Source organism: Cherax quadricarinatus, chromosome 25 (assembly GCF_038502225.1).
Source record: "Cherax quadricarinatus isolate ZL_2023a chromosome 25, ASM3850222v1, whole genome shotgun sequence".
Lineage (NCBI taxonomy): Eukaryota > Metazoa > Arthropoda > Malacostraca > Decapoda > Parastacidae > Cherax > Cherax quadricarinatus.
The window spans coordinates 7,868,451-7,929,398 of NC_091316.1; the positions used below are offsets into that span (position 1 = coordinate 7,868,451).

Sequence of the window (60,948 nt, forward strand, 5' to 3'; positions counted from 1 at the left end):
AAAAAAATGTATATGACATTCTTTTTATTTAATGCTTGTTTAGCTAATTCAACATCTTTGTCATATTTCTGAGTCCCTGTGTGAGAGGGAATCCATGAAAGCTTAAATTTTAATCTCTTTCTTAATAATTTCTGTATATCTGGTAAGATAAGATAAGATAAGATTCTTCGAATTTTTAACCCCGGAGGGTTAGCCACCCAGGATAACCCAAGAGGACTGTCTGTTTTATTTCCATTGGGGTCCTTAATCTTGTCCCCCAGGATGCGACCCACACCAGTCGACTAACACCCAGGTACCTATTTGCTGCTAGGTGAACAGGACAACAGGAATAAACTTACTTACTTACTTACTTACTGTAAGGAAACGTGTCGAATGTTTCCACCCGCCGGGAATCGAACCCGGGCCCTACGTGTGTGAAGCGGGAGCTTTAGCCACCAGGCCACCCAATTTTGTACAAGTAATGAGGAAAGGGGGTCAATTACATTTAAACTGTCAACTTGTACCTCAAATTTGACAGCAACAAGTTTGGCAAGTAGTTCATGTTGGAAAGTGAAAGGCTAGTTATCAATTCTAATATACTTCTGTATTTTAAGGAATAAAAAGAAGCAATACTGTGACTGGAACAATACACAAATAACCCACACATAGGATAATGAAATTTGTGACGACATTTCTGTATTATAGTACTATCAAGCTGATTTGTAACAGCCACTGCAAGAGGACATTAGTCCTGCTACCTGAGGAACGTAACACGTCATCGCTCTGTACCACAACGACCACACTACCAGATAACATAATAATATATAGTATAATAATGTACCGGTAGACCGGGGAAAGCCATCAGTTTACACATTTTGAAAGAAAGAACGTTTTGTGAGTAAAATATTCTCTCAGATGAATGATATTTAGTGTCTAATGACCTCCGCAGGTAGATAAAAGAAAGAAACTTCATATTTCAGAATTACAAAGGTGGGGTTCATACGGCTCCTCGAGCCGTCACCGTCCTTATATACAACAACAACAACAACAACATAGTTGGAAAGTGTAAAACTTAGGCATTATTCTTTTAGCCAGAAGACACCTCAGAGCACACAACATTTATAGGGAAGAAAAAGACAGAAAACGCTCATAATTATGGATCCCATCGAACAAGGTAAAGTTATATAAGGAAATTATAATCTGCAGATATTTAAGCTTGGTTACTTCCAGCTCATTGCCAATGTACAGTAATTTGCTTAACCATTTTTTTTTTTTTTTTGATGAGGAGGGGCAGTCCCTTGATCTATTAACTATTGGTCACAGGATGGGTATGGGGAGCATAATAAAACTAACATTGAATTGGTGGAAGTGGAGGCTGGTGTTATTCTAGGTTAATTCGTATATATTTTTATTTTATTTAAAAGTCTATTTACACAGCTGGTTTGTACACACCCGTCTGCACCTGTTTTCAAACTATTTCGAATTTGTTCAACTTGAATCAGTTGCTTAGTTATTTCTGAATTAGATATCCACAACACCATATTTATATCCCCTTTATTTGTACACGTATATAATAATAAAAATAATAATATTATAATAATATTTATTTACTACAAGTACATATACATGATATACATACCTAACTGATATCAGTGAAATACTATATAGAAAGCCCCTTGTTATGCAGAGCATTTTGGACAAATTAGGTCAGTGTCCCAGGATGCGACCCACACCAGTTGACTAACGCCCAGGTACCCATTTTACTGATGGGTTAACATAGACAACTGGTATTTATATACAGTACTTGAGTCATATTTTGCCTAATTTTGTCTTTCGAGAGGGAGCCGTTTCAGGGCTCTTGTCTTCGTATGAAAGATTCCTTATGTAGTATATTACAAAGTTTAGTCTTCCTTTATGTTCTCTAATGCATTTATAGGGAGACCAGAACTGCACTGCATAATCTAAGTGAGGCTTTGTTAATGTTTTGTAGAATAACCTTTGGATTCATGTTGCTTGTATAAGCAACATAAATCAATAAGTATTTCTTGATATGAGTCCAAACCATCTGTTAGACATACACCAAACCGTAGGGAATAGTTTTTATGTATTTGCTATAAATCTTAAGTGCAGTATTACAAGTGGTTTTCTCAGACAATGTTTCTAGTTCCATAATTTTAAGTGTATTATAACATACCCCTCCTTCAGAGTGTAGACATTGTACTTCCCATCTCCATCTCTGAAGGAGGGGTGTTAATGTTGCAGTTTTATAACTGTAGTGCAAAGCACCCTTCTGGCAAGACAGTGATGGAGTGAATGATGATGAAAGTTTTTCTTTTTCGGGCCACCCTGCCTTGGTGGGAATCGGCCAATGTGTTAATAAAAAATATAATGTACCTAGGAAATATATATAGCAGATCAAATGTGATTTTTTTGTTATTGGGGAAGAGTGAGTGTGCGTGTGAGTGAGTGTGTGTACTCACCTATTTGTACTCACCTATTTGTGGTTGCAGGGCTCGAGTCATAGCTCCTGGCCCTGCCTCTTCACTGATTGCTACTGGATTCTCTCTCTCCCTGCTCCATGAGCTTTATCAAACCTCGTCTTAAAACTATGTATGGTTCCCGCCTCCACTATGTCACTTTCTAGGCTATTCTACTGCCTGACTACTCTGTGACTGAAGAAATACTTCCTAACATCCCTTTGACTCATCTGAATCTTCAACTTCCAATTGTGACCCCTTGTTTCTGTGTCCTCTCTCTGTCCACCTTGTCTATTCCACACAGTATTTTGTATGTCATTATAATGTCTCCCTTGACCCTCCTGTCCTCCAGTGTCATCAGGCCGATTTTCTTTAACCTTTCTTCATAGGACATTCCCCTTAGCTCTGGAACTAACCTTGTCGTAAACCTTTACACTTTCTCTAATTCCTTGATGTGCTTGATCAAGTGTGGGTTCCAAACAGGTGCTGCATACTCCAGTATGGGCCTGACGTACACGATGTACAGTGTCTTGAATGATTCTTTACTTAGGAATCGTTCAAGACACTGTGTGTGTGTGTGTGTGTGTGTGTGTGTGCATGTGCATGTGCGTGTGCGTGTGCGTGTGTGTGTGTGTGTGTGTGTGTGTGTGTGTGTGTGTGTGTGTGTGTGTGTGTGTGTGTGTGTGTTAGTTACCATTTTGTCCTAGGCACATGTCAATTAGACACTAGGCCTGTTGTATGTGTGTGTGTATGTATATGTGTGTGTGTGTGTATGTGTGTTAGTTACCATTTTGTCTGTGCTCACCTAGTTGAGGTTGCAGGGGTCGAGTCCAAGCTCCTGGCCCCGCCTCTTCACTGGTCGCTACTAGGTCACTCTCCCTGAACCATGAGCTTTATCGTACCTCTGCTTAAAGCTATGTATGGATCCTGCCTCCACTACATCGCTTCCCAAACTATTCCACTTCCTGACTACTCTGTGGCTGAAGAAATACTTCCTAACATCCCTTTGATTCATCTGTGTCTTTAGCTTCCAACTGTGTCCCCGTGTTGCTGTGTCCAGTCTCTGGAACATCCTGTCTTTGTCCACCTTGTCAATTCCTCTCAGTATTTTGTAAGTCGTTATCATGTCCCCCCTATCTCTCCTGTCCTCCAGTGTCGTCAGGTTGATTTCCCTTAACCTCTCCTCATAGGACATACCTCTTAACTCTGGGACTAGTCTTGTTGCAAACCTTTGCACTTTCTCTAGTTTCTTTACATGCTTGGCTAGGTGTGGGTTCCAAACTGGTGCCACATACAACAATATGGGCCTAATGTACACAGTGAACAGGGTCCTGAACGATTCCTTATTAAGATGTCGGAATGCTGTTCTGAGGTTTACCAGGCGCCCATATGCTGCAGCAGTTATTTGGTTGATGTGCGCTTCAGGAGATGTGCCTGGTGTTATACTCACCCCAAGATCTTTTTCCTTGAGTGATGTTTGTAGTCTCTGGCCCCCAAGACTGTACTCCATCTGCAGTCTTCTTTGCCCTTCCCCAATCCTCATGACTTTGCACTTGGTGGGATTGAACTCCAGGAGCCAGTTGCTGGACCAGGTCTGCAGCCTGTCCAGATCCCTTTGTATTTCCGCCTGGTCTTCGATCAAATAAACTCTTCTCATCAACTTCACGTCATCTGCAAACAGGGACACCTCGGAGTTTATTCCTTCCATCATGTCGTTCACAAATACCAGAAACAGCACTGGTCCTAGGACTGACCCCTGTGGGACCCCGCTGGTCACAGGTGCCCACTCTGACACCTCGCCACGTACCATTACTCGCTGCTGTCTTCCTGACAAGTATTCCCTGATTCATTGCAGTGCCTTCCCTGTTATCCCTGCTTGGTCCTCCAGTTTTTGCACTAATCTCTTGTGTGGTACTGTGTCAAACGCCTTCTTGCAGTCCAAGAAAATGCAATCTACCCACCCCTCTCTCTCTTGTCTTACTGCTGTCACCATGTCATAGAACTCCAGTAGGTTTGTGACACAGGATTTCCCGTCCCTGAAACCATGTTGGCTGCTGGTGATGAGATCATTCCTTTCTAGATGTTCCACCATTCTTCTCCTGACAATCTTTTCCATGATTTTGCATGCTATACATGTCAGTGACACTGGTCTGTAGTTTAGTGCTTCATGTCTGTCTCCTTTTTTAAAGATTGGGACTACATTTGCTGTCTTCCATGCCTCAGGCAATCTCCCTGTTTCGATAGATGTATTGAATATTGTTGTTAGGGGTACACATAGCGCCTCTGCTCCCTCTCTCAGGACCCATGGAGAGATGTTATCTGGCCCCATTGCCTTGGAGGTATCTAGCTCACTCAGAAGCCTCTTCACTTCTTCCTCGGTTGTGTGTACTGTGTCCAGCACATGGTGGTGTACCCCACCTCTCCGATTTCTGGAGCCCCTTCTGTCTCCTCTGTGAACACTTCTTTGAATCTCTTGTTGAGTTCCTCACATACTTCACGGTCATTTCTTGTTTTCCCTCCTCCTTCCTTCCTTAGCCTGATTACCTGGTCCTTGACGGTTGTTTTCTTCCTGATGTGGCTGTATAACAGCTTCGGGTCAGATTTGGCTTTTGCTGCAATGTCGTTTTCATATTGACGTTGGGCCTCCCTTCTTATCTGTGCATATTCGTTTCTGGCTTTACGACTGCTCTCCTTATTCTCCTGGGTCCTTTGCCTTCTATATTTCTTCCATTCCCTAGCACACTTGGTTTTTGCCTCCTTGCATCTTTGGGTGAACCATAGGCTCATCCTGGCTTTTTCATTATTCCTGTTACCCTTGGGTACAAACATCTCCTTAGCTTCCTTGCATATTGTTGTTAAATATTCCATCATCTCATTTACTGGCTCCCCTGCCAATTCTCTGTCCCACTGGACCCCGTTCAGGAAGTTCCTCATTCCCGCGTAGTCCCCTTTCTTGTAGTTTGGCTTCATTTGCCCGGCCCTTCCTGCTTCCCCCTCCACTTGTAACTCTACTGTGTATTTGAAGGTTAAAACCACATGATCGCTGGCCCCAAGGGGTCTTTCATATGTGATGTCCTCAATATCTGTGCTACTCAAGGTGAATACTAGGTCCAGTCTCGCTGATTCATCCTCTCCTCTCTCTCTGGTAGTGTCCCTTACGTGTTGGTACATGACGTTTTCCAGTACCACCTCGATCATCTTAGCCCTCCATGTAACTTGGCCCCCATGTGGCTCCAAGTGTGTGTGTGTGTAGTCACCTAGTTGAGGTTGCAGGGGTCGAGTCCGAGCTCCTGGCCCCGCCTCTTCACTGATCGCTACTAGGTCACTCTCCCTGAGCCGTGAGCTTTATCATACCTCTGCTTAAAGCTATGTATGGATCCTGCCTCCACTACATCGCTTCCCAAACTATTCCACTTACTGACTACTCTGTGGCTGAAGAAATACTTCCTAACATCCCTGTGATTCATCTGTGTCTTCAGCTTCCAACTGTGTCCCCTTGTTACTGTGTCCAATCTCTGGAACATCCTGTCTTTGTCCACCTTGTCAATTCCTCTCAGTATTTTGTATGTCGTTATCATGTCCCCCCTATCTCTCCTGTCCTCCAGTGTCGTCAGGTTGATTTCCCTTAACCTCTCCTCGTAGGACATACCTCTTAGCTCTGGGACTAGTCTTGTTGCAAACCTTTGCACTTTCTCTAGTTTCTTCACGTGCTTGGCTAGGTGTGGGTTCCAAACTGGTGCCGCATACTCCAATATGGGCCTAACGTACACGGTGTACAGGGTCCTGAATGATTCCTTATTAAGATGTCGGAATGCTGTTCTGAGGTTTGCCAGGCGCCCATATGCTGCAGCAGTTATTTGGTTGATGTGCGCTTCAGATGTGCCTGGTGTTATACTCATATATACTGATGTTGTACTCACCTATTTGTACTCACCTATTTGTGGTTGCAGGAGTCGAGTCACAGCTCCTGGCCCCGCCTCTTCGCTGATTGCTACTAGGTCCTCTCTCTCCCTGCTCCATGAGCTCTATCATACCTCGCCTTAAAACTATGTATGGTTCCTGCCTCCACTACATCACTTTCTAGGCTATTCCATGGCCTGACTACTCTATGACTGAAGAAATACTTCCTAACATCCCTTTGATTCATCTGAGTCTTCAACTTCCAATTGTGACCTCTTGTGTCTGTGTCCCATCTCCGGAACATCCCGTCTTTGTCCACCTCGTCTATTCCGCGCAGTATTTTATATGTCGTTATCATGTCTCCCCTGACCCTCCTGTCCTCCAGTGTCGTCAGGCCGATTTCCCTCAACCTTTCTTCATAGGACAATCCCCGTAGCTCTGGGACTAGTCTTGTTGCAAACCTTTGCACTTTCTCTAATTTCTTGACGTGCTTGACTAGGTGTGGATTCCAAACCTAGTCAAGCACGTCAAGAAATTAGAGAAAGTGCAAAGGTTTGCAACAAGACTAGTCCCAGAGCTACGGGGATTGTCCTATGAAGAAAGGTTGAGGGAAATCGGCCTGTGTGTGTGTGTGTGTGTGTGTGTACTCACCTAGTTGTACTCACCTAGTTGAGGTTGCGGGGGTCGAGTCCGAGCTCCTGGCCCCGCCTCTTCACTGATCGCTACTAGGTCACTCTCCCTGAGCCGTGAGCTTTATCATACCTCTGCTTAAAGCTATGTATGGATCCTGCCTCCACTACATCGCTTCCCAAACTATTCCACTTACTGACTACTCTGTGGCTGAAGAAATACTTCCTAACATCCCTGTGATTCATCTGTGTCTTCAGCTTCCAACTGTGTCCCCTTGTTACTGTGTCCAATCTCTGGAACATCCTGTCTTTGTCCACCTTGTCAATTCCTCTCAGTATTTTGTATGTCGTTATCATGTCCCCCCTATCTCTCCTGTCCTCCAGTGTCGTCAGGTTGATTTCCCTTAACCTCTCCTCGTAGGACATACCTCTTAGCTCTGGGACTAGTCTTGTTGCAAACCTTTGCACTTTCTCTAGTTTCTTCACATGCTTGGCTAGGTGTGGGTTCCAAACTGGTGCCGCATACTCCAATATGGGCCTAACGTACACGGTGTACAGGGTCCTGAATGATTCCTTATTAAGATGTCGGAATGCTGTTCTGAGGTTTGCTAGGCGCCCATATGCTGCAGCAGTTATTTGGTTGATGTGCGCTTCAGGAGATGTGCCTGGTGTTATACTCACCCCAAGATCTTTTTCCTTGAGTGAGGTTTGTAGTCTCTGACCCCCTAGACTGTACTCCGTCTGCGGCCTTCTTTGCCCTTCCCCAATCTTCATGACTTTGCACTTGGTGGGATTGAACTCCAGGAGCCAATTGCTGGACCAGGTCTGCAGCCTGTCCAGATTCCTTTGTAGTTCTGCCTGGTCTTCGATCGAGTGAATTCTTCTCATCAACTTCACGTCATCTGCAAACAGGGACACCTCAGAGTCTATTCCTTCCGTCATGTCGTGTGTGTGTGTGTGTGTGTGTGTGTGTGTGTGTGTGTGTGTGTGTGTGTGTACTCACCCACTCACCTAATTGTAGTTGCAGGGGTCGAGACTCAACTCCTGGCCCTGCCTCTTCAATGAACACTACTAGGTCCTCTCTATCCCTGCTCCATGAGCTTTATCATACCTCATCTTAAAGCTATGTATGGTTCCTGCCTCCACTACATCGCTCGCCAGACTGTTCCACTTCCTGACCACTCTATGACTGAAGAAATGCTTCCTAACATCCCTGTGGCTCATCTGAGTCTTCATCTTCCAAGAGTGACCCCTTGTTTCTGTGTCCCCTCTCTGGAACATCTTGTCTCTGTCCACCTTGTCTATTCCACACAGTATTTTGTATGTCATTATCATATCTCCCTTGTCTATTCCACACAGTATTTTGTATGTCATTATCATATCTCCCTTATCTCTCCTGTCCTCCAGTGTTGTCAGGCCGATTTCCCTCAACCTTTCTTTGTAGGACATTCCCTTAGCTCTGGAACTAACCTTTTCACAAACCTTTGCACTTTCTCTAATTTCTTAACGGGCTTGACCCAGTGCTGGTTCCAAACTGGTGCTGCATACTCCAGTATGGGCCAGACATACACGGTGTACAGTGTCTTGAGAGATTCCTTACTTAGGTACTGGAATGCTAATCTCAGGTTTGCCAGGCACCCATATGCTGCAGCAGTTATCTGGTTGATGTGTGCTTCTGGAGACGTGTTCGGTGTTATACTCACGCCAAGATCTTTCTCCTTGAGTGAGGATTGCAGTCATTGGCCACCTAGCCTATACTCTGTCTGCGGTCTTCTTTGCCCTTTTCCGATCTTCATGACTTTGCATTTGGCAGGGTTGAATTTGAGAAGCCAGTTGCTGGACCATGTGTCCAGCCTGTCCAGGTCTCTTTGAAAGCCTGCCTGATCCTCATCTGATTTAATTCTCCTCATTAATTTCACATCATCTGCAAACAGGGACACCTGTGAGTCTATCCCTTCCATCATGTCATTCACATATACCAAAAATGGCACTGGTCCCAGGACCGACCCCTGTGGGACCCTGCTCATCACAGGTGCCCACTGTGATACCTCATCACGTACCATGACTCGTTGTTGCCTCCCTGTCAGGTATTCTCTGATCCATTGAAGTGCCCTTCCCGTTATACGTGCCCAATCCAATTATGTGTGTGTGTGTGTGTGTGTGTGTGTGTGCATGTGCGTGTGCGTGTGTGCATGTGCGTGTGTGCGTGCACACGCGCGCTCACCTAGTTGAGGTTGAAGGGGTCAAGTCCAAGCTCCTGGCCCCACCTCTTTACTGGTCGCTACTAAGTCACTCTCCCTGAACCGTGAGCTTTATCATACCTCTGCTTAAAGCTATGTATGGATCCTGCCTCCACTACATCGCTTCCCAAACTATTCCACTTCCTGACTACTCTGTGGCTGAAGAAATACTTCCTAACATTCCTGTGATTCATCTGTTCTTCAACTTCCAACTGTGTTCCCTTGTTGTTGTGTCCCATCTCTGAAACATACTGTCTTTGTCCACCTTGTCAATTCCTCTCAGTATTTTGTATGTCGTTATCATGTCCCCCCTATCTCTCCTGTCCTCCAGTGTTGTCAGGCCGATTTCCCTTAACCTCTCCTCGTAGGACATACCACTTAGCTCTGGGACTAGTCTTGTTGCAAACCTTTGCACTTTCTCTAGTTTCTTTACGTGCTTGGCTAGGTGTGTGTATGTGTGTACGTGTGTGTGTACGTGTTTGTGTATGTGTGTATGTGTATGTGTGTGTGTACGTGTGTATGTGTATTCACCTAGTTGTGGTTGCAGGGGTCGATTCACAGCTCCTGGCCCCTCCTGGCCCTTGTGTGTGTGTCTCCATTAGGTATTAACAAGCAAAACATTTTATAATGGTTTTGAGGGCACACACGTTCTTGCTGCACTTACCTTTGATATGCCTTTAATGAGTTCTGAGAGTTTTTCTACTGCCAGAGCCCAGCCTTGAGCCAGGCTCATCAGGTGCTTGCCTGGTCAACCAGGCTGTTACTGCTGGCAGTTTAACTTAGAATAACCCAATGAAGTCAAACAGTATGATTTATTTCCATTGCATGTACGATAGTTCTTGGTATTCATCCCTCTTTTTTTTTTAAGAAACACACACTGGACTTTGCTCCCATTGTTTCATATATCCATAGCCAAGTTTTTTATTTGTTCTCTTGTTTTGTTTCGTTCATCAGACGGCCTCTCAGAAAGTGCTGATCTTTAACACTGATGCTGTCTAACTAGGCTTTCAGAAAAAGAGACTACTTTTTTATAGCATTTTTAATTACTCTTCTCTGATATATTTTTGACCTGATTGCTTTGCTCTCCACTGGATATGTCCTGTACTTATTGCTCTTTTGGAGTGTATTTTTCCTGACATGCCACACTGTGTGATCCTCATGGATTAAGCACCTAGACAAGTCTAGTCCTTTCAAATCACACTCCTTGGAATATTACTTACTTCTTAATCCATACCTTTGTTTATTGAAGGTGAATTAAACTTTACGCATACATAATAACTGCTGACCCTTTTTATTTCATCTCTGCATAGCCATCATAATTAAGGCATAGACAAGAGACCTCTCGTTTCATTCTAACCACAAGACCTGAAGCCTCTAAAATATTTTGACATACTAATAAGCCCATAGCTATGCCATAAATCACAGGGTGTTGGGATCCATCACCAGTAACCCACTGGATATCCTATCCTCCTGCTATTGCCATTGCATTCTTATTACTGTACTCAAAATTACAATGCACTATGCTGTAAAATACAGTATTGCATATGCCTTTGCCGCTGGCACGCATTGAAAATAACATTCTTAGTTACTAATATTGTTTTCATTATTTTTATTTTTTGATCAGGAAATCATGAACGTGCTTGGAATGATCCACCAAAATTTGCTTTCAATGCTAGTACTGCTGGCACATCAGGAAGCTTAGGTGGCAGGCGCCGTTTGTTGAATAAGAGAGTTCCTGTACCAATTGGCCCAGCAGGCAATGCTACTCCACCCCTTCCTGTTTTGAAGTAAGTCCCAGTCTAATCTAGATGGCTTCATTTCAGGTAAAGTTTCAGTGTGGAAATAAAATGGCATTTAATACATACAGCACATATTCTTGTAAATAAAAAAACACTTAAATATATACCAGGATATGTAAATATATACCAGGATATGAGGGTGTGTAAAGGTAGAAAGTTTAAATTGAACATAGATGAGAGTAAGATGATGAGGGTATCAAATGATTTAGATAAAGAAAAATTGGATATCACATTGGAGGGAAGGGGTATGGAAGAAGTGAATGCTTTCAGATATTTGGGAGTGATATGTCAGTGGATGGGTTTATGAAAGATGAGGTTAACCATAGAATTGATGAGGGAAAAAGGTGAGTGGTGCATTGAGGTATACATGGAGACAAAAAATGTTATCAATGGAGGTAAAGAAGGGAATGTATGAAAGTATAGTGGTACCAACACTCTTATATGGGTGTGAAGCTTGGGTTGTAAATGCTGCAGCGAGGAAGTAGTTGGAGGCATTGGAGATGTCCTGTCTAAGGGCAATGTGTGGTGTAAATGTTATGCAGAGAATTCGAAGTGTGGAAATTAGGAGAAATTGTGGAGTTAATAAAAGTATTAGTCAGAGGGCTGAAGAGGGGTTGTTGAGGTGGTTTGGTCATTTATAGAAGATGGGCCAAAGTAGAATGACATGGAGAGCGTATAAATCTGCAGGAGAAGGACGGCGGGGTAAGGGTCATCCTCGAAAAGGTTGGAGGGAGGGGGTAAAGGTGGTTTTGTGGGGGAGGGGCTTGGACTTCGAGCAAGTGTGCATGAGCATGTTAGATAGGAGTGAATGGAGACGAATGGTTTTTGGGACCTGACAAGCTGTTGGAGTGTGAGCAGGGTAATATTTAGTGAAGGGATTCAGGGAAACCGGGTATTTTTATATAGCCGGACTTGAGTTCTGGAAATGGGAGGTACAATGCCTGCACTTTAAAGGAGGGGTTTGGGATATTGGCAGTTTGGTGGGATGTGTAATAGGATGGTATATATATAATTGGGGCCCTGATAATTATTTCAGGTCACTTTTTATATTGCATCTTTATATATGCTTCTGAACTGTTGTATCTGGGTGCCTCTGCAAAAACAATGATTATGTATGAGTGAGGTGAAAGTGGTGAATGATGATGGAAGTATTTTCATTTTGGGGATTTTCTTTCTTTTTGGGTCACCCTGCCTAGGTGGGAGACGGGTGACTTGTTGAAAAAAATGTATAAAAAATTGAGAATGTAATAAAAGTGATTAACCATAACTGTAAGTGCCCATTATTTGTTGTAGTCTTACTCTAAAAAATATATTACATACAGTTTCAACCTTCAATTCCTTGCATACCATTGTTGTTCACATTTACTGTTAGTTGTGCCTCATCTTTAGCAGATGCAAAATCATTGTCTTTTATTGGTTCCAGGCCACACAAGAGTTCAGGGAAATGAACTTGCATGTTTTGGTATGCTCTGCAGTTCAGGACCTTCAGTCTCCCAACAGCATTTGCCGTTCTCTCTTTATAATTGTACAAGCATAGTTGGTACAATTATAACTATGGTATTTAATACCAACAAGTAGATGAGTATAGGTAGTAGGTTGGTAGACAGCAACCGCCCAGGGAGGTACTACCGTCCTGCCAAGTGAGTGTAAAACGAAAGCCTGTAATTGTTTTACATGATGGTAGGATTGCTGGTGTCCTTTTTTCTGTCTCATGAACATGCAAGATTTCAGGTACGTCTTGCTACTTCTACTTACACTTAGGTCACACTACACATACATGTACAAGCACATATATACACACCCCTCTGGGTTTTCTTCTATTTTCTTTCTAGTTCTTATTCTTGTTTATTTCCTCTTATCTCCATGGGGAAGTGGAACAGAATTCTTCCTCCGTAAGCCATGCGTGTTGTAAGAGGCAACTAAAATGCCGGGAGCAAGGGGCTAGTAACCTCTTCTCCTGTATATATTACTAAATGTAAAAGGAGAAACTTTCGTTTTTCCTTTTGGGCCACCCCGCCTCGGTGGGATACGGCCGGTGTGTTGAAAGAAGAAAGAAGAAGTAGATGAGTTCTAGGCAGTAGGTTGGTAAACAGCAACCGCCCAGGGAGGTACTACCGTCCTGCCAAGTGAGTGTAAAATGAAAGCCTGTAATTGTTTTACATGATGGTAGGATTGCTGGTGTCTTTTGTCTGTCTCATAAACATGCAAGATTTCAGGTACGTCTTGCTACTTCTACTTACACTTAGGTCACACTACACATACATGTACAAGCATATATGTACACACCCCTCTGGGTTTTCTTCTATTTTCTTTCTAGTTCTTGTTCTTGTTTATTTCCTCTTATCTCCATGGGGAAGTGGCACAGAATTCTTCCTCCATAAGCCATGCGTGTTGTAAGAGGCGACTAAAATTCTGGGAGCAAGGGGTTAGTAACCCCTTCTCCTGTATAAATTACTAAATTTAAAAAGAGAAACTTTCGTTTTTCTTTTTGGCCACCCTGTCTTGGTGGGATATGGCCGGTTTGTTAAAAAAAAAAAAAAGTAGATGAGTAAGACATGTGCATTAGTTGGGTATCTTTATTGTCAACAATACAGACACCCAACTGTTGGTCATTTTTCCTCAGTCTTGAAAAACAAATTACAGCAAACTTCTAATGGGTTTATTGGGAGGATGGGGTATACAAAATTTCCAATTATCTGGAGCTTCTCAATTATAAAACTAATTTTTCATGATTGTCTGGTTGTCTTCTGAACCAAAAGACATCTGGACACTCAGAATATGTACCTATAACCCTTGTTGTAAAGTACAGTAAAATACTGTAAGTAATGGTACTATACATAATTTATACCAATTTTACTTAACCCCCTTTATGACTGAGTGATGAGGTGTAAACTGCCATGATTGATGGTGGAGACCCAGAATACCTTATATTCTCAGAGGAGCTGTAGAGCTCCACTAGCATCTACACTAAACTTGAAAGCCTAGTTTGTCACCATGTTTTTTTAACATTATTCCTCGCATATCCATGCCACTGAGATGCCAGACTCAACCTTCTTCATTAGTTCATTTCTGCTGAACAATGAGAACCCCATTTTTCCTCTTGGTACCACCATTTGCTTTAGAAGCCATTGTTAATTGCACTTTACTTTATATGTTAATAAAGTCACATAAAACACTCAAAAACCAAGGAAAATTGGAAACTGAAGGATGAGTGTTTGGGTGAGTGAGTACAAACAAAGAACTGGTGCAAGAGGCCTACTTCTCAGGGAACAGTAAAAGCAAGCAGGTCCTGGACATGACCACTCAGGATCATACTGGAAAAATGTTAGTCATTGGACTTGGTCCAGTGATTCAGAAGATAACTTGTCTCTATTGCTATGGATAAAATCCATAATTGTGGACTTTTTCCATTTTGCCCAATGATTCCTGTATTTGTCCAACCAGTTTTGAGGTCAATATTGCTGAAGTCCATTAATGAGAGGTTTTTACTATATTTTGTCCTTCCTCCATTACTGACAGTTGTGTGAAAATGTTCATACTGCTACCTCATGAAGTGGTATTTGGATCCACTCTTTCAGAATTGTCAGGTTATGCTAACAGTACAACATCTTTTTGTAGTATCTCATTCGTTGGATAGCACACCAACTTCATATCATATGCCATTGTTAGTGCCTGTCCTGCTTACTTGTCTTACCTCTTCTGCCCTTAACCCTTAAACTGTCCAAACATAGATAGACGTTCACATGCGTAGCGCTCCGAACGTAGATCTGCATTTTATTTTACATGCTTTCAACCTTGGCACAATAGGTCTGAGTTGCCTAGACATGAGAGAATGGGTCTGTGCACTCAGCGTGCCCAATATAACAAAATTCAGGGATGCTGAAATAAATGCGCTCATCATTTAAAAAAAAAAAAAAATCCGAAAATGCTCAGAGCGCTACGCAAGTGAACGTAGATCTACGTTTGGATAGTTTAAGGGTTAAATGTACACACACTGATTTCATAAGTGACACTGATTTGAAGCATAAGCAGTAACCTCCATCTTTCCTCTTCCCTAAACACCTCCACTTCTCTCCTTCCACAATATTTTTCTCTTCTGTCATATAGTACCAGGTGAGCCTTAGGGGTTTAGTACTTTCCACAAATATAATATAAGGTATGATTCTTAAATAGCAATGATCTGTTAATAATATTTTGCCTCCTTAACTATCTAAACCACTGAAGGTAAATGATGGATTTTCATATATGCTATATAGTTGTATGATTGTAAATGATGTGTTGTTAATAAAAGGACCAAGGTCATGATCAGAAATAAAAATTGAAAAGAAATTTTACATCTAGTTTGTAACTTTAATACCAGTAAATACAGTTTTCTAAATTTCACGTACACTAATTATGTTGCAAAGATTTGGTTATTGGCTATAGGCTGTGTCACAAGTGAAAGCCAAATCTGTATGTAAGAAAAATCCACAGTTGGATATTAAACATTGTAGGTGGGGCATCTATTCACTGCAGGTAATCTACAGTAGTTTAAAGATGCTTTTGGTTTACTTTTCAGACCAAGTGACATCCCACCCACCACAGGAAGTGCTCCAGCTAGGCCACCTACAGTTGCTGCTCCAACAGCTCAGCCACGTGTTAACAGTCTTCATGACACTAAAACTAAAACTTTGGTGGACACACTAACAAAGGAAGTAGACATTGGCAAAAGTCCTGAGGAAATTCTAGGGCAAGTGGAGTTAGCACTGAATAATTCTCTTCAGAACATTTCTGTTGAACTGAAGGTAAAAATTATTGTAGATGTGTAGAATTACTGAGCTGAATAACCTCATGCAGATTGAAGTGGTAGTATATAGCTCAAAGGTTACAGAAAACGCTTGTATAGTGCAGTAGTTCTCTTCCTGTAAATCACCATTTTCAAATACAGTAGGGCCCCAGTGATTTGGCAGGTTAGGTTCCAGGATACTGCCGGAAAGCAGAACTCCATTTTTTTCCATTTATAAATGAATATAAATGCCAGATAACAAGTTTACACTAACATATATTTAGTTAGCAATAGAACTAGGCATTAAAAAGTAAAATACACACACAGTACACTCATTATTTACCTAAAAATATTTGTAGTCTTAATGTAGGGAAGAAGGTGAGTAGTGTATTTACTCTTAAGAAGTCAGGTGTGGTAGCCCTCCTGACCACCCCACCCACACATACTATACTATGATGCTTAATGCTCCCTAGAGCAATAAAATGCATATACAGTAGATGCATTACTTACCTTAAAATATTTATAGTTTTAATGGTCTTAATGTAGGGTGAGAGGTGAAAAGTATTTATTTGTAGAGAGTCGTGTGGGAGGTATGGCATCCTGCCTGGCTACTCCCACCTACTACGACATTAAGCTCCCTAGAGCGATAAAATGCATATATAGTACACTCATTAATTACCTTAAAATATTTGTAGTCTTAATGTAGGGTGAGAGGTGAGTTTTATTTGTATGAAGTCAGGTTGGGAAGTATGAGTAGCCAGGAAGGGCAGCCCTCCCCACCCCACCCACACTTAATGTCAACAAACCAGATGAACGCGTCTGGTTTTCGTCACAAGTCCTACAAGTTGCCTGGCTACCACAAGTCCTACAAGTTGCCTGGCTACCACAAGTCCTACAAGTTGCCTGGCTACAACAAGTCCTACAAGTTGCCTGGCTACCACAAGTCCTACAAGTTGCCTGGCTACCACAAGTCCTACAAGTTGCCTGGCTACCACAAGTCCTACAAGTTGCCTGGCTACCACAAGTCCTACAAGTTGCCTGGCTACCACAAGTCCTACAAGTTGCCTGGCTACCACAAGTCCTACAAGTTGCCTGGCTACAACAAATCCTACAAGTTGCCTGACTACCACAAGTCCTACAAGTTGCCTGGCTACCACAAGTCCTACAAGTTGCCTGGCTACCACAAGTCCTACAGGTTGCCTGGCTACCACAAGTCCTACAAGTTGCCTGGCTACCACAAGTCCTACAAGTTGCCTGGCTACCACAAGTTGCTTGGCTACCACAAGTCCTGCAAGTTGCCTGGCTACCACAAGTCCTACAAGTTGCCTGGCTACCACAAGTCCTACAAGTTGCCTGGCTACCACAAGTCTTACAAGTTGCCTGGTTACCACAAGTCCTACAAGTTGCCTGGCTACCACAAGTCCTACAAGTTGCCTGGCTACCACAAGTCCTACAAGTTGCCTGGCTACCACAAGTCCTACAAGTTGCCTGGCTACCACAAGTCCTACAAGTTGCCTGGCTACCACAAGTCCTACAAGTTGCCTGGCTACCACAAGTCCTACAAGTTGCCTGGCTACCACAAGTCCTACAAGTTGCCTGGCTACCACAAGTCCTACAAGTTGCCTGGCTACCACAAGTCCTACAAGTTGCCTGGCTACCACAAGTCCTACAAGTTGCCTGGCTACCACAAGTCCTACAAGTTGCCTGGCTACCACAAGTCCTACAAGTTGCCTGGCTACCACAAGTCCTACAAGTTGCCTGGCTACCACAAGTCCTACAAGTTGCCTGGCTACCACAAGTCCTACAAGTTGCCTGGCTACAACAAATCCTACAAGTTGCCTGACTACCACAAGTCCTACAAGTTGCCTGGCTACCACAAGTCCTACAAGTTGCCTGGCTACCACAAGTCCTACAGGTTGCCTGGCTACCACAAGTCCTACAAGTTGCCTGGCTACCACAAGTCCTACAAGTTGCCTGGCTACCACAAGTTGCTTGGCTACCACAAGTCCTGCAAGTTGCCTGGCTACCACAAGTCCTACAAGTTGCCTGGCTACCACAAGTCCTACAAGTTGCCTGGCTACCACAAGTCTTACAAGTTGCCTGGTTACCACAAGTCCTACAAGTTGCCTGGCTACCACAAGTCCTACAAGTTGCCTGGCTACCACAAGTCCTACAAGTTGCCTGGCTACCACAAGTCCTACAAGTTGCCTGGCTACCACAAGTCCTACAAGTTGCCTGGCTACAACAAATCCTACAAGTTGCCTGACTACCACAAGTCCTACAAGTTACCTGGCTACCACAAGTCCTACAAGTTGCCTGGCTACCACAAGTTGCTTGGCTACCACAAGTCCTGCAAGTTGCCTGGCTACCACAAGTCCTACAAGTTGCCTGGCTACCACAAGTCCTACAAGTTGCCTGGCTACCATAAGTCTTACAAGTTGCCTGGTTACCACAAGTCCTACAAGTTGCCTGGCTACCACAAGTCCTACAAGTTGCCTGGCTACCACAAGTCCTACAAGTTGCCTGGCTACCACAAGTCCTACAAGTTGCCTGGCTACCACAAGTCCTACAAGTTGCCTGGCTACAACAAATCCTACAAGTTGCCTGACTACCACAAGTCCTACAAGTTACCTGGCTACCACAAGTCCTACAAGTTGCCTGGCTACCACAAGTTGCTTGGCTACCACAAGTCCTGCAAGTTGCCTGGCTACCACAAGTCCTACAAGTTGCCTGGCTACCACAAGTTGCCTGGCTACCACAAGTTGCTTGGCTACCACAAATCCTACAAGTTGCCTGGCTACCACAAGTCCTACAAGTTGCCTGGCTACCACAAGTTGCTTGGCTACCACAAGTCCTGCAAGTTGCCTGGCTACCACAAGTCCTACAAGTTGCTTGGCTACCACAAGTCCTACAAGTTGCCTGGCTACCACAAGTCCTACAAGTTGCCTGGTTACCACAAGTCCTACAAGTTGCCTGGCTACCACAAGTCCTACAAATTGCCTGGCTACCACAAGTCCTACAGGTTGCCTGGCTACCACAAGTCCTACAAGTTGCCTGGCTACCACAAGTCCTACAAGTTGCTTGGCTACCACAAGTCCTACAAGTTGCCTGGCTACCACAAGTTGCTTGGCTACCACAAGTCCTACAAGTTGCCTGGCTACCACAAGTCCTACAAGTTGCCTGGCTACCACAAGTTGCTTGGCTACCACAAGTCCTACAAGTTGCTTGGCTACCACAAGTCCTGCTAGTTGCCTAGCTACCACAAGTCCTACAAGTTGCCTGGCTACCACAAGTTGCTTGGCTACCACAAGTTGCTTGGCTACCACAAGTTGCTTGGCTACCACAAGTCCTGCAAGTTGCCTGGCTACCACAAGTTGCTTGGCTACCACAAGTCCTACAAGTTGTTTGGCTACCACAAGTCCTACAAGTCGCCTGGCTACCACAAGTCCTACAAGTCACCTGGCTACCACAAGTCCTGCAAGTTGCCTGGCTACCACAAGTCCTACAAGTCACCTGGCTACCACAAGTCCTACAAGTTGCCTGGCTACCACAAGTCCTACAAGTTGCCTGGCTACCACAAGTCCTACAAGTTGCCTGGCTACCACAAGTCCTACAAGTTGCCTGGCTACCACAAGTCCTACAAGTTGCCTGGCTACCACAAGTCCTACAAGTTGCCTGGCTACCACAAGTCCTACAAGTTGCCTGGCTACCACAAGTCCTACAAGTTGCCTGGCTACCACAAGTCCTACAAGTTGCCTGGCTACCACAAGTCCTACAAGTTGCCTGGCTACAACAAATCCTACAAGTTGCCTGACTACCACAAGTCCTACAAGTTGCCTGGCTACCACAAGTCCTACAAGTTGCCTGGCTACCACAAGTCCTACAAGTTGCCTGGCTACCACAAGTCCTACAAGTTGCCTGGCTACCACAAGTTGCTTGGCTACCACAAGTCCTGCAAGTTGCCTGGCTACCACAAGTCCTACAAGTTGCCTGGCTACCACAAGTGCTACAAGTTGCCTGGCTACCACAAGTCTTACAAGTTGCCTGGTTACCACAAGTCCTACAAGTTGCCTGGCTACCACAAGTCCTACAAGTTGCCTGGCTACCACAAGTCCTACAAGTTGCCTGGCTACCACAAGTCCTACAAGTTGCCTGGCTACCACAAGTCCTACAAGTTGCCTGGCTACAACAAATCCTACAAGTTGCCTGACTACCACAAGTCCTACAAGTTACCTGGCTACCACAAGTCCTACAAGTTGCCTGGCTACCACAAGTTGCTTGGCTACCACAAGTCCTGCAAGTTGCCTGGCTACCACAAGTCCTACAAGTTGCCTGGCTACCACAAGTTGCCTGGCTACCACAAGTTGCTTGGCTACCACAAATCCTACAAGTTGCCTGGCTACCACAAGTCCTACAAGTTGCCTGGCTACCACAAGTCCTACAAGTTGCCTGGCTACCACAAGTTGCTTGGCTACCACAAGTCCTGCAAGTTGCCTGGCTACCACAAGTCCTACAAGTTGCCTGGCTACCACAAGTCCTACAAGTTGCCTGGCTACCACAAGTCTTACAAGTTGCCTGGTTACCACAAGTCCTACAAGTTGCCTGGCTACCACAAGTCCTACAAATTGCCTGGCTACCACAAGTCCTACAGGTTGCCTGGCTACCACAAGTCCTACAAGTTGCCTGGCTACCACAAGTCCTACAAGTTGCTTGGCTACCACAAGTCCTACAAGTTGCCTGGCTACCACAAGTTGCTTGGCTACCACAAGTCCTGCAAGTTGCCTGGCTACCACAAGTCCTACAAGTTGCCTGGCTACCACAAGTTGCTTGGCTACCACAAGTCCTACAAGTTGCTTGGCTACCACAAGTCCTGCTAGTTGCCTAGCTACCACAAGTCCTACAAGTTGCCTGGCTACCACAAGTTGCTTGGCTACCACAAGTTGCTTGGCTACCACAAGTCCTGCAAGTTGCCTGGCTACCACAAGTTGCTTGGCTACCACAAGTCCTACAAGTTGTTTGGCTACCACAAGTCCTACAAGTCGCCTGGCTACCACAAGTCCTACAAGTCACCTGGCTACCACAAGTCCTGCAAGTTGCCTGGCTACCACAAGTCCTACAAGTCACCTGGCTACCACAAGTCCTACAAGTTGCCTGGCTACCACAAGTTGCTTGGCTATCACAAGTTGCTTGGCTACCACAAGTCCTGCAAGTTGCCTGGCTACCACAAGTTGCTTGGCTACCACAAGTTGCTTGGCTACCACAAGTCCTGCAAGTTGCCTGGCTACCACAAGTTGCTTGGCTACCACAAGCCCTACAAGTTGCTTGGCTACCACAAGTCCTGCAAGTTGCCTGGCTACCACAAGTTGCTTGGCTACCACAAGCCCTACAAGTTGCTTGGCTACCACAAGCCCTACAAGTTGCTTGGCTACCACAAGTCCTACAAGTCGCCTGGCTACCACAAGTCCTACAGGTCACCTGGCTACCACATCTCATATTCATGTTAATTTATTCTACTGTGGGGTGTATTTAGATGGATTAAGCAAAATGTCTATATTAACGTTTTATACGATATTTAATGCTCCTTAGAGTGATTATTATTGTGTTATTATTATTACCATTAATATGGCATCTTCAAGACTAATAAGACAGTTGAGGACCTGATTAGCAGGTATAGGTCAGCAATAGAAATAATTAGAAGTAAGGGTGGGAACCCTCTCATATGTGATATTTTGCCAAGGAGGGGAGTTGGAAGTGAATGGTTGTCCAGGGCAATTGGTGTCAATTGCTGGCTGGACAAATACTGTAAGGAAAATGCAGTAACATTCATTGACAACTGGGACCTCTTCTATGGCAGAAATAACATGTATGCTAGGGATGGGGTTCACTTATCTAGGTGTGGGGTGGGAGCACTGGCAACTGCAGTGGAGGGAGCAGTTAGGACTTTAAACTATTAATAGTTAGTGGTATGGGTTTTGGCAGGAAAACAGTGAAGTCCCAGTGTAGTAATATTACGAGTTCTAGGGGAACTAGTAATAATAAGAACGATATAGATATTGAAAAGCCAGGGACCTTGGGTGATAAGGACAGTAATAGGTTTAGTAGAAAAATAGAAATGAGCAGGAAGGGTAAAGAGAAAGGAGAGTCTTTCAATGTTTATTATGCTAATTGCCGTAGTGCTAGGAATAAGATGGACGAGTTGAGATTAGTTGCTAGTGTAGGTAACATTGATGTATTTGCCTTAACTGAGACGTGGTTTAATTCAAAAAGTCGGGACATGCCTGCGGAATGTCATATTCAGGGTTTTAAATTGTTCCAAGAAGATAGAAGTATTGGGAGGGGGGGGGGGTGGCATTGTATGTCCGAGATCGCTTGAACTGTTGCATAAAAACGGGTATTAAGTCTGAAGTAACACATACAGAGTCTGTTTGGATAGAATTTTCAGAGGGGCATGAAAAACTGATTTTAGGAGTGATATACCATCCCCCAAACTTAGATAGGGACCAAGGGAAACTACTATGGGAGGAAATTGTTAAGGCCACAAGGCACGATAATGTAGTAATTCTAGGAGACTTTAACTTTAGTCATGTTGATTGGAATTTCTTGACTGGGAATTTAGAATCATACGACTTCTTAGAAGTATTTCAGGATTGTTTTTTGAAGCAGTTTGTGACAGAACCTACAAGGGGAAATAACCTGCTTGACTTAGTTATGGCAAACAATGAATCCCTTGTTAATAATTTAGAAATTTCAGAGGAACTGGGTGCTAGCGACCACAAATCAATTACATTTAGCATTGAATGGAAGTATAATAGTAGCGATAACTCAGTAACAGTCCCAGATTTTCGCTTAGCAGATTACGATGGGCTTAGAGAACACTTATCATCTGTTGACTGGGGTAACGAAGAGAGCTATCAATATGACAGTTTTCTGAACACTATACATGCTGCTCAAAGAGCGTTTATCCCATATAAAGAAATTAGATCAAATAGAAATGACCCAAAATGGATGAATAATAGGCTCAAATATCTACTAGGGCATAAGAAAGGAATTTATAGGCGTATCAAAAGAGGTGAGGGTCATCTTATAAATCAGTATATTGACATTAAGAGGGACATTAAAAAGGGGATAAGAAAAGCTAAAAGGGACTATGAAATTAAAGTTGCTAGGGATTCTAAAACTAACCCAAAAAGTTTTTTCCAGGTCTATAGAACAAAAGTTAGAGATAAGATAGGTCCCCTTAAAAATAACTATGGGCACCTTACTGACAAAGAGAATGAAATGTGCTTGATTTTAAATAATTATTTTCTCTCAGTTTTTACACAGGAAGACACTAACAATATTCCAGTAATTAATTTTTACAGTGGGCTAGAAGAAGATAAATTATGTAACATCACAGTCACTAGTGAGATGGTTGTGAAGCAGATAGACAGACTGAAGCAAAATAAGTCGCCGGGTCCTGATGAGGTTTTTTCAAGGGTTCTTAACCCTTTGAGGGTTTTCGTCGTACTAGTACGTCTTACGCGTAGGGGTTTTTGACGTACTAGTACGCATAAATTCTAGCGGCCTCAAATCTTGCGCGAAAAGGCTCGTAGGCCTAGGTGTGAGAGAATGGGTCTGCGTGGTCAGTGTGCGCGGTAGAAAAAAAATCTGGGACCCAGTGGTGCATTGTGGGAATGCCCTCTTAGTAAACAATGTCCACCATGCCTCGCGGTAAGAAGCTCCTCACTCCTCGGCGAATTGGGACACTTTTGTTCCCCAGTGACAGTTCTAATAGTGATGGAAGTGCCAGTGAAGATGAGTTTCGTGGTTTTAGTGAGGTTTTGACCGAAACTAATGACCATAATATCGGTAATAGTGAAGAAAACCCAGACGACCCTCAGCCTTCCACCTCTGGTGCTGGGCCCTCGTGTTCACGTTCAGTTGTTCCAGAACCCAAGAGGAAACTTCTATTTTCCCAAATCCCAGACTCAGATGAGAGCATGGGTGATGATAGTGATAGTGAATATGAACTACAAGCTCTTCAAACTAGTTCCAGTAGTGATAGTGAAGTGCAATATTCCCCAGTGAAGCGTCAGTATATACGACGATATATGCGCTCTGGAAGTGTGCCATATGTTATACCAAGGGGAAGGAGTGTATCTCGGAGTACATCCCGTGGCTGTACAACAGGAACAGACAGTGAAAATGACGAAGATACTGTTGCAATTGGGATGGAAAATGTGCGTGGTGGTAGTGGTGCCGGCGGTGAGGCACCAGCAGTGGGCCATGCTGCCACCCACGCTGCCACCCACGCCGCTGCCTCAGCTGATCTAGAACAAAGGCCACCATCCCCCACTCCCCCACCACACCAGCCTCCACAACCACAACCTCCACAACCACAACCTCCACAACCACAACCACCTGTCATTGTCCAGTACCCACCAGCAGACCGCACCTGGGATTGGCAGGAAGCTGTCAATTTTGTTCCAAATCCCCACCAGTTTGATGGCAGCCAAAGTGGAATACGGCCATCTTGTGCACTTGGGACCAATGCCACTGAACTGGAATGTTTCGAGTTATTCTTTGACGAACCACTGATGAAAAGTATTGTCATGGAAAGCAACACATACTACGAGTACACCATGGCAAACACAATACTTTCACCAAAATCACGTCTACACCAATGGAAGGAGGCAACTGTGGCTGAGATGTATCTTTTCTTTGCCACAATAATGCTTATGCCACATGTGTATAAGCACAAAGTGAAATCATACTGGTCAACAGACCCCCTGATTGCAACACCAGGTTTCAGTGATATAATGCCAGTGAATCGATTTGTGCTAATGTTACGTATGCTTCACTTCTCAGATAAAACCAGGCCTGACAGAACTGACAAGTTATATAAGATTAGGAATGTGTTTGTGTATCTGAAACAGAAATTCAGTACTCATTTTTATCCCTTCAGGAAGCTTGTAATTGACGAGTCTTTGATTCTGTTCAAAGGAAGACTCTCTTTCAAGCAGTACATACCAAGCAAGAGGAAACGCTTTGGTATAAAGTTGTTTGTGCTTTGTGATTGTTACAGTGGTCTGGTATTGGATATTATTGTGTACACTGGAAGTTATACATTGCAAAATACCAGGAAGTTATTGGGCATCTCAGGTGATGTGGTTCGAACAATGATAGAACCATACCTTGGTAAGGGGCATATATTATATACAGATAACTGGTACACAAGCCCCTCACTCAGTGATTTTTTGCGAGTGAACATGACAGATGTGTGTGGCACAGTGCGTGCAAATCGAAAACATATGCCCAGGTTTGATGCTGGCACTCGCAGAGGTGAGGTGCAGGCGTTTGCTGCCAATGACATCATGGCATTTCGGTGGCATGACAAACGAGATGTCACACTGTTGTCATCAATTCACCCTAATGAAATGGCAGACAGTGGCAGGCAGCATAGAGAGAGAAATGAACCCATTCTAAAACCTGCAGCTGTGATTGATTACACCTTCAACATGCGTTCAGTGGACAAATGTGACATGCAGATTGGGTTTGCTGATTGTGTTCGCAAGAGTTATAAGTGGTACATCAAACTGTTTTTCCATCTTCTGGACATTTCCATGCTCAATGCTTATAATATGTATAAGATGAGCACCAGAAACAAACCACAGTACGGCGAATTCTGTTTGTCTGTCATCAGACAAATAGTATTCAAGTACCAAGGAAATGCACCTGCAATTGACCGCCCACCAAATTATCAACAACTACCTGCTCGTCTGAAGCACGGTGATCACTTCCTGGTAAAACTGCCTGCTACTGCTTTGAAGAAAAAGGCTCAGAAGAGGTGTTACGTCTGTTCACATACAAAAAAACGCCCACAACAACGCAGAGACACTCGTTTTATGTGTGAGGAGTGCAAAACTCCACTGTGCATGACACCATGTTTCAAAGAGTTCCACAGGCTGCAGAACTTCTAGAAACATGTCCTGTGACTGTATATGTGTATATAAAATATAGAAAAATAGTAATAAACAACATTTCATATTGTTTGTTTGTGTAAATATTTTCTGTAAACAAAATAATGACAACAGTGTTTACGCCCTTATTGTGTAGTATTGAAAAAGAAATAACTTACAAAATACTGATCATGTTGGCCTCAGAGGCCATAAAAGTTACTCAGAAAAAGAAAAATTGAAAAAAAATTGAAAATAGTACATAAAAAAGTAAATAGAAAAATACCGGGTGACGGCAGTCGGCGATGTTACCATATGTTGTTCAATTTTGGCAAATTTCACACCTCCATATCTCGGTAAGTATTGACGTTAAAATTTTTTTGTTTAGCCTATAATGTTTAGAAAAAAATACTCTATTTTTTCATAAGAAAAAATAATTTTTTTTTTTTTTTAAATTTGGCCGACCCTGAGAACGAGTTTCGGAGAGGGCCTGTCGACCCTCAAAGGGTTAAGGAATGCAAAATAGAACTCTGTGAACCATTAACTAATATTTTTAATTTATCTCTTCAAACAGGTGTAGTGTCTGATATGTGGGAGATGGCTAATGTAACTCCTATTTTTAAAACAGGGGACAAGTCGTTACCGTCAAATTACCGCCCAATAAGCCTGACCTCAATTGTAGGCAAATTACTAGAGTCAGTTATAGCTGAGATTATAAGAAGCCATCTCGATAAGCATAGCTTGATTAATGATACTCAGCATGGATTCACAAGAGGCCGGTCTTGTCTAACTAATTTATTAACTTTCTTCAGTAAAGCTTTTGAGGTTGTTGACCACAATAAAGAATTTGATATTATTTACTTAGATTTTAGTAAGGCTTTTGATAGAGTTCCGCACCATAGACTGTTAAAGAAAGTGGCAGCTCATGGCATTGGGGGAAAAGTGCTCTCGTGGATCGAGTCATGGCTCACTGACAGGAAGCAGAGAGTGTCCATAAATGGGGTTAAATCCGAGTGGGGATCTGTAACAAGTGGCGTTCCACAGGGATCAGTCTTGGGCCCGTTGTTGTTTATAATATATATCAATGATCTTGATGAGGGAATTACTAGTGATATGAGCAAATTCGCCGATGACACAAAGATAGGTAGGATAATTGATTCAAACGTAGATGTTATGGAACTTCAGGAGGATTTAAACAAACTCTATTCTTGGTCAGAAAAGTGGCAGATGCAGTTCAATGTAGATAAATGCAAGGTTCTGAAGCTTGGGAGTGCCCATAACCCTAGTACTTATAAGTTAAATGATGTAGAACTTAGCCATACAGATTGCGAAAAGGACTTGGGGGTTATGGTGAGCAGCAACCTTAAACCAAGACAGCATTGCCTAAGCATACGTAATAAGGCAAATAGATTACTGGGATTTATATCAAGAAGTGTAAGCAACAGAAGTCCAGAGGTCATACTGCAGCTTTATACATCATTAGTAAGGCCTCACCTAGATTATGCAGCTCAGTTCTGGTCTCCGTATTACAAAATGGACATAAACTCGTTAGAAAACATTCAGCGTAGGATGACTAAATTAATACATAGCATTAGAAATCTTCCTTATGAAGAAAGATTGAAGACTCTTAGGTTACATTCACTTGTTAGACGAAGAATGAGGGGAGACCTGATCGAAGTGTATAAGTGGAAGATAGGTATTAATAAAGGGGATATAAATAAGGTCTTGAGGATGTCTCTCCAAGAGAGAACCCGCAGTAATGGATTTAAATTAGATAAGTTTAGATTTAGAAAGGACATAGGAAAGTATTGGTTTGGAAATAGGGTAGTTGATGAGTGGAACAGTCTACCTAGTTGGGTTATTGAGGCTGGGACTTTGGGTAGTTTCAAATCTAGGTTGGATAAGTACATGAGTGGGAGGGGTTGGATTTGAGTGGGACTTTCACATCAGAGCTTATTTCTTGGGTGGCATTGAAAATTGGGTTGGGCAAATGTTTTGTTAGTGGGATGAATTGTAAAGGACCTGCCTAGTATGGGCCAGCAGGCCTCCTGCAGTGTTCCTCCTTTCTTATGTTCTTATGTGTAGCTGCATGCCAGCACAGTGTGTAAGTTTAGTTAGGTACAGGTACACATACGTATAACTATCAGTTATAATCATAATGTAGGTATGCAGTCCTCCTGGGCTACATAGCTACACAATATTTAATGTGACCTAGAGCCATATTATTACCATCGACATACCATGTTCACTGAGTTTAATTGTTTCTAACAACTACCTTTAGATGCCATCATAAACAAAGGGAGAAGTATGAATAATTCATGCCGAAAATTGTAAACAAAAGCGTTATGTATTAACCCTTAACCCTTAAACTGTCCAGACAGATCTACGTTCACATGCGTAGTGCTCCAAAAGTAGATCTACGTTTTTTAACATATTTTCAATTATAACCAAAAGAAATGTAGATCAAATTTTTTTTACACATTTTCAAATGTAAAAAAAGAAAAAGAAGCTCTACGTTTTTTTACATGCTTTCAAATGTTGAAAAAACGTAGATCTACGTTTGGACAGTTTAAGGGTTAAACTTTCCAAACGTAGATCTACGTTTTTTCAACATTTGAAAGTATGTAAAAAAAATGTAGATCTTTTTTTTTTTTACACATTTGAAAGCGTGTAAAAAAGACTTTGATCTACATTTTTTTTATGTTTGAAAATACGTAAAAAATGTAATCTTATTTTTTAGCACTACACATGTGAACATAGATCTATTTTTGGACAGTTTAAGGGTTAAGGGGAGTGATATAATGATTTCCCTCCGTCCGGCTACCACACCTCCATAGTATATAAACAAAATGGTTTATATGTAATGTAACGTGTTTCTTATATAATTTTGAAAAAATATAATAGATGGATTAATGAAAATGTCTATATTAACGTAGAATAAGACTTTTAATGTGCCCAAGAGCGATTATTATTAGTATTATGTAATGTTTTCCCTTCACCTGGCAACCACACCTCCATAGCATATAAACAGCATGTTTATATGCTATGTAACGTGTTTCTTATATGATTTTGAAGAAAATAACATAGATGGATTAATGAAAATGTCTATATTGATGTAAAATTAGACATTTAATGTGCCCAAGAATGATTATTGCATAATAGAGAGATGTGCTCATGGAGAATGTATAAGACCACTTGCCATATAGAAAGTTTTGGTCATAATTTGAGATCGCTGTATTAGCAGAACGCCGTAAGGCGAAACGCCAAAAAGCAGGACCCTACTGTACTGTACTTTGTGTTGTGGAAATTTATAAATATTTTTCTTCCCATCAATCTAGGTTTTTAATAACTTCTTATTGATCTTCACAAACCATGTACTCATCCTCTTTATCAATTTACTGTCAGTCACTATTTTCCAAATTACATTCGTGAGGGGATCATACAGTGCCTTCGTAAATGGGAGGTAATAATGTTTGATTCAAGGAAGACATCAGGTTCAGCTGCTTGGATCGAAAGCCTCTCAGTGGCATCAAGGAATCTCGCTTGAGTGAAAATTTTCCTAATGATCACTTCATTTTACATTCTCGTGTTGTATGCACCACCCAGCATACCTTACTATTCTTTGGAGCATTGTCCAAGATTCTTAGCCATGTTCTTACTTAAAACATCACAAGTGATCATCTTAGGTACCATATTTAATGAGAAATGAAAGGACCACAACATTACCACAAGAGTAACAACACTGCAAAGGGTTTGTATGCTTAACACTAGAATTTCTACATACTTAATTCTATTAGTACGTACTGCATTGAAGAGCATATTCATTATTTAATATATAAAAGCTCGTGCATCTCACACCCTTTCAATTTTTTATCCACTGTATTGTGTACATCATCATCATTCATCTTTCAACAAACTGGCCGTATCCCACCAAGGCAGGGTGGCCCAAAAGGAAAAACAAAAGTTTCTCCTTTTAAATTTAGTAATATATAAAGAAGGAATTACTAGCCCCTTGCTCCCGGCATTTTAGTTGCCTCTTACAACATGCTCGACTTAGTGTATATCTGTGTGTGTATGTACTCACCTATTTGCACTCACATATTTGTCGTTGCAGGGGTCGAGACACAGCTCGTGGCTCCGCCTTTTCACTGATTGCTACTAGGTCCTCTCTCTCTCTCTCTGCTCCATGAGCTTTATCATACCTCATCTTAAAACTATGTACAGTTCCTGCCTCCACTACATTGCTTACCTGACTTTTCCACTTCCTGACAACTCTGTGACTAAAGAAGTACTTCCTAACATCTCTTTGACTCACCTGAGTCTTCAGTTTCCAATTGTAACCCTTTGTTTCTGTGTCCCCTCTCTGGAACATCCTGTCTCTGTCCACCTTATCTATTCCATGCAGTATTTTGTATGTCGTTATCATGTCTCCCCTAACCCTTCTGTCCTCCAGTGTCGTCAGGCCAATTTCCCTCAACCTTTTTTCGTAGGACATTCCCCTGAGCTCCAGAACTAACCTTGTTGCAAACCTTTGCACTTTCTCTAAATTCTTGACGTCCTTGACCAGGTGTGGATTCCAAACTGGTGCTGCATACTCCAGTATGGGCCTAACGTACACAGTGTACAGTGTCTTGAATGATTCCTTACTGAGGTGTTGGAACGCTATTCTCAGGTTTGCCAGGCACCCATGTGCTGCAGCAGTTATCTGGTTGATGTGTGCTTCTGGAGACTTGCTCAGTGTTATGCTCACCCCAAGATCTTTCTCCTTGAGTGAGGTTTGCAGTCTTTGACCACCTAGCCTATACTCTGTCTGCAGTCTTCTTTGTCCTTCCCCAATCTTCATGACTTTGCATTTGGCAGGGTTGAATTCGAGAAGCCAGTTGCTGGACCATGTGTCCAGCCTGTCCAGGTCTCTTTGTAGTTCTGCCTGATCCTCATCTGATTTAATTCTCCTCATTAACTTCATATCGTCTGTAAACAGGGACACTTCTGAGTCTATCCCTTCCATCATATCATTCACATATAGCAAAAATAGCATTGGTCCTAGGACTGACCCCCGTGGGACCCCACTCGTCACAGGTGCCCACTGTGATATACCAAAAATAGCATTGGTCTTAGGACTGACCCCCGTGGGACCCCACTCATCACAGGTGCCCACAGTGATATCTCATCACATATCATGACTCATTGTTGCCTCCCTGTCAGGTATTCTCTGATCCATTGCAGTGCCCTTCCTGTTATATGTGCCTGATCCTCTAGCTTCTGCACTAATTTCTTGTGAGGAACTGTGTCAAAGGCCTTCTTGCAGTCCAAGAAGATGCAATCAGCCCACCCCTCTCTCTCGTGTCTTGCTTCTGTTACTTTATCATAAAACTCCAGGTTTGTGACACAGGATTTGCCTTCCGTAAATCCGTGCTGGTTGGCATTTATACTCTTGTTCCATTCCAGGTGCTCCACCACTCTCCTCCTGATAATCTTCTCCATGACTTTGCATATTATACACATCAGTGACACTGGTCTATAGTTTAGTGCCTCTCTTCTGTGTCCTTTTTAAAACTGGGAACTACATTTGCCATCTTCCATACCTCAGGTAGTTGCCCAGTTTTAAGGGATGAGTTGAAGATTGTGGTTAGTGGCACACCCAGCATTTCTGCTCCCTCTCTAAGGACCCACAGGGTGATGTTGTCTGGTCCCATTGCCTTTGAGGTGTAAATGTCATTTAGCGGCTTCTTCACCTCCTCCTCCTCAGTTGTGTGTATGTCATCCAACACTTGTTGGTATATTCCTTGCTGTGTGTATCTGTGTCTGTCTGTCTGTGCTTTGTCTATTTTTTTTTTTTTCAACAAACCAGCCATATCCCACCAAGGCAGGGTGGCCCAAAAAGAAAAACAAAAGTTTCTCTTTTTACATTTAGTAATATATACAGGAGAAGGGTTACTAGCCCCTTGCTCCTGGCATATTAGTCGCCTCTGACAACACGCATGGCTTACGGAGGAAGAATTCTGTTCCACTTCCCCATGGAGGTAAAAGGAAATAAACAAGAACAAGAATATTTTTTTTTTTATTATCACACCGGCCGATTCCCACCAAGGCAGGGTGGCCCGAAAAAGAAAAACTTTCACCATCATTCACTCCATCACTGTCTTGCCAGAAGGGTGCTTTACACTACAGTTTTTAAACTGCAACATTAACACCCCTCCTTCAGAGTGCAGGCACTGTACTTCCCATCTCCAGGACTCAAGTCCGGCCTGCCGGTTTCCCTGAATCCCTTCATAAATGTTACTTTGCTCACACTCCAACAGCACGTCAAGTATTAAAAACCATTTGTCTCCATTCACTCCTATCAAACACGCTCACGCATGCCTGCTGGAAGTCCAAGCCCCTCGCACACAAAACCTCCTTTACCCCCTCCCTCCAACCCTTCCTAGGCCGACCCCTACCCCGCCTTCCTTCCACTACAGACTGATACACTCTTGAAGTCATTCTGTTTCGCTCCATTCTCTCTACATGTCCGAACCACCTCAACAACCCTTCCTCAGCCCTCTGGACAACAGTTTTGGTAATCCCGCACCTCCTCCTAACTTCCAAACTACGAATTCTCTGCATTATATTCACACCACACATTGCCCTCAGACATGACATCTCCACTGCCTCCAGCCTTCTCCTCGCTGCAACATTCATCACCCACGCTTCACACCCATATAAGAGCGTTGGTAAAACTATACTCTCATACATTCCCCTCTTTGCCTCCAAGGACAAAGTTCTTTGTCTCCACAGACTCCTAAGTGCACCACTCACTCTTTTTCCCTCATCAATTCTATGATTCACCTCATCTTTCATAGACCCATCCGCTGACACGTCCACTCCCAAATATCTGAATACGTTCACCTCCTCCATACTCTCTCCCTCCAATCTGATATTCAATCTTTCATCACCTAATCTTTTTGTTATCCTCATAACCTTACTCTTTCCTGTATTCACCTTTAATTTTCTTCTTTTGCACACCCTACCAAATTCATCCACCAATCTCTGCAACTTCTCTTCAGAATCTCCCAAGAGCACAGTGTCATCAGCAAAGAGCAGCTGTGACAACTCCCACTTTGTGTGTGATTCTTTATCTTTTAACTCCACGCCTCTTGCCAAGACCCTCGCATTTACTTCTCTTACAACCCCATCTATAAATATATTAAACAACCACGGTGACATCACACATCCTTGTCTAAGGCCTACTTTTACTGGGAAAAAATTTCCCTCTTTCCTACATACTCTAACTTGAGCCTCACTATCCTCGTAAAAACTCTTCACTGCTTTCAGTAACCTACCTCCTACACCATACACTTGCAACATCTGCCACATTGCCCCCCTATCCACCCTGTCATACGCCTTTTCCAAATCCATAAATGCCACAAAGACCTCTTTAGCCTTATCTAAATACTGTTCACTTATATGTTTCACTGTAAACACCTGGTCCACACACCCCCTACCTTTCCTAAAGCCTCCTTGTTCATCTGCTATCCTATTCTCCGTCTTACTCTTAATTCTTTCAATTATAACTCTACCATACACTTTACCAGGTACACTCAACAGACTTATCCCCCTATAATTTTTGCACTCTCTTTTATCCCCTTTGCCTTTATACAAAGGAACTATGCATGCTCTCTGCCAATCCCTAGGTACCTTACCCTCTTCCATACATTTATTAAACAATTGCACCAACCACTCCAAAACTATATCCCCACCTGCTTTTAACATTTCTATCTTTATCCCATCAATCCCGGCTGCCTTACCCCCTTTCATTTTACCTACTGCCTCACGAACTTCCCCCACACTCACAACTGGCTCTTCCTCACTCCTACAAGATGTTATTCCTCCTTGCCCTATACACGAAATCACAGCTTCCCTATCTTCATCAACATTTAACAATTCCTCAAAATATTCCCTCCATCTTCCCAATACCTCTAACTCTCCATTTAATAACTCTCCTCTCCTATTTTTAACTGACAAATCCATTTGTTCTCTAGGCTTTCTTAACTTGTTAATCTCACTCCAAAACTTTTTCTTATTTTCAACAAAATTTGTTGATAACATCTCACCCACTCTCTCATTTGCTCTCTTTTTACATTGCTTCACCACTCTCTTAACCTCTCTCTTTTTCTCCATATACTCTTCCCTCCTTGCATCACTTCTACTTTGTAAAAACTTCTCATATGCTAACTTTTTCTCCCTTACTACTCTCTTTACATCATCATTCCACCAATCGCTCCTCTTCCCTCCTGCACCCACTTTCCTGTAACCACAAACTTCTGCTGAACACTCTAACACTACATTTTTAAACCTACCCCATACCTCTTCGACCCCATTGCCTATGCTCTCATTAGCCCATCTATCCTCCAATAGCTGTTTATATCTTACCCTAACTGCCTCCTCTTTTAGTTTATAAACCTTCACCTCTCTCTTCCCTGATGCTTCTATTCTCCTTGTATCCCATCTACCTTTTACTCTCAGTGTAGCTACAACTAGAAAGTGATCTGATATATCTGTGGCCCCTCTATAAACATGTACATCCTGAAGTCTACTCAACAGTCTTTTATCTACCAATACATAATCCAACAAACTACTGTCATTTCGCCCTACATCATATCGTGTATACTTATTTATCCTCTTTTTCTTAAAATATGTATTACCTATAACTAAACCCCTTTCTATACAAAGTTCAATCAAAGGGCTCCCATTATCATTTACACCTGGCACCCCAAACTTACCTACCACACCCTCTCTAAAAGTTTCTCCTACTTTAGCATTCAAGTCCCCTACCACAATTACTCTCTCACTTGGTTCAAAGGCTCCTATACATTCACTTAACATCTCCCAAAATCTCTCTCTCTCCTCTGCATTCCTCTCTTCTCCTGGTGCATACACGCTTATTATGACCCACTTCTCGCATCCAACCTTTACTTTAATCCACATAATTCTTGAATTTACACATTCATATTCTCTTTTCTCCTTCCATAACTGATCATTTAACATTACTGCTACCCCTTCCTTTGCTCTAACTCTCTCAGATACTCCAGATTTAATCCCATTTATTTCCCCCCACTGAAACTCTCCTACCCCCTTCAGCTTTGTTTCGCTTAGGGCCAGGACATCCAACTTCTTTTCATTCATAACATCAGCAATCATCTGTTTCTTGTCATCCGCACTACATCCACGCACATTTAAGCAACCCAGTTTTATAAAGTTTTTCTTCTTCTCTTTTTTAGTAATTATATACAGGAGAAGGGGTTACTAGAAGAAAACCCAGAGGGGTGTGTATATATATGCTTGTACATGTATGTGTAGTGTGACCTAAGTGTAAGTAGAAGTAGCAAGACGTACCTGAAACCTTGCATGTTTATGAGACAGAAAAATGGACACCAGCAATCCTACCATCATGTAAAACAATTACAGGCTTTCGTTTTACACTCACTTGGCAGGACGGTAGTACCTCCCTGGGCTGTTGCTGTCTACTAACCTACTACCTTTGTCTATGTCTGTCTATATATATCTCTACCCCCACCCCCCAACAAACCAGCCATATCCCACAGAGGTATAGTGAATGTTGTACTTTACAGTAGGGCCCTGCTTTACGCTAATACGTACAGACATTTCAAATTATGACCAAAGCAAGCTATTTAGCTCCCCCACGTGATTTTCTAATATGGTCACTGCACCCCACTAGGTTTGTTTACATTCTCCTTGAGCTCTGTGAGCACCACATCTCTCCATCATGTCTGGAAACTTTCCAAAATTTCAAGCGTTTTAACCCTTTCAGGGTTGGTGCCGTACTAGTATGGCTTGCACACCAGAATTGGTGCCGTACTAGTATACATAAATTCTAGCTCCTTCAGATCTAGCGAGAGAAAGCTGGTAGGCCTACATATGAAAGAATGGGTCTATGTGGTCAGTGTGCACAGTATAAAAAAATCCTGCAGCACACAGTGCATAATGAGGAAAAAAAAAACTCCGATCGTGATTTTGTTTAAAACAGCGATTTTGCAGTGTATTTTCATATGCTATTTATGGTTGTATTCTAGTTTTCCTGGTCTCATTTTATAGAATGGAAGACATATTACAGAAATTGAGATGATTTTGATTGGTTTCACAATGAAAAGTGCCTTGAAATTGAGCTCAAAGTAGTAGAGATGTTCGATTTTTACCAAAGTTCAAAAGTAAGCAAATCATGCCATGTGTCCAATACACATCAACTGGTGAGTCTAATATTCTTTCACAAGTGCGCTGATATTATTTATACCATTTCTACACTAATGCAGTACTCTGCATAACAGTAAATCTTCTATTTTTTTGTGAGAATAAAAATTCAAAGTGGAAAGCAAAAGAAATGTAAGAGAGGCCTGGGGACGTGACTAATGAACAGAAAAAATGTTATTTTAGTGCCAGGAATGTCTGTCTTGTTTATTCTGGACTCTATTTGGAAATTGGCATCTTTTGAAATTTGTGTGAAATTGGCAAAATTGCCAATTTCTGACCACTTTATTGGATAGCTGAAATCGGTAAATGGGTGGTTTCTTGTACTCATTCGATAGGAAAAATGGAGTTCTAGCAAAATAGTCGTGATTTTTGTCGATTGGTACATTGGAATTGGCCGAAAATAGGGCTCAAAGTGGGTGAAATCGCTGATGCGTAAACATTGTCGAGACCACTAACATCACAAGAGCATAATTCCGTAAGTTTTCCATCAAATTTCATAATTTTGGTGTCATTATGATCGGGAAGAGATTTTCTATCATTTCATAAGAAAAACAAATTTTTTTTTTTTTAAATATCCGACCTTGAAAACAAGTTTAGGAGAGGGCCTGCTGACGCTGAAAGGGTTAAAGTTATTTCATGTTTTATATATACAGCCTCTCCTCGCTTAGCGATGTACTCTTTTACCGATGACTTGGACTATGACAGGCTCTCTGACGATTATCCATACCTAAATAATGTACATGTATATTAGAGCTGATTTCCTATATTCTGTTTATTTTAATATGCAGTACACGACTGTATGAACATTATAAACATTTAAGAATATACCAGAAATGCCATAAATTGTGCAAAGGTGACATTGAAACAATATCAAAGATAGTTGACACAAACCCACTACCATTATAGTATGCTCCTCACTAAGCGATGAATTAGTTTACCAACGTAGTCTTAGGAATGTAGCTCCATCATTATGTGAGGAGAGGCTGTACTCCGATAATTATACTTATGTGTACCTGTACCTAAATACACTTACACACTGTGCTGGCATGCAGGTGCACATTAAAATCACTAAAAGTGTCTTATCAGTTATGATGAAATATTAATAATGATAATAATAATAATAATAATATGCAGGAATCACTGAGGCCCATTAAATGTCATATTATATAATAAATGTCAAAATTATATAATAAACACACTTTGTAACATCTTTCTTTCTTTCAACACACTGGCTGTATCCCACCAAGGCAGGGTGGCCCAAAAGGAAAAACGAAAGTTTCTCTTTTTAAATTTAGTAATTTATACGGGAGAAGGGGTTACTAGCCCCTTGCTCCCGGCATTTTAGTCGCCTCTTACAACATGTATGGCTTACGGAGGAAGAATTCTGTTCCACTTCCCCATGGAGGTAAGAGGAAATAAACAAGAACAAGAACTAGAAAGAAAATAGAAGAAAACCCAAAGGAGTGTGTATATATATGCTTGTACATGTATGTGTAGTGTGACCTAAGTGTAAGTAGAAGTAGCAAGACGTACCTGAAATCTTGCATGTGTATGAGACAGAAAAATAAAGACACCAGCAATCCTACCATCGTGTAAAACAATTACAGGCTTCAGTTTTACACTCACCTGGCAAGACTGTAATACCTCCCTGGGCGGTTGCTGTCTACCAACCTACTACCTAGGACTTTGTAACATATAAACATAATAAATACACCCCACAGTAGAACAAATTAACATAGATATGAGATGTTACATGTAGGTGAATGTGTATGAACTAAAATCAGATGTGTTCATCTGCTTGTTTACATATTCCACATCTCTCTCCTCTCTCATTTACTCGTCATCTCTCTCTCATTTACTTCTTATCTTTCTCTATTTGTTTTACCTCGTTTACTCGCCTCTCGCCCTACATTAAGGCTAGAAATATTTTAAGGTAAGTAATGAGTGTACTGTATATACATTTTATCACTTTAGGGCACTTTAAATTTCATAGTACAGTGGACCCTCGACCAGCGATGGCATCGATTAACAATAAATCTGACTAGCGATACATTTTATCGCAAAAATTTTGCCTCGATTAGCGCTAAAAAACTCGACCAACACTATTCGTTCCGTCTGAGACGCATCAACTTCTGGCCAGTGTTTACAAGCCAGCCAGCCACCGCGGTCTCTTCCAAGCATACAATCGGAACATTTCATATTATCACAGCCTTTTTAGTGATTGCACCTACAAAATAAGTCACCATGGGCCCCAAGAAAGCTTCTAGTGCCAACCCTACAGCAAAAAGGGTGAGAATTACTATGGATATGAAGAAAGAGATCATTGCTAAGTATGAAAGTGGAGTGCATGTCTCCGAGCTGGCCAGGCTGTACACAAAACCCCAATCAACCATCGCTACTATTGTGGCCAAGAAAACGGCAATCAAGGAAGCTGTTCTTGCCAAAGGTGCAACTATGTTTTCGAAACTGAGATCGCAAGTGATAGAAGATGTTGAGAGACTGTTATTGGTATGGATAAACGAAAAACAGATAGCAGGAGATAGCATCTCTCAAGCGATCATATGTGAAAAGGCTAGGAAGTTGCATGACGATTTAATTAGAAAAATGCCAGCAACTAGTGGTGATGTGAGTGAATTTAAGGCCAGCGAAGGTTGGTTTGAGAGATTTAAGAATCGTAGTGGCATACATAGTGTGATATAGGCATGGTGAGGCTGCCAGTTTGGACCAAAAAGCAGCTGAAAAATATGTGCAGGAATTCAAGGAGTACATAGACAGTGAAGGACTGAAACCTGAACAAGTGTTTAATGGTGACACTGACAATGTTGTGAAACACTTTAGGAATGTCATAAAGGAATGGGAGGTACAGGCCTCTATGGGCAGATATGTTGTGCGACAGAGGTCCAGTGACTCTCAAGCTGGTCCTAGTGGCATTAAAAGAAGAAGGCAAGTAACCCCGAAAAAGGACTTGCCACCTCAAGTCCTAATGGAAGGGGATTCCCCTTCTAAACACTAAGACCATCAACACACTCCCCTCTTCCCATCCCATCAATCATCACCAGATCTTCAATAAAGGTAAGTGTCATGTAACTGTGCATGTCTTCTTCAGTTTGTGTGTATTAAAATTAATATTTCATGTGTTAAAAATTTTTTTTTCAATACTTTTGGGTGTCTTGCACGGATTAATTTGATTTCCATTATTTCTTATGGGGAAAATTAACTTGACTAACGATTATTTTGACTAACGATGAGCTCTCAGGAACGGATTAATAGCGTTAGTCGAGGGTCCACTGTATATTACATGTGGGTGGGGTGGCCTGGTCTGGCTAGCTACCATACCTCCCACACCTGACTTCCTACAAATAAATACGCTACCCACCTCTCCCCCTACATTAAGACTACAAATATTTTAAGGTAAGTAATGAATGTACTGTGTGTGTATTTTACTTTTTATTGTTTTTAATGCCTAGTTCTATTGCTAACTAAAATGGAGGAATATAGCAAATAATATTGTTGCAGTAATAACACCAGGAGGCAGCTCTGATGACAACTCACACTCACACGAGCTTTTAAATCTCTGCACAAAATTCAATTTAAACCAGCAAATAATAGAGCCTACTAGACTGGAGAATACACTAGACCTCATCTTCACTAACAATGATGATCTGATAAGAAATGTCACCATATCAAAAACAATATACTCAGATCACAATATAATTGAGGTTCAGACATATATGCGCGGAGCCCCAGACTGACATAACGAGATTAGTCACGAGGGTGCATTCACCAAATTCAACTTCAATAACAAAAACATAAAGTGGGACCAAGTAAACCAAGGAAATGAGTGAGCTACTCAAGTCCCAATATGACTCAGTTTTTAGCAAGCCACTAACCGGACTGAGAGTCGAAGATCAAAATGAATTTTTTATGGGAGAGCCACAGAATTTGGTTAACACAAGCTTATCCTATGTTATCCTGACGCCAGATGACTTCGAACAGGCGATAAATGACATGCCCATGCACTCTGCCCAAGGGCCAGACTCATGGAACTCCGTGTTCATCAAGAACTGCAAGAAGCCCCTATCACGAGCCTTTACCATCCTATGGAGAGGGAGCATGGACACGGGGGCCGTCCCACAGTTACTAAAAACAACATACATAGCCCCACTCCACAAAGGGGGCAGTAAAGCAACAGCAAAGAACTACAGACCGATAGCACTAACATCCCACATCATAAAAATCTTTGAAAGGGTCCTAAGAAGCAAGATCACCACCCATCTAGAAACCCATCAGTTACACAACCCAGGGCAACATGGGTTTAGAACAGGTCGCTCCTGTCTGTCTCAACTATTGGATCACTACAACAAGGTCCTAGATGCACTAGAAGACAAAAAGAATGCAGATGTAATATATACAGACTTTACAAAAGCCTTCGACAAGTGTGACCATGGCATAATAGCGCACAAAATGCGTGCTAAAGGAATAACAGGAAAAGTCGGTCGATGGATCTATAATTTCCTCACTAACAGAACACAGAGAGTAGTAGTCAACAGAGTAAAGTCCAAGGCAGCTACGGTGAAAAGCTCTGTTCCACAAGGCACAGTACTCGCTCCCATCTTGTTCCTCATCCTCATATCTGACATAGACAAGGATGTCAGCCACAGCACCATGTCTTCCTTTGCAGATGACACCCGAATCTGCATGACAGTGTCTTCCATTGCAGACACTGCAAGGCTCCAGGTGGACATCAACCAAATCTTTCAGTGGGCTGCAGAAAAAATATGAAGTTCAACGATGAGAAATTTCAATTACTCAGATATGGTAAACACGAGGAAATTAAATCTTCATCAGAGTACAAAACAAATTCTGGCCACAAAATAGAGCGAAACACCAACGTCAAAGACCTGGGAGTGATCATGTCGGAGGATCTCACCTTCAAGAACCATTACATTGTATCAATCGCATCTGCTAGAAAAATGACAGGATGGATAATGAGAACCTTCAAAACTAGGGAGGCCAAGCCCATGATGACACTCTTCAGGTCACTTGTTCTATCTAGGCTGGAATATTGCTGCACACTAACAGCACCTTTCAAGGCAGGTGAAATTGCTGACCTAGAAAATGTACAGAGAACCTTCACGGCACGCATAACGGAGATAAAACACCTCAATTACTGGGAGTGCTTGAGGTTCCTAAACCTGTATTCCCTGGAATGCAGGCGGGAGAGATACATGATTATATACACCTGGAAAATCCTAGAGGGACTAGTACCGAACTTGCACACAAAAATCACTCACTACGAAAGCAAAAGACTTGGCAGACGATGCAACATCCCCCCAATGAAAAGCAGGGGTGTCACTAGCATGTTAAAGAGACCATACAATAAGGGTCAGGGGCCCGAGACTGTTCAACTGCCTCCCAGCATACATAAGGGGGATTACCAACAGACCCCTGGCAGTCTTCAAGCTGGCACTGGACAAGCACCTAAAGTCGGTTCCTGACCAGCCAGGCTGTGGCTCGTACGTTGGTTTGCGTGCAGCATGCAGTAACAGCCTGGTTGATCAGGCTCTGATCCACCAGGCCGCCTGGTCACAGACTGGGCCGCGGGGGCGTTGACCCCCGGAACTCTCTCCAGATATATAGTCCAGATATATGTTAGTGTAAACTTGTTATCTGGCATTTATATGCCAGATAGCAAGTTTAAAATGGCATTCTGCTTTCCGGCAATGTCCTCTTTCCGGTGGTAGCCTGGAACCTAACCTGCCGTATAAGTGGGGCCCTACTGTATATTTATTTGATAGGGATAGTGGGGTAGAATTCTTCCTCTGTAAGTCATAAGTGTCATAAAAGGAGACTAAAACATCAGGATTAAGGGGGCAGAAGGTAGTAATATCTTCTTTCAACAAACCAGCCATATCGTTTTCTCTGTTGAATTACTTAACAGTCAAAGCAAATTTTGAAATTTGGGAGTTTGAATGTGTGTGGGGGTATGGTACAGGTAAGAAAGAATTGATTGTTTTTGTTACGAGTGAAAAGAGGCAAGATGTCCTCGCACTAGGTGAAACAAAGCTAAAAGGGGTGGAATAATTTGATGGGAAAGGTAAATGGGAAGAGGCAAGATGTATTCTGAGAAAATTAGAGCTAAGGTAGGAGAAGCAGTAATATTAAACTATTAATTATGGAAAGAAGAGGGGTATTAGAAGTTTATAATTTCAATAATTATATGGGTTAGGAAAAAAGTGATATGCGAGAAGTGAGTTACAGTGAGTGTGTATGCACTTGGGGGTCTAAAGGCATATAAAAAAGATTGATTTTGGGAAGTGTTAAGTGAATGCATAGGGACTTTTGAGACAAGCGAGAGAATTATTATTGCAGGGAACTAAATATTAGTGAGATTTCTATGGGTGGTATAGTAGGTAAGTTAGGAGTGCCAGGGGTAAATGAAAATGGAGAACATTTAATTGTGTGTAGAAAATGGGGTTAAGTAATAGGTAATACATATACTGTACTTACTTTGAGGATAAATAAGTACAGTATACAAAATATGATATAAGGTGCAGTGATAACAGTGTTAGACTATGCATTAGTAAACAGAACTGGACTTATGGATGTGCTTGTTTTAAAAGCAACAGATATGTCAGATTATTATTTAGTGGTAGCAAAGTAAGGGGCCAGATGGAGTACAAAGAGATTGGCAGCAATGAGTAAGTGGGAAATGAAAATAAACTAATGGAGAGAGAGAGAGAGTTTCAGAAAAAATATAAGCAACAGTTTCAGAAAGGATATAAACAACTATTGGGGAAAGATGGGCCACAGAAAGTGCAAGAAATGAGGTCAGAGAGAAGTAAACTTAAGAATTCATGGCTTGAGTGCACACTTGAGGTTTTGTGGCCATAGGAGGGTGGGTATGGGTGGGAAGAGGAACAGTTGGTGGAATGATTAAGTGAAGGTGATAATAGATGGAAGGGGGATGTTAAGAGTGGTGAGGGAGTGTAAAATGAAAGGATATATTAGTCTTTATTTGTTTTGGAGAAAGATCAATAAGGTGAAGAAGCCTGGAGAGCAAATGGACTTTCTTTCAACACACCGGCCGTATCCCACAGAGGCGGAGTGGCCCAAAAGGAAAAACAAAAGTTTCTCCTTTCACATTTAGTAATATATACAGGAGAAGGGGTTACTAGCCTCTTGCTCCCGACCAAATGGACTTAACAGTTAAAAATAAAAGAGGGAAGATGTTAGATGGGAGGTACTGGAAAGATGGAGAGTTGTTGAATGTTTATGTGAAGGGAAGGTGGCAATTTAATGCATGGGGCAGGAAGGCATAAGATGATATAAGAGTGAGGAGTAGCCTGAGTTGGATGTGGGAAAGGTGTGTGAAGCAGTGTGTAGAATGAAAAGGCTTTAAAGCAACTGAGTTAGATGAGATTAAGACACACTGAATAAAAGGTGGAGATAGTGTTGGTGAGGTTGGCATGTTTGTTCAATATGTGCATGAAAGAAGGGAAGGTACCACAGGATTGGCAAAGAGCATGCATAGTTCCCATGTATAAAGGAAAAGGGGTCAGAGAGAGATTGTGTGAATTATAGGGGGATAAGCCCATTGAGTATACTGGGTACAGTATATGGTAGAATTATTATTAAAAGGGTTTGGGATTAAGAAAGAAAGATTGCAGAGAAACCGGGAAGATTTAGGCAGGACAGGGGGATGTGTAGACCAAGTGGTTTACATTGAAGCATACCAGTATTAAGATAAAGGTAGAGCCTTTTGTTGCAGTAGAAAAGAAAACATTTGATGGGATGGATAGGAGAGTCATGTGGCAGAAGTTGCAAATGAATGGAATAAGAGGAAGGTTACTAAAAAGCAGTTGAGATTTTATGCAGAGTGAGGAACAAGTTAAGGTATATAGAAAGAAGGGGGCCTATTTCCCAGTGAAAGGAGGACTTAGATATACTTGCATTATATCACTATGGTTTTTAACATTTAGAAATGAGGGTTGTAAAAGAAGTGAATGCAAGGGTGTTGGGAAGAGATGTGGGTTTAAAAGATGTTAGATCTGAGGCAAAGTGGGATTTATCATAGTTGCTCTTGCTGATAATGTAGTTCTTTTGGAAGATTCTGAAGAAAAATTGCAAGGGTTAGTGGAATTTGGAAGGGTATGTGAAAGAAGAAAATTAAAAGTGAATGAAGAAAAGAGCAAGATGATTAGGGCAACAAAAAGACTAGGTAATGATAAACTGAATTTCAGATTGGAGAGAAGGGGTCTGGAAGATGTGGATGTCTTTAGGTATTTGGGAGAAGACATGTAAGCTGATGGGTCTGTGAAAGACTATTATTATTATAATCATCAAATTAAACTCTGAATTCATAAGGGTAATACAGTACGAAAGACGAGGGGAATCGTGAAAAAGATGATTGGAAAAGAAAGGTGGGTGGTGTATTGAGACTTGTAGAAAGAAAATAGTTTATCTATGGAGGGAAAACAAGGAATGTACCAGAGTGTAGTGGTGCTAATACTTTTATATGGGTGTGAGGAAGGGGTTCTGAATGTTGCAACAAGGAGGCAGCTAGAGACAGTGGAAATTTGTTTGCAGAGAAGCTGAAGTACAGAAATTAAAAGACAATATGGGATTAACAAGGACATAATTCAAGAGGGCTGAGGAGGTTTATGTTAAGATGGTTTGGACATGTAGAAAGGATAGAGAGGAATAGGATGATAAAGGTAGATAATGTACGTATATCTGGGGTGGAAGGTGGATGTAATAGGGGTTGTTCCAGCAGTGGTTGAAGTGGGTAAAAAGAGGCTTTGAGTGTTAGGGGCTTGAGCATCCATCAGGGTTGTGTTAGGAATGAATGGGGACAAGTGGTATTTAATGATTGTGCTATTGGAGTGTGAGCAAGGTAACTTTATGAAGGGATTCAGGGAAACAGGCTAGCCGGACTCGAGTCCTGAGGTGGGGAGGGCAGGCCCTGCACTTTGGAGAGGTGGGAGTGTTGCAGTTGAAGGATAATCTGAACTGTGATATCAGCACACTATTTAAGACAGCACTTTAATTAATAATGGTGAATATTTTTTTCTTTGCATCTCCTGACATGGCAGTCGGCTGCCATCCAAGTAAAAAGAAAATTAGAAATTACAAAAGTTTAATGCAATGCAAAAATTGCAAGGTATAATGTGATTTATACTTTCTCTTGCTAGCAAAATTAGTAGATATTTTATTACTGTAAAAATTCTTTAAATTAATAACATTAACAAGAATTAATATATCAACAGCATAATATTCGGGATGAAATCAGCAAGCGAATTCATATGATGAGAATGATGTGGCTTGATGGTAAACTCAACGTAGTGGTTCAGAAGCGGATGCTGTCCCTTGCTGAAGGTAAGAGTCATGTTGTTCAGTCAACATGTATACAAATAAATAAACAGCAGATCTGGAGGAAGGATGAGTATGTTGCAGTTTGGAGGGTAATCCAAGATATAATGTCAACATGCTCCTTGAAAGACAGTGACTGAATGAATGATGGCAAATGTTTCTTTTTTTGGGTTACCCTACCTGTGTGGGATATAGTCAGTGTTAAAAAAAATATATATACAGCACATGTACATGGCATATATTTATCAGTTCTGATAGTAGGGTTGGCCACAATATAAACTGCCTAGGCATTCTTTACTTTTCAACAGAATTGTTTGACACCAATGTAATAGCTTGTACCTTTTTTCTAAGAAAATGGCTACAATTTTCTAATCATGTAATATTTATATATTTTTTATTCACATGAATGCAACCAATGTAAAAATTTCATGGGATATTGTGAAAAAACTATCTTGTGCAGCATCATGCACAGTTTTATTTATAAATGCCCTTTAAGGGGGTGCCTTGATGCTGATGAAAGGCATTTGTTCCTTGGAAATGGACATACAATTTCCTTTGTAGCTTTCAACAGTAGCATATTTTTTTGCCTTGGGTAATATATGTCAGTATTTATTATAACTTTAGTTTTTATACCGTGTAATTGGCTTAGGATTATTTATTATTATTATTATTATTATAATTATTATTATTATGGAGGAGGAGGAGCGCTAAACCTGTAGGGATTATACAGCACCAGTAGGTGGGGGGTATAGAAGACCTTCAGACTTAATTCAGGAAATTGGTGCACACCAGATTAAGAACCCTTCACCAGCATTAACCCGTTGAGGGTCCGTGCCGTAGATCTACGGCTATACGTTGAGGGTCCAAACCGTAGATCTACGCCATGAGCTCAGCTCACTCTGATAAGCTGTGAGTGGTAAATTTGGGCCTAGATATGAGAGAATACATCTATGTGGTATGTGTGCACCACATAAAACATCCTGCAGCACACAGTGCATAATGAAAGAAAAAACTGAGACCGTAATTTTCGATTAAAACAGTGGCTTTGCAGTGTTTTTTCGTATGTTTTTTATGGTTGTATTTGCGATTTCTTGGTCTCTTTTGATAGAATGGAAGATATATTACAGAAATAGAGATGATTTTGATTGGTTTTAGTAATGGAAATGGGTTGAAACAGCTCAAAATAGCAGAAATGTTAAATTTTTGCCAATGTTCAAGAGTAAACAAATGATCCCACACGTCTAATATACACCAGCTGGTGGGTCTGATATATGTTCACAAATATGGTGATATTATTTATGCAATTATTACAATATTGCATAACAATAAATCTTCTATTTTTTGGTTTAAATAAAAATTGGAATTCATTTGTAAAGCCTGAAAATGTAACTAATGAATAGAGGAAATGTTGGTTTAGTTCCAGGAATGCTTGCATTGTTTATTCTGGACCCTATTTTGAAATTAGAATATTTTGAACTTTGCATTAAATTGGCCAAATTACCAATTTCCGGTCACTTTATTTTGTAGTTAAAATGGTTGACTTGGCGATTTCTTGTGCTCAATCGATAGAATAGAAGTAATACTAGTGAAATAGCTAAGAATTTGGTAGACTGGAGTAATATAATTGGCCGCAAATGGGAGTCAAAGGTCTGCAAAATTGCCGATGCGTAAATATCGCTGACACATCAAAATTCGTGGGAGCATAATTTCGTCAATTTTCCATCAAATTTCATACTTTTTGTTTTATTACCTCCAGAAAAAGATTCTCTACCATTTCATAAGAAAAAATAGCAAAATTATTTTTTGAAAATTCTTGGACACTGGTGTGCACTTTGAAATTTGGCCTTTGGACCCTGAAAGGGTTAAGCAACCTCCCTTGATGGAAGGCTTAGGATTTAAGAAGTGTTGGGTGTATTGACCAAGTATTAACATTGAAACAAATAAATGAGCAATACTTAAAGCTGAGACATTCTTTGTCACATCTATGAATTTAGAGGAACCAGACTTGAGTCCTGGAGGTGGGAGGTACAGTGGAACCCCGGATTTCGTCCGGTGCGGATACCTTACAATTTGAATTTCAACCACTTTACCACTTTTTTCAGCAAAATTTTACCCCGGGTTTCATACCTCCACTCAGAAATTGTCCATATCAGATGCGTCCGCCCACCCAGGATATGCCGCTCACACATACGTGACAGTCTGCCTCTGTCACTTGTTGAGTGAGTAATACTCCACACGTTCATCTGAAACATTTCGTAATAATCGATTGCTTTTTGTGCTTGTTTATTGAGCACGACTGCTAAATAAGCCACCATGGGGGAAAAGAAGGTTTGGATGGTGGTAGTGATGGTGGTAGAGGGTGGTGGTGATGGTGGTAGTGATGGTGGTAGTGATGGTGGTAGAGGGTGGTAATGATGGGGGTAGAGGGTGGTAGTGATTGTGGTAGAAGCTGGTAATGATGGTGGTAGAGGGTGGTAGTGATGATGGTAGTGGTTGTGATGGTGGTAGAGGGTGGTAGTGATGGTGGTAGAGGGTGGTAGTGATTGTGGTAGAGGGTGGTAGTGATGGTGGTAAAGGGTGGTAGTGATGGTGGTAAAGGGTGGTAGTGATGGTGGTAGAGGGTGGTAGTGATGGTGGTAGTGATGGTGGTAAAAGGTGGTGGTGATTGTGGTAGAGGGGGGTAGTGATGGTGGTAAAGATAACCTCTCCTTCCTCCCCTCCTCACCTTCTTCCATACGCCAACAAGAGTCTCCAATACAGGTATATAATAGTGATTTAATTGTTCATTTATCCATTAAAATTAGTCATTTATATTTATTTCTCATTGTTTTCTGTATGTAAAACTATAGTTATTCTCTATAAAATGCATTTTTGTTAATATTTTTGGGTGTCTGGAATGGATTAAGTGGATTTACATTATTTCTTATGGGAAATATTACTTCGGTTTTCGTTCATTTCGGATTTCGACTGACCTTCTGGAATGAATCGAGAATGAAAACCGGGATTCCACTGTACAGTGCCTGCACTCTGAAGAAGGGCTAGGGATGTTTGCAGTTTTGAACTGTAGTATCGGCACCCCTCTGGCAAGATGGTAATGGAGTGGATGATGATGAAAGTGTTTCTTCTTTTTTGGGTCACCCTTCCTCAGTGGGAGATGGCCAGTTTGTCAAAAAAAAAAAAAAAAGTATACTAGGGTAGATAGCAAAGCAGATGGTGCAAGTATTTGGAATAGGTGGTAAGTTAGTAAAAGCAGTGAAGATTTTTTATGTGAACAGTAGAACTCAGTTTAGGGTACATATGTAGGAAAGAGGGGGGATTATTTCCCAGTAAAAGTATGCAGTAAACAAAGATGTGTGATGTCACCATGGTTGTTTAACAAACATAAAGAAAAGAAGTGAATGCTACAATGTTGAGGAGAGGCGCAGGATTCAAAGACAATGAATGATACAAAGTAGTTGACACAGTTTCTCTTTGCCAATAACAAATTTTTGGGGAAGATTCAGAAGAGAAGTTGCTAAAGTTGATTTAAGAATTTGGGAGGGTATGTAAAAGAGGGAAATTAAAAGTGAATATAAAAATGAGCAAGGCAATGGAAGATTAAGTAAAAAGTCTAGGCAGTGAAAGATTGGATATCAGATTAGAGAGAGGGAGTATTGATGAAATGTATATTTGGTATTCAGATATTTGGGAATGTACATTTAAACATATGGGGCTATGAAAACTGAGGTGAACAATAGAATGGATAAAGAGACTAAAAAAAAAGGGAACTATACCAGAGTATAGCTACCAACACTTGTATATGGGTGTGGGGCATGGGCATTACACATTGCAGTGAGAAAGACTGGAGGCAGTGTTATTGTAATGTTGATCAGTATTGTGCGAATATTATGCAGAGAATTTGGACTGTAGAAATTAAAAAATGGTGTGGAAGGTATAATTCAGGGAACTGAGGAAGGGAGTATTGAGGTGGATTGGGCATTTAGAGAGGATGACTGAGAGAGTGTATAAATCTGGTGTGGAAGGAAGGAGGGGTAGGAGTCATGCCAGGATGGGTTAGAAGGAGGGGATAAAGGAGGTTTTGATTGCTTGGGGCTTGAACATCTATTAAAATTATGTGAGCATGTTAGGTCGGAGTAGAGACGGTGTTTCTTACGGCTTGACGTGGTGTTGTGAGAAAGACAACACTTGTAAAAGAATTCAGGAAAACTGGTAAGCTATATTAGAGTCCTGCTGTCTGAAGGAGTGAGAATGTTGCAGCTTGGTAGGTTATATGAATTGTGATGTTTGCACCCTCCTGGCAAGACAGCTATTGTATGAATGATGGGAAGTATGTTTCTCTTTTTGGGTCACATACTGTTGTGGGAGATGACTGGTGTGCTAAAAAAAATTCTTATTTCTGAAACAAGATTGTTGAAAGTAGTTGGCTAACCTGGTTAATTTATTTAACCCTTTCAGGGTTTTCGACATACTAGTACAGCGTTCGCACCAGGGTTATTGACGTACTAGTTCACCTAAATTTTAGGCCTTCAAATCTAGCGAGAGAAAGCTGGTAGGCCTACATATGAAAGAATGGTTCTATGTGGTCAGTGTACACAGTATAAAAAAAATCCTGCAGCACACAGTGCGTAATGAGAAAAAAAAACTTTGACCGTGTTTTTGGATTAAAACAGCGACTTTACACTATTTTCGTATGGTATTTATGGTTGTATTCTAGTTTTCCTGGTCTCATTTTATAGAATTGAAGACATATTACAGAAATTGAGATGATTTTGACTGGTTTCACAATGAAAAGTACCTTGAAATTGAGCTCAAAGTAGCAGAAATGTTCGATTTTTACCAAAGTTCAAAAGTAAACAAATCATGCCAAGCATCGAATACATGTACGTCAACTGGTGAGTCTAGTATTCTTTCACAAGTGCACTGATATTATTTATACCATTTCTACACTAATGCAGTAGTCTGCATAACAGTAAATCTTCTATTTTTTGTAAGAATAAAAATTCAAAGTATAAAGCAAAAGAAATATAAGAGGGGCCTGGGGATGTGACTAATGAACAGAGAACTTGTTATTTTAGTGCCAGGAATGTTTGTCTTGTTTATTATGGACCCTATTTGGAAATTGGCATCTTCTGAAATTTGTGTGAAATTGGCAATTTTGCCAATTTCTAACCACTTTATTGGATAGTTGAAATTGGTAAATGGGTGGTTTCTTGTACTCATTCAATAGAAAAAATGGAGTTCTAGTGAAATAAATATGATTTTTGTCGACTAGTACACAGGAATTGGCCAAAAATAGGGCTCAAAGTGGGTGAAATCGCCGATGTTTACGCATCGGCGAGATCATTAACTTCGCGAGAGCATAATTCCGTAAGTTTTCCATCAAATTTCATACTTTTGGTATCATTATGATGGGGAAAATATTCTCTATCATTTCATAAGATTTTTTTTTTTTTTTCCAAAAAATTTTCGACCCTGAGAACAAATTAAGGAGAGGGCCTCTCGACCCTGAAAGGGTTAACACTGGTGTTATAAATTTTTTTAAATACTTGTGCTTTTTCCACTTAAATTTTTTTAATGCTCTGGCCATCTCCCACCAAGATAGGGTGACCCAGTAAAGAAGAAAACACTTTCACTGTCACTCATTCAATCACTCTCTTAATATAATATCTTATACAGGCCTAACTGACATCAGTGACATATGTACTACTATATAGAGCATTATGGTCTAATTAGGTCAGTTTTGTCCCAGGATGCAACCCACACCAGTTGGTTAACACTCAGGTACCCATTTTACCATTGGGTGAACAGGGACAAAAAGTGTAAGGAAACTCTCCCAGTGTTTCCACCCTTGCCGGGAATCGAATCGTGGACCCTCAAAACGTATGAAGCGAGAGCTTTGCCTTCCAGGCCACGGGCCACCCTTCTTGCCAGAAGGGTACCAACATCACAGTTCATAAGACCCTCCAGACTGCAACATCCCCACCCCTCTTTCAGAGTGCAGGCAACAAACATACTTCTCACCCCCAGGACTCTAGTCCAGATAACTGGTTTTCCCTGAATCTCTTCATAAATGTTACCTTGCTCAAACTCCACTGCAAATTATAAAAACTACTTGTCTATACTCTTTCCTCCTGTCTAACATGCTCACACAAGCCAGTTGGATGTCCAAACCCCTAGCACCCAAAACCTCCTTTACCTCCCTTCCCTTGAACCTTTCCTAGGATGGCCTCTACTCCTTCCCTCCACCCCAGATTTATGTGCCCTATGAGCCATCCAATTTTTCTCCATCCTCTCTAAGTGCCCAAACCCCCTCAGGAACTCCTCCTTAGCCTTCCAAAAAATAACTCCACACTTCTTTCTGATCTCCAAATTCCTATATTTGCATAATATTCACACCACACATTACCTTCAAACACAGTATCTCTGCTTCCTCCAGCCTCCTCAGTGCAACATTCAAAGCCCATGCATAACACCTATTCTTCAGTGACAAGCCTGGCCCATGGTCAGGCTCCGGGAGTAGAAAGACTCTTGAAACTCGTCAAAGGGGTATGTATATGCTGTACTCTGGTACATTCCCCCTTTTTTGCCTCTATGGTTAAAGTTTTTTGTCTCCATACATACTTCAGTGCACAACCCAGTTTTTTTCTTTGTCAGTTCTATGGTTCACCTCATCTCTCATAAAACCATTTGCTGACAAATCCTTTCCCAAATGTATCTGACATTTAATCTCTTATTGCCTATATTTTATTATTCTCTCATCACCTTGCTCTTTCCTATGTTTACTTTTAATTTCCTTCATTTAAAGGGTGTAAATTATCTCCCAAATTTATTTACCAACCTTTGCAACTTCTCTTCAGAATCTCCAAAAACAAACTACGTATGTCATTCACAAAAAGCAACTGTGACAACTTGCACTCCATACCAGATTTACCTTCTTTCAGTCCCACACCTGTCCTTAACACTGTAGCATTCACTTCTTTTAGAACCCCACTTATAAATATGTTAAACAGTCATGATGATATCACACACTGTCTGAGGCTTACTTTTACTGGATAATACTCTCCCTCTCTCCTACATACCCTAACCTGTGCATCACTATCCACAAAAAAGCTTAACTGCTTTAAGTAGCCTACTTATTCTATACATTTGCAACATCTGCCAAATTGCTTTCATGTCTACCCTATCATATGCAGTTTCTAAATCCATAAATGGAATGAAAAGTTAATTGCCATTAACCAAATATTGTTCACTTAGGTGTTTCAATGTAAACACTTGGTCATCACATCATACCCTACCCTTCCTGAAACCTTGTTCCTCTGCAATCCTACTCTTTTACCCTTAATTCTTTCAGTAATAACTCTGCCATACATGTTACCTGGTATATTCAACTAATTTTTTTTTTTTCAACAAACCGGCCGTATCCCACCAAGGCAGGGTGGCCCAAAAAGAAAAAAGTTTTTCTTTTTAAATTTAGTAATTTGTACAGGAGAAGAGGTTACTAGCCCCTTGCTCCCAGCATTTTAGTCTTACAACACGCATGGGTTACGGAGGAAGAATTCTGTTCCACTTACCCATGGAGATAAGAGGAAATAAACAAGAACAGGAACTAGAAAGAAAATAGAAGAAAACCCAGAGGGGTGTGTATATATATACTTGTACATGTATGTGTACTGTGACCTAAGTGTAAGAAGTAGTAGCAAGACATACCTGAAATCTTGCATGTTTATGAGACAGAAAAAAGATACAGTGGAACCTCAAAAATCGAACTTAATCCGTTCCAGGAGCTAGTTCTAAATTCGAAAAGTCTGAAATTCGAAGTAATATTTCCCATAAGAAATAATGGAAATACAATTAATCCGTTCCAGAAACCCAAAAATATTCACAGAAATAATACATTTTATAGAGATTAATTACAGTTTTACATACAACAAATGCTATAGTCTTTAATTATGTATAGTAATATAAAATAACATTTTTACTTACCTTTACTGAAGATTGGTGATGGCATCTGGAAGATAGGGAGGAGAAGAGAGGGAGTTGGGGTTATTGTTTGGAAGGAGAATCCCCCTCCATGAGGACTTCCGGTATCAAAGCCCTCTCTGGGGTTGCTTCCCTTCTCTGTATTTTAATGCCACTAGGACCAGCTTGAGTCATTGAACCCCAGTCTCACAAAATAACTGTCTACAGTCCTCTGTTTCTCTCACAAAATAACTATCCACAGTCATCTGTTTCTGTCTCACAAAATAACTGTCCACAATCGTCTGTTTGTCTCACAAAATAACTCCACAGTCGTCTGTTTCTGTCTCTCAAAATAACTGTCCACAGTCGTCCATTTCTGTCTCACAAAATAACTGTCCACAATCGTCTGTTTGTCTCACAAAATAACTCCACAGTCGTCTGTTTCTGTCTCACAAAATAACTGTCCACAATCGTCTGTTTGTCTCACAAAATAACTCCACAGTCGTCTGTTTCTGTCTCGCAAAATAAATGTCCACAGTCATCTGTTTCTGTCTCACAAAATAACTCCGCAGTCGTCTGTTTCTGTCTCACAAAATAACTGTCCACAATCGTCTGTTTGTCTCACAAAATAACTCCACAGTCGTCTGTTTCTGTCTCGCAAAATAACTGTCCACAGTCGTCTGTTTCTGTCTCACAAAATAACTCCACAGTCGTCTGTTTCTGTCTTGCAAAATAACTGTCCACAGTCCTCTGTACATCCTGGCAAGCTCAACAAGTCCCACTCCAATCTCATACTTCTGTATTATTTCCTTCTGCACATCTATGGTGTTTCTCACCTTCTTTACCACAGGGGTACCACTAGCAAGTTTCTTTGGGCCCATGGCAGCTTATTTCACAGCCCCACAAGCACTAAACACAATTAAATAATCGTAAAATGTGTGAATGAGATCGCAGGTTAGTGTTCACTCAAGCATAAACAAAGCTAGACTGCTCACGGCGCCTGCGCGGGGACACGGACAGAGCGGGCCAGCGGACAGGTCCCGAACCTGGCGGTCCGAAATTTGAAATGCGTTCGATTTTTGGTACACAGTTTGTCCGAAAAAATGGTCTTATTTTCGAAATGTTCGATATTTGGTACATTCGATTTTCTAGGTTCCACTGTACCAGCAATCCTACCATCATGTAAAACAAATACAGGCTTTTGTTTTACACTCACTTGGCAGGACGGTAGTACCTCCCTGGGTGGTTGCTGTCTACTAACCTACTACTTACATCAACTAATTTATTCCCCTGTAATTCTTGGTCTTATTTTTTTATTCCTTATTTTTCCTCCATTTTGTTTTACATAATTATTTCTAGAAAATTATGTACAATATCCAGTATATACTGTACTGTACCATACAGTGTAGTGTATTGATTTAAGTTGACAAACTGCAATTAATTCAGATCATTTTTTCTTTCAGCGCTAAACCAACAGGAATATGAAACTGCTTGGAGTTTGCATCAGGGTCTCATTGTAGATTACACAAGTCTATGTACTCCTTGGATGGTTGGTATCAAGACATTAATATCTGAGTGCCGTAACCAATCAAACTGTAAAACAAAAAGTGTGTTAAATAGTACTGTACTAAATAAAAATGATGAAAAGTTCAAGAAAAATAAATGTGAACTAGAAGTAAATTCTGAAATGGCTATTAGAGACATATCAATCAGTGAGGAAGAAAGTAGTGTAGAGAGAAAGTGTGAGGATGGTGCCATTACATGTCACAGTGTATCCGACTGTAGTAACAATACTCAAAACACCTGAGAAAAATAATTGGGATATTGGATTAGATCAGTGATGTTTTGAGGTGGGTCTTACTGTGGCATACTTTCATGGAGAATCCAAGTTAAATGTTTGTTTCAATACCTTTGGCTACTCTGTTTCACTTGTTTTGTGTGTTGTACATACATGGAGAGTGCCTCTTCCTTTAACTCTGTGTACATATTACAATACACTACATATTTATCATTACAGATTGCTGTTTTATCTTGGCATATCTTTTGTAGGCCATTTTAATGGGTGCAGTTTTTTTATAACTTTAAAAAAAAGTTTTATTTTTTAAATTTTAATGTTTCATTGCTTGTCCCTAAAGATATAGGGACAAGTAATAAAATTGATACCTTAGGTCAGAGGGTCCAAAATTTTGAGAGTATGAAGTCTTTTAAGCTTCCAAATATTCAGCAGACTTCCATATGTTAAATCCTTATTCCTGTTATTATAGTCACACACAGTTAATGCTATAGTATGAAAAAATACCATACTATTTACTTAATGGTTTTCCACCTGTATGTGCATTGAAAAAAAAAAAATATTTTACTATTCTACAAACTCCTAAGAGCCCACAGACCACATAGTAATTCTTGATCTGGGTAATAGAAATGCTTAATTAACTGCTTTTACTTTGGTAAATTTTATTTTGTAATTCCGTTATTTTCTTGTAAACTTGGTTGAGTCTTTTTTTTTTTTCTAAATTGGCTATACCAGTAATGGTTTACTGTATTGTACCAAAGGGTTACTTTTGACATGTCCCTATTTGTATTAGCATTTATTTAGCAAAAATAAAATTAATGAACATGCTACTAGGAATTTTTATTGGCCTAAGAAAAGCTTTGACACAGTAGACCACGGCATCCTACTCCACAAACTTGACCATTATGGTATAAGAGGCCATGCGCTTGCATATTTCAAATCTTACCTTACTAATAGGTATCAGTATGTCACCATAAAAGACACAGCATCAACAACACAGCCACTTGATACTGGAGTTCCGCAGGGAAGTGTCCTTGGTCCCCTGCTCATCCTCATATACATCAATGATCTTCCAAACGTATCTCAACACCTGAACCCCATTCTCTTTGCTGACGACACGACTTATGTCATCTCTCACCCTAATCTTGCCACCCTCAACACCATTGTTAATGAGGAGCTGATCAAAATATCGACTTGGATGACAGCCAATAAACTTATGCTTAACACTGACAAAACCTACTACATTATGTTTGGTAGCAGAGCAGGAGATGCGCAAATTAACATTAAGATCGACAACACTCTAATTGCCAGGCATAATGAGGGCAAATTCCTAGGCCTATACCTCGACAACAACCTGAACTTCAGCACTCATATCCAACACATAACCAAAAAAGTATCCAAAACGGTTGGGATCCTCTCCAAGATACCATACTACATGCCGCAAACTGCCCTTCTCACACTATACCATTCACTTATATATCCATACCTCACCTATGCTATCTGTGCTTGGGGTTCAACTGCAGCAACACACCTAAAGCCAATAATAACCCAACAAAAAGCCGCAGTAAGAATAATCACTAAATCCCATCCCTGGCAACACACCCCCCCACTCTTCATAGATCTAAACTTACTCCCTGTTCAGTACATCCACACTTACTACTGTGCAATCTACATCTACAGGACCTTAAATTCCAATATTAACCTTGACCTAAAACGCTTTCTTGATAGTTGCGACAGAACCCACAGGCACAACACCAGATACAAACATCTCTATGACATTCCTCGTGTCCGACTAAACCTTTACAAAAATTCAATGTATGTCAAAGGCCCTAAAATCTGGAACACCCTACCTGAAATTCTAAAACTGCAGACACATTCATCACCTTCAAAACTACCATCAGAAAACATCTTATCTCCCTGATACACCCTGTCAACTAATTACACGAATACCACTTGGTGGTTAACACTTACACTCACCCATTTGACCATAAACAAAAAAATATCAATCTCAATCTCAAAATAATGAATCTTAACTAGTCATAAGTTGGCCTGTGATACTCCAATACTGAAACTATGTATAGTGCCAAAACAAAAGCATTCACATTGCTAAACTCACAACTAGTATTTAGTCACTTAGCCATAATACCAACTTACCTCATAATTTTGTAATATTTTAAACTTAAGATTTAATTTAAGTCTGCCCGAAATGCCTAGCCATGCTAGGTGTTCTAGTGGTACACTGTAATTATTATTTTACTACATGTAAACCATACAATAACCAAATTCTGTAAACTCAGCATTGTAATCCTTATAGAGAATAAACTTGGAATTTGAATTTGAATAAAAAATAAATGAACAAAAACAAAAACTGATCCATAAAATAACATTTCCGTGGTATTAGAAATAAATTAATAGATAAATAGCGCTTAGTTGTGATTATAATAAAATAATAATAAAAGTTAATTTTTACATTCTATTTACACTGTGAAACCATCATGTGGGATGGCACTGGACAGTCTGAAGGGAAATTCATCCTGGTCGTGGACCGGGTTGCGGGGGAGTTGATCCCTGGAACGCCCTCCAGGTGTACGCTCAGTTGAATTTCCTGTTACCGACTCCTGCAGATTTCCTTGAATTGTCCTTGATTAACCATTGAAATAAGGTTGCTGGGTTTCGAGAGTTTTACTACTCTAGGATTCCAGCAGACAGGATGGAGGACGTTTTTGATACCCATGGAGCCAGTTGCAGTGGTTGCTGTGGGTTTAGCTATAATGTCTGTATTTTGGGACAGAAAGCTGGCCTCATAGGGTTCCATAAGGTAAATGGCCACCGAGGACCGTATGCCAGAGATGTTGGCAAGCAGTGTGTGCCCAACCCGAGGTAATTCTAAGGAATGGGAGAGGTGCTGCTTTGTGAATTGTCTATTGCCATTTTCTGAACCAGGGAGACGAGGTTACTGGACCTAGCCTGGAGGACAGGCTTAGTAAGTTTCTCTTGAGGGATAAGCTTAATAAGCTCCTCCTGAGGGATAAGCTTACTAAATATAGGCTCATTGACAGTTTGAGCGTGTTCCACATGAGGAGACTCATCACTCATCGACTGAGTGTTGGGAGACTCATCACTTACTGGCTGGGTCTTGGTAGACTCATCACTCACTGGCTGGGTCTTGGGAGACTCCTCATCACTCACTGGCTGGGTCTTGGGAGACTCCTCATCACTCACTGGCTGGGGCTTGAGAGACTCAGGCAGCGCTGTATAGCCCTTGTGGCTTAGCGCTTCTTTTTTATTATAATAATAATAATTGAGAGACTCATCACTCACTGGCTGGGTCATGGGAGACCCATCACTCACTGGCTGGGTCATGGGAGACTCATCACTCACTGGCTGGGTCATGGTAGACTCCTCATCATTCACTGGCTTTGTCTTGGCAGACTCCTCATCATTCACTGGCTTTGTCTTGGGAGACTCCTCATCTCTCACTGGCTGGGTCTTGGGAGACTCATCACTCACTGGCTGGGTCTTGGTAGACTCCTCATCATTCACTGGCTGGGTCTTGGTAGACTCCTCATCATTCACTGGCTGGGTCTTGGTAGACTCATCACTCACTGGCTGGGTCTTGGTAGACTCCTCATCATTCACTGGCTGGGTCTTAGTAGACTCATCATACACTGGCTGGGTCTTGGGAGACTCATCACTCACTGGCTGGGTCTTGGTAGACTCCTCATCATTCACTGGCTGGGTCTTGGTAGACTCCTCATCATTCACTGGCTGGGTCTTGGGAGACTCATCTCTCACTGGCTGGGTCTTGGTAGACTCATCATTCACTAGCTGGGTCTTGGTAGACTCATCATTCACTAGCTGGGTCTTGGTAAACTCATCGTTCACTGGCTGGGTCTTGAGAATCTCCTCATCATTCACTGGCTGGGTCTTGAGAATCTCCTCATCATTCACTGGCTGGGTCTTGAGAATCTCCTCATCATTCACTGGCTGGGTCTTGAGAATCTCCTCATCATTCACTGGCTGGGTCTTGAGAATCTCCTCATCATTCACTGGCTGGGTCTTGAGAATCTCCTCATCATTCACTGGCTGGGTCTTGAGAATCTCCTCATCATTCACTGGCTGGGTCTTGAGAATCTCCTCATCATTCACTGGCTGGGTCTTGAGAATCTCCTCATCATTCACTGGCTGGGTCTTGAGAATCTCATCATTCACTGGCTGGGTCTTGAGAATCTCCTCATCATTCACTGGCTGGATCTTGAGAATCTCATCATTCACTGGCTGGGTCTTGAGAATCTCCTCATCATTCACTGGCTGGGTCTTGAGAATCTCATCATTCACTGGCTGGGTCTTGAGAATCTCCTCATCATTCACTGGCTGGGCTTTCCATTTCGGAAGCAAAGTGGGTGCATGTTTTCCCTCCTTTGTCATCCGCAATTTCCGTGCGTTCTCTCGGGATGCTGCACTGAACATCTTGCGCACATCTCTGATGCGCTTCTGATATTCGCTTAGAGGCTGAGGTCCAGACCCCAAGTTAATATTATACACCATATCGGAAAATAATATTTTTTCTAGTTTTATTCTTTGTATAAAGAAGCACTAACTACTATACTTTGTTAAGTATTATTATTATTATTATTATAATCGAAAAGAAGACTTTGTTAAGTAGTGGGTGACAAATTAGTGAAATTGAAATTTTCTAAATCTCTAACTGAAAAATTTCTCTTGCTCAACTCAAGAGTAGTTTTCTCAGACTTATTAAGTTTCTGTAAAAATCTGTTATTTAGTTACCTTGGATATATCGTTATGAGCAGAAATATCATAGTCTCTGTTATTTAGTTACTTTAGAACTGTGGGTATGAGAAGAATGACGATCGTAATGTAACTGAGCGAAGTAACAATTGGTTGAGAACTGGAGGAATGTAGTGCATACTAGTATATATATATAAGATATTCTGAAAAACATAGTCAGGTAGGTCGTGGTAGTATCAAAGTGGGATAACATACATGATGGTGGTAGTATTGTAGTGAGATAACATACATCGTGGTGGTAGTATTGTAGTGAGATAACATACATGATGGTGGTAGTATTGTAGTGAGATAACATACATCGTGGTGGTAGTATTGTAGTGAGATAACATACATGATGGTGGTAGTATTGTAGTGAGATAACATAAGATAAGATAAGATTTCGTTCGGATTTTTAACCCCGGAGGGTTAGCCACCCAGGATAACCCAAGAAAGTCAGTGCGTCATCGAGGACTGTCTAACTTATTTCCATTGGGGTCCTTAATCTTGTCCCCCAGGATGCGACCCACACCAGTCGACTAACACCCAGGTACCTATTTGCTGCTAGGTGAACAGGACAATAGGTGTAAGGAAACGTGTCAGAATTTCCACCCGCCGGGAATTGAACCCGGGCCCTCCGTGTGTGAAGCGGGAGTTTTAGCCACCAGAACACCGGGCCACATACATGATGGTGGTAGTATTGTAGTGAGATAACATACATGATGGTGGTAGTATTGTAGTGAGATAACATACATCGTGGTGGTAGTATTGTAGTGAGATAACATACATGGTGGTGGTAGTATTGTAGTGAGATAACATAAATCGTGGTGGTAGTATTGTAGTGAGATAACATACATGATGGTGGTAGTATTGTAGTGAGATAACATACATGATGGTGGTAGTATTGTAGTGAGATAACATACATCGTGGTGGTAGTATTGTAGTGAGATAACATACATGGTGGTGGTAGTATTGTAGTGAGATAACATAAATCGTGGTGGTAGTATTGTAGTGAGATAACATACATGATGGTGGTAGTATTGTAGTGAGATAACATACATGATGGTG

General features: G+C 41.3%; 2 protein-coding genes across 3 annotated transcripts; one reads left to right on the forward strand and one right to left on the reverse strand.

The window, feature by feature from the left end:
* The first annotated feature begins 958 nt into the window (after positions 1–958).
* On the forward strand, positions 959–55,923 carry LOC128690046 (steroid receptor RNA activator 1). 2 transcript variants are annotated; one of them, XM_070088590.1, is made up of 6 exons: positions 959–1,153; positions 10,850–11,012; positions 15,583–15,808; positions 45,242–45,350; positions 47,447–47,563; positions 54,767–55,923. In XM_070088590.1, exons 1-6 carry the CDS (start codon positions 1,135–1,137, stop codon positions 55,108–55,110), a joined length of 978 nt encoding a protein of 325 aa, XP_069944691.1. In that variant the 5' UTR covers positions 959–1,134; the 3' UTR covers positions 55,111–55,923. The 2 variants fall into 2 exon arrangements, with proteins under 2 accessions (XP_069944691.1, XP_069944692.1); XM_070088591.1 differs by lacking the exon at positions 47,447–47,563 and having other exon boundaries at positions 971–1,153.
* A 1,535-nt stretch (positions 55,924–57,458) lies between these two features.
* LOC138853194 (probable serine/threonine-protein kinase kinX) lies at positions 57,459–59,857 on the reverse strand. The gene has a single exon (XM_070088589.1). The coding sequence runs from the start codon at positions 59,641–59,643 to the stop codon at positions 57,982–57,984; it is 1,662 nt and encodes a 553-aa protein (XP_069944690.1). The 5' UTR covers positions 59,644–59,857; the 3' UTR covers positions 57,459–57,981.
* Between the last annotated feature and the right edge of the window lie 1,091 nt (positions 59,858–60,948).

Excerpts from the sequence above, each read along its gene's own strand:
- LOC128690046 (XM_070088590.1), top strand. Across the intron at positions 11,013-15,582 it reads CCACCCCTTCCTGTTTTGAA|ACCAAGTGACATCCCACCCA; the intron begins GTAAGTCCCAGT and ends TTTACTTTTCAG. Across the intron at positions 15,809-45,241 it reads ACATTTCTGTTGAACTGAAG|CATAATATTCGGGATGAAAT; the intron begins GTAAAAATTATT and ends ATATATCAACAG.
- LOC138853194 (XM_070088589.1), bottom strand. The coding sequence starts at position 59,643 with ATGGTGTATAATATTAACTTGGGGTCTGGACCTCAGCCTCTAAGCGAA.